The sequence below is a fragment of the Zea mays genome, chromosome 2, assembly GCF_902167145.1.
Source record: "Zea mays cultivar B73 chromosome 2, Zm-B73-REFERENCE-NAM-5.0, whole genome shotgun sequence".
Classification (NCBI taxonomy): Eukaryota; Viridiplantae; Streptophyta; class Magnoliopsida; order Poales; family Poaceae; genus Zea; species Zea mays.
This window is the reverse complement of record NC_050097.1, coordinates 184,459,179-184,531,267: the sequence shown is the minus strand read 5'-3', so window position 1 is coordinate 184,531,267 and position 72,089 is coordinate 184,459,179. Positions and strand designations below refer to the sequence as shown.

General features: G+C 46.6%; 1 protein-coding gene, 1 long non-coding RNA gene and 1 pseudogene across 2 annotated transcripts; 2 read left to right on the top strand and 1 right to left on the bottom strand.

Moving 5' to 3' along the window:
- The first annotated feature begins 19,210 nt into the window (after positions 1-19,210).
- On the top strand, positions 19,211-19,859 carry LOC109944585 (uncharacterized; annotated as a pseudogene).
- Positions 19,860-44,901: 25,042 nt separating this feature from the next.
- Positions 44,902-53,143, top strand: LOC103647412 (plant UBX domain-containing protein 2). The gene is made up of 3 exons (XM_008671951.4): positions 44,902-45,873; positions 46,468-46,746; positions 52,595-53,143. Exons 1-3 carry the CDS (start codon positions 45,091-45,093, stop codon positions 52,838-52,840), a joined length of 1,308 nt encoding a protein of 435 aa, XP_008670173.1. The 5' UTR covers positions 44,902-45,090; the 3' UTR covers positions 52,841-53,143.
- Positions 53,144-56,368: 3,225 nt separating this feature from the next.
- On the bottom strand, positions 56,369-57,257 carry LOC103647413 (uncharacterized). The gene is made up of 2 exons (XR_562829.4): positions 56,840-57,257; positions 56,369-56,700 (listed from the first exon to the last, which is right to left on the bottom strand). It is a non-coding gene; the product is annotated as an uncharacterized lncRNA (long non-coding RNA).
- Positions 57,258-72,089: the final 14,832 nt, after the last annotated feature.

Below are 72,089 nucleotides of genomic sequence, written 5' to 3'. Positions count from 1 at the left end.
ATCTAATTTAAGCAAGATCTATATATATATATATATATATATATATTACGAGCCCTGGGTTTCTAATAACTAGAGGAAGCTCAGGTTGGACGGTGCAATCCGGTCGAGCCGGATCAGGTCTGAACGTCTATAAGACAAGACCCAGAGTGCTAGGGTTCAGTTTTTCACGCCCCATCCCGATTCATTAGCGACAGCGCGGGCGACGATGGCGGTTGCCTGAGAGCACGCGCGGCGGTGGATCCCCGGCTAGTGGCTGCGGTGGCCGCGACTCCCTGGCTTCGACACGCAGTGGCGGTGGTTCCTCGATCTGGAATAGTGGCGGCGGTTCCCAGGTCGGGGCCCTTGTGCGGGCAAGCGGCGGCGTCCCCGGTGCCCCAAGGCGGCGGTACTTCAAAGGTCGGTGAGCAAGTGTCGTTCCTTGGCGTGCGAGTTGCGACGGTGACACACGAGGCACGAGATTTGAGCGGCATCACATAAGGTGCGAGGTGCGCACAGCGACGATCACGCGTGACATCCTCTGATCCGGCGCAGTTCGGGCGGGCTGAGTGACGACCTACATTTGTGCTTGTGTCGTCGACGACGTCCTCCGTTGACTACCTCCTCCGATTCGTGTTTTCTTTTCGATTATTGTGTTTTATGCCTACCACATGTATTATTTACGCTAAAAATTGTACGATTTTATGCTTGAACACGGAGTTCATATATCGGTTTACTGCATGCATATTTTTTGCCTACACATTGGAAAGGCAATTTCTTGCTTTATATTGTTCGTAATTACCATAAAAATCAAATCAAATCATTTATGTTCGTAAATGCCAGATTTGTACGCCTGCCATAAAACTGTCCCTAATTCCCGCATGTTCGTAATTATCATAAAAATTAAATCAAATCACTTATGTTCGTAAATGCTAGATTTTTACATTTGCCATAGAATTGTCCCTAATTTCCACTGGCGTTCTTAGTTGGACCAATATTGGGTTTTTTTATCAATTATGCTACACAGTGTAAGTATGTATGCGACGTTGTATAAGAATTTGTGCTCTGTGTGACTCATGTCATTTAATTTTCTGCGCTAATTTTTGGATCTGCATAAAAATAGAAACTGCATGCATGCGACTCTCATGTTTTTCGGATCTGCCATAAAAATAGGATCGTAATTACAACCCACTAGAGCTATCAAGCTCTCACATTGGCTCGGTATTTATGCTTATAACTTAGGGGTTTTATGCTCAAAACTTAAGATTTTTACGCTCGAACCTGTAGATGCATCCACCAGGGAACAACATGCCAGATTTTTTACGCAGTGTACCACATTGTATAAATACTTACATCGTGTAGCATAATTTGTATAAGTATATATCATAAACTGGTCTAACAAGTCTAGTTGCATGGCTGTTGGAGCGATCTTATATTTATAGAGGAAATAAAGCATTTAAATAAGTTTTTTTTTGTTTTCATGCATGCCAATTGATTTCCTTTCATCGCAAATCTTGTCATCCTAAATTTGTGCGCATACAGCAAGAAACAGATTTTTACGCAGTATATCAAATTGCATAAATACCTACACCGTGTAGCATAATTAGTATCAGCATATATATTATAAACTAGTTCTAACGAGTTTAGCTGCATGGCTATTGTAGGGATCCTATATTTATGGAGGAAATAAAGCATTGAATACAATTTTTTATTTCTATGCATGTCAATTCATTTCCTTTGATTGCACATTCTTTCCATCATAAATTTGTGTGCATGAAGCAGGTAACAGGTTTTTATGAAGTATACCGAATTGCATAATTATCTACACCTTGTGTCCTTGTAGCATATTTAGTATCCGTATATATCATAAACTGATCCCGACGAGTATAGCTACATGGCTGTTGCAGCGATCCTATATTTATGGAGAAAATAAAGCATTTAAAATAGAAATCGTCACACATCTCTTTTCTAAATTTACGCGCATGCAGGGGTGTGGGTGGCGCACCCGACAACCTGCTTGAGTCGGCGCACCGGGTTGAACTAGGTTGCAGAGGTGGTCGGCCTGGGCTTTTTCTAACTATCGGACTGGACTTCTAATATACCTACCCTATATATATAAACTACAACAATGTACAGACAACTATAAAAAAAGTGCAGCTGCTAGGATTCAAATCGTAGTCTCTAGAAAGAAAGCGCTTGCTTCTAACCATTGTAGCTCATATTGATTTATGTTGTAAAATCTATATATTATATATAGAAACTGTAGTGATGCAGAGCAAAATTATGTTTAAAAGCATCGTTAATATACTACTTGTACTGTCATTTGTTGTTAGTAATCGGTTAGCAAACCGGTAGCTTTAGGTGATGCGACAGGCGGCCATGCGTGCGTCGTGCCACACGCACTACAGGAATCCGAAGCATTCCCGTCGGCTAGGCATGTGTCTGTTATGTGTGTAAACTCAATGCATGTGTTTGTTCTGTGTGATGATATATATGTTATGTGTGCAATTGTGGAGAAATAATGACCTAATTTGGTGCTGGTTTTGCAATAGCATAGATTAATTTCCGTCGGCCCAGTAACTCTCGTTGGCTATGGTCGAACCGACGGGAATTAACAATTAATTCCCGTCGGCTAGGCTGACCGACGAGCATTAATTGGTAATCCCCGTCGCCCAGTGCAGCCGACGGGCAATAATTGGTAATCCCCGTCGGCCAGTGCAGCCGACGGGCATTAACTGGTAATCCCCGTCAGCCAGTTTGGCCAACGGGAATTAGTGCTTATTCACATCGACTCGTACGTGGCCGACGGGAATTACTTATTCCCGTCAGCAGCCGACGGGAATAACCTTATCCCCGACATCTGACGCCTGTCGGCTTGCCGCCAACGGGAATTAGCCATAAACCGACGGGAATTAGTTATTCCCGTCGGTTTGGTGCTTATTCCCGTCGGTTCTTAGCCGACGTGAATGAGGTGGATTCATGTAGTGATGCTTGACACACGATGGGCAAGTGCGATGGCAAGCATATATGTGGTGGCAAGCATATATGTCGTGCCACATTTGCTGTCATTTGTTGTTAGTAATTGTAGTCTCGCTTCATTTAGCCGTGAAATGAGCATGTAGGAACAAAACATATATGTGGTGTGATGGCTTTATGTTAACTTTGTGGGTAATGCATGCAGAATCAGTACAACTTTTGCAAGTAGGCAAGCATCGAGACCGACTTTAGATATACCTTAAAATGGTTATGGACCTTTTCTGGAAAATGAGAACATATCGGGTGTAAACTAATTATCTACTTCCTTAAAACCTGAAGTGTTTTGGAGCCACCTCCGCGCTTCCGGGCTACGGGCGTACACCATCGGTCTCACCTGCCGACGCATAGCGGGATCGGATCTAAAATTTCATCCACTAGAGTTGTGGGAGATGTCGTGTCTAGTACCCTCTCCCTCCGTCCCGTGCTACACTACTGCTCCATACGACGCTGCCTCCTGCCCGTCGCGCCCATGGCCCCTGCTTGGCAAGTCACCGACCTCCACACGTCCATGTCGCCACACTCTCTTCTTTGTGATTGCTTCGATCGTCTCCTCCACCACTAGCCCAAACTACCTCGCCACCTCCCTCTGCCTCCCCCTTCCTCCTCTCGCCGCTGCAGCACCCAGCTCCGCCAGTTTTCATGGCTTGGAGCAGATCTGCCACGCCACAGCCGCGTAGAACAACTTGGAGGAGGGATCCCGTCTGAATCCGATTCCCATTCTCTAGCTCGACCGCTGTAGCGAGAGGAGAGAGATAGAGAAAGGAGCAGTGGCGGCGAGGTCTATGGCATCGATGGCAGCGTACCTGGCTCGACGGGCGGCACAGAAGAAGTGGGTGCACCTGCTTTACCACACAACACTCAACTTCCACCGCCACCTCTTCTACGAGGAAATTAGTTCCCCCAATCCTCCCCTCTCCGCCTCCCTTTTGATCTCGATCTCCCTTCCCGCTAGTGGACGGGACTGGCCTTGTGTTGTCTCTCCCGCGCAGGTGTCAGATCTCCTGGACAAGTTTGAGGCCAACCGCCACGTGGTAAGGCATCCTCCTGCTGATCCCTTTTCGCACACCTCTTCCCATTCGGCTGCAGTGGGGAGTGAATCTGTGAGTTACATTTGGTGATGATGGTCTCTATGTGGTGTCGCGATTGTGAGCTATAACAAGTTTTTTCTATCATGTTTAATTGTTGTTATCTATGTTTGGAGTGGACATATGGCCCTTTATGCTTAGAACGAGTTTTTCTATTATGTATATTGGTATGGCATAGTCTATTCTTCATAATAACACTATTGTATAAATGCATTAAATTTTTTACATACACTCTTGCTTTTTATATTGGTTATATTTTCATTGTTGTTGAACTGGCAATGTAGGATGTTGACCTTGAGGAGAAGGTTGATGTGATAATATCAGAATGGATGGGCTATATGCTTCTCTGTGAGGTTTATATTCCAATGCTATCTCTTTTTCATTGCATTTCAACATGCTCTTACTTCTATCAGTTCTAAATTCTTCTGCTTTTCTGTAGAGTATGATGTCGTCTTCGGTTTAGATTGTTAGGTTTTTTTCTAATGTGATTTACTTTCCTAGAGCTGATGGGTTTTGTTTTTCTATTATTTGTAATGCAGGTTGTTGCACCTATCAAGATGACTTTCCATATGTAAAACAATCACTTTTTCCCTTCTACATGTACAAGTCTGACTCTTAGTCAGTTGCCTCCCCTTAATGCAGATATGGCACATGTGTAATTCCAGTTAGTGCCTTCTTCGCTTTAAGTCTATGGTTTTTGCTTCTCTAGAGAGTATATCTAATTTTAGTTTCTACAAGTATTTGTCTTTTTGAAAGGGAAATGTGCCCTTGGGCCATTTCTATTATATTTTGGTGATTAAGTGACCAACACATAGTGAGTGAGTTAATATGTGCTAAATGAAGAGAGAAGTGCAAATCATGTAACAAGGTACGTTTCTAGACTTAGTACATTGTTTTGAGTACTAATATATGTTATCTAAGTGCTAGAAACAGAGAAAAGAAAAGAACCAAAAGATTTGGCTTGGTGCAGCCAAATCTCTGCTCAGTCTGGCACACCGGACTGTCCGGTGGTGCACCGGACAGTGTCCAGTGCGTCAGGCTAGACTCCGGTGAACATGCCGCTCTCGATAGAATTTGGCGGCTTACGGCTATAATTCACTGGACTGTCCGGTGGTGCACCGGACTGTCCGGTGAGCCAACGGCCGCCAGCGCAACGGTCGGTCGCGCAATCCGCGGGCGACGCGTGGCCAGAGCCAACGGTCGGCAGGGGCACCGGACTGTCCGGTGTGCACCGGACAGTGTCTGGTGCGCCAACTGCCATGGCGCTGCAACGGTCATCTGCGCAAAATTAGGAAGGAGATCCGGGCCGGACATGCTACAGTGGTTGTCCGGTGGTGCACCGGACTGTCTGGTGCACCACCCGACAGAAGGAAACTTTGGCCTTCCTTGTTGGCCTCCAACGGCTCCTAGCTGCCTTAGGGCTATAAAAGGGACCCCTAGGCGCATGGAGTCACCCAAGCACACTCTAAGCATTCCAAGACTTCTAGTCCTCACTTTCACGCAATCGTCCATCGTTCTTGAGATTGGAGCACTTTTCGAGTTGTAAACTCCCCGCGCGTATTTTGTGTGCTCATCTTCTCACTTGTGTGTGTGTTTGCGGTGTGGATTTAATTCTAGTGTGCGTTGCTCTTCCCAACCTTACTCCATGCTTTCATTGTGATCTTTGTTGTAAGGGCGAGAGACTCCAACTTGTGGAGATTCCTCGCAAACGGGAAAAAGAGATAAGCAAAGAAAAGTTGTGGTATTCAAGTTGATCATTGGATCACTTGAAAGGGGTTGAGTGCAACCCTCGTCCATTGGGACGCCACAACGTGGAAATAGGCAAGTATTACTTGGCCGAACCACGGGATAAAATCGCATGTCTCTTGTGTTGATCTCTTTGTGACTGTCTTGTCCGCAAGAACTTGCTTCACAACTATTTAGTAGCACTAACATTTCTATAACCAAGTTTTGTGGCTATTAGTTGTTGATTTTTTATAGGATCACCTATTCACCCCCCCCCCTCTAGGTGCTCTCAATTGGTATCGGAGTCGTTCTCTTCACGTAAGGGACTAATCGCCCAAAGAGATGGATCCTAAGGGAAAGGGGATGGTGGTCAACGATAAGGAGAAGGAGTCCATCTTCAACGAGCCAAGAGATGACAAGCCCACTGACTCTGGCTCGAGTCACAAGAAGAAGGACGGGAAGAAGAAGAAGAGGCGCATCAAGAAGATCGTCTACTACGACAGCGATGAATCTTCCTCTTCACCAAGAGACGACGACGACGAGAAAAAGAAACCGGTTAATTCAAATTTTTCATTTGATTATTCTCGTATTCCTTTCAATTCCAATGCTCATTTGCTTTCAATTCCTCTTGGTAAACCTCCACACTTTGATGGAGAGGACTACTCTTTTTGTAGTCACAATATGTGTAGTCATCTATTCTCTCTCCATCCTAGTATTTGGGAGATAGTTGAAAATGGAATGCAATTTGATAGTACGGATAACCCTGTGTTTATTAACGAGCAAATCCATAAAAATGCACAAGCTACCACTGTTTTGCTAGCATCTTTGTGCAGGGATGAGTATAATAAAGTGAGCGGCTTGGACAACGCTAAGCAAATTTGGGACACCATCAAAATATCACATGAGGGAAACGACGCCACCATGATCACCAAAATGGAGTTGGTGGAAGGCGAGCTGGGAAGGTTTGCTATGATCAGCGGAGAGGAGCTAACACAGACGTACAATAGGCTCAAGACCCTGGTCAACAAGATTAGGAGCTATGGGAGCACGAGATGGACGGACCACGACATCGCCCGACTTATGCTCAGGTCTTTTACTGTTATTGATCCTCATCTTGTGAACCTCATTCGTGAAAATCCCAGGTACACAAAGATGACGCCCGAGGAGATACTCGGAAAGTTTGTGAGCGGGCGCATGATGGTCAAGGAGGCAAGGTATGTTGATGATGCATTAAACGACCCCATGCCCATCTACGAGCCGCAGCCTGTTGCGCTCAAGGCAACAAGCAGCAGGGAGGCGCTACCAAGCAAGGTGGCACATGTTGAGGCTGTCGGGCTAAACGAAGATGAGATGGCTCTAATCATCAAGCGTTTCAAGACCGCGCTAAAAGGACGCAAGGAGTATCCCAACAAGAGCAAAGCAAAGGGAAAGCGCTCCTATTTTAAATGCGGTAAGACTAGTCATTTTATAGCGTAATGCCCTGATAATAACAATAACCAGGAACAAGAAAAGCATGGGAAGAGGGAAAAGAAGAAGGCCTACAAGAAGGCGAAGGGCGAGGCGCACCTTGGCAAAGAATGGGATTCAGACTGCTCTTCTTCCGACTCCGACGACTAAGGATCTGCTGCCTCAGCCTTCAACAAGTCCTCTCTCTTCCCCAACGAATGCCATACTTGCCTCATGGCAAAGGAGAAAAAGGTAAGCATTCGAGAAACCCCTAAGTATACTACTTCAAGCGATGATGATTCTAGTGATGATGAAGTAGATTATACCGATTTATTTAAAGGTTTAGATAGAGCAAAAGTAGATAAAATTAATGAGTTAATCGATGCTTTAAATGAAAAGGATAGACTTTTAGAAAAGCAAGAGGATATTTTGTATGAAGAGCATGATAAGTTTGTTAGTGTGCAAAAATCTCTTGCTTTAGAGGTTAAAAGGAATGAAATACTATCTTCTGAATTATCTGCTTGTCATGAAACTGTGTCTAGCTTAAAGAGTGTTAACGATGATTTAAATGCTAAGCTAGAAGTAGCTAATAAATCTAGTTCATGTGTGGAACATGTTGTAATTTGCAATAGATGCAAGGATTTTGATATTAATGCTTGTAATGAACATCTTGCATCCATTACTAAATTAAATGATGAAGTGGCAAGTCTTAATGCTCAACTTAAGACTTGCAAGATAGATTTTGATGAATTAAAGTTTGCTAGGGATGCCTATACAATTGGTAGACATCCCTCAATTAAGGATGGACTTGGCTTTCGAAAGGAAGCCAAGAACTTAACAAGCCAAAGGGCTCCCATTCCCAACAAGGAGAAAGGGAAGGCCCCTATGGCTAGTAGTAATCAAAAGAATCATGCTTTCATGTATAATAGGAAAATTGCTAGTCATAATAGGAGATATGATCATGATGCCTGTGATTCACATGCTATGTTTGCTTCAAGTTCTAATTTTAATGGTAGGCCTAGGAGAAATTTTGTGTCTCATGCTCCTAAGAAAATGTGTAATAAACCTACCACTATCTTTCATGCTTGGAACACTACGTTTGTACTTTCATGTAAAAATGAAAAAGTGGTTGCTAGAAAATTGGGATCCAAATGCAAAGGAGACAAGGCTTGCATTTGGGTACCAAAAGCTATTGTGACTAACCTTGTAGGACCCAAGAAGAGTTGGGTACCTAAAACCCAAGCCTAATTTGCCTTGCAGGTTTATGCATCCGGGGGCTCAAGCTGGATTATCGACAGCGGATGCACAAACCACATGACGGGGGAGAAGAAGATGTTCACCTCCTACGTCAAGAACAAAGATTTCCAGGATACGATCATTTTTGGAGATGGGAATCAAGGCAAGGTTAAAGGTTTGGGAAAGATAGCCATCACAAGCGAGCACTCTATTTCTAATGTATTCCTAGTAGAGTCATTAGGATATAATCTCCTATCTGTAAGTCAATTGTGCCACATGGGCTACAATTGTTTGTTTACAAATGTTGATGTATCTGTCTTTAGAAGGAGTGATGGTTCATTAGCATTTAAGGGTGTACTAGATGGCAAACTCTACTTAGTTGATTTTTCGAAAGAGGAGGCCGATCTAGATGCATGCTTAATCGCTAAGACTAGTATGGGCTGGATGTGGCATCACCGTCTAGCACGTGTTGGAATGAAGAACCTTCACAAACTTCTAAAGGGAGAGCTTGTGTTAGGACTAACCAATGTGTGTTTCAAAAAAGATAGACCTTGTGCAGCTTGTCAGGCAGGCAAACAGGTGGGAAGCACTCATCACAGCAAGAATGTGATGACAACATCAAGACCGCTGGAGCTTCTTCACATGGACCTCTTCGGACCCGTCGCCTACCTTAGCATCGGAGGAAGTAAGTATGGTCTAGTAATTGTTGATGATTTTTCCTGTTTCACTTGGGTATTCTTTTTGTAGGATAAATCAGAAACCCAAGGGACCCTAAAGTGCTTTCTAAGGAGGGCTCAAAACGAGTTTGAGCTCAAGGTGAAAAAGATAAGAAGCGACAACGAGTCCGAGTTCAAGAATCTGCAAGTGGAGGAGTACCTTGAGGAGGAAGGCATCAAGCACGAGTTCTCCGCTCCCTACACACCACAGCAAAATGGTGTGGTGGAGAGGAAGAACAGGACGCTTATCGACATGGCGAGGACAATGCTTGGAGAGTTCAAGACACCTGAGCGGTTTTGGTCGGAAGCTGTGAACACAGCTTGTCACGCCATAAACCGGCTCTATCTTCATCGCCTCCTCAAGAAGACCTCGTATGAACTTCTTACCGGTAACAAGCCCAACGTCTCATACTTTCGTGTATTTGGGAGCAAAGGTTACATTCTAGTGAAGAAAGGTAGAAATTCTAAATTTGCTCCCAAAGCTGTAGAAGGGTTTTTACTAGGGTATGACTCAAATACAAGGGCGTATAGAGTCTTCAACAAATCATCAGGTTTGGTTGAAGTCTCTAGCAACGTTGTATTTTATGAGACTAATGGCTCTCCAAGAGAGCAAGTTGATCTTGATGATATAGATGAAGATGATGTTCCAACGGCCGCAATACGCACCATAGCGATCGGAGATGTGCGACCACAGGAACAACAAGAGCAAGATCAACCTTCTTCCTCAACAATGGTGAATCCCCCAACTCAAGATGATGAACAGGTTCCTCAAGAAGAGGCGTGTGATCAAGGGGGAGCACAAGAAGAACAAGTTTTGGAGGAAGAAGCACCACTGGCCCCTCCAACTCAAGTCCGAGCGATGATTCAAAGGAATCACCCCGTTGACCAGATTCTGGGTGACATGAGCAAGGGAGTAACTACTCGCTCAAGATTAGCTAACTTTTGTGAGCATTACTCGTTTGTCTCTTCTATTGAGCCTTTCACGGTACAAGAGGCCTTGCAGGATCCGGACTGGGTGTTGTCCATGCAGGAAGAGCTCAATAACTTCAAATGAAATGAAGTTTGGAGCCTGGTGCCACGTCCAAAGCAAAACGTTGTGGGAACCAAGTGGGTGTTCCGCAACAAGCAAGACGAGCACGGGGTGGTGACAAGAAACAAGGCTCGACTTGTGGCAAAAGGTTATGCCCAAGTCACAGGTTTGGATTTTGAGGAGATTTTTGCTCCTGTGGCTAGGCTAGAGTCTATTCGCATTCTGTTAGCCTATGTCGCTCATCATTCTTTCAGGTTGTTTCAAATGGACGTGAAGAGCGCTTTCCTCAATGGGCCAATCAAGGAGGAGGTGTATGTGGAACAACCCCCTGGCTTTGAGGATGACAGGTATCCCGACCACGTTTTTAAGCTTTCTATGGCGCTCTATGGACTTAAGCAAGCCCCAAGAGCATGGTATGAATGCCTTAGAGATTTCTTAATTGCTAATGCTTTCAAGGTTGGGAAAGCCGATCCCACTCTTTTCACTAAGACTTGTGACGGGGACCTTTTTGTGTGCCAAATTTATGTCGATGACATAATATTTGGTTCTACTAATCAAAAGTCTTGTGAGGAGTTTAGCAGGGTGATGACACAGAAGTTTGAGATGTCGATGATGGGCGAGTTGACATACTTTCTTGGGTTCCAAGTGAGACAACTCAAGGACTGCACCTTCCTCTCCCAAACAAAGTACACTCAAGATCTTCTCAAGAGGTTTGGGATGAAAGACGCCAAGCCCGCGAAGACGCCGATGGGAACCGACGGGCATGTCGACCTCAACAAAGGAGGTAAGTCCGTTGATCAAAAGGCATACCGGTCTATGATAGGTTCCTTGCTTTATTTATGTGCTAGTAGACCGAATATTATGCTTAGTGTATGCATGTGTTCTAGATTTCAATCCGACCCAAGGGAATGTCACCTTGTGGCCGTTAAGCGAATTCTTAGGTATCTACTTGCTACGCCTTGCTTCGGGATCTGGTATCCAAAGAGGTCTACCTTTGACTTGATTGGATATTCAGACTCCGATTATGCTGGATGCAAGGTTGATAGGAAGAGTACATCAGGGATGTGCCAATTCCTAGGAAGGTCCCTGGTGTCTTGGAGTTCTAAGAAACAAACCTCCGTTGCCCTATCCACCACTGAGGTCGAGTATGTTGCCGCAGGACAGTGTTGCGTACAACTACTTTGGATGGCAAACCCTCCAGGACTTTGGCTACAATCTGAGCAAAGTCCCACTCCTATGTGACAATGAGAGTGCAATCCGCATGGCGGATAATCCTGTTGAACACAGCCTCACTAAGCACATAGACATTCAGCATCACTTTTTGAGAGACCGCCAGCAAAAGGGGGATATCAAAGTGTTCTATATTAGCATCGAGAACCAGCTAGCCGATATCTTTACCAAGCCTTTAGATGAGAAAACCTTTTGCAGGCTGCGTAGTGAGCTAAATGTCCTAGATTCGCGTAACTTGGATTGATCTATAGCATACATGTGTTTTATGCCTTTGACCATGTTACTTTATAACTCCGCCTATGTTGATTGGAAGACTTCCTTAAGTCGTTTCAACATAGCCGGTCCCAAGCCCGGTAAAGGAGGAGGGTTGTGTTAGGTCCGGCAAACCAACGTAAAAACCAGCCAAATCTTATGGAGATGAAACCACAAAGAAAATCGTTGGGGCGTAACCCTCTTAGCAACGCGCCATATCGGAACCCGGGTATGGTGTTAAATGAGCAAGGGTCGGGCCGTCACCCCTTAAGTGACGCGCCGTCTCTTGATCTGGAGCCGGTGATAAATGAGCAAGGATCGGGTCGTCGCATCCTTAGTGGCGCGCTACATCGACGCCCGGGTGTAGTGGAAAATGAGCAAGGGTCTTTGCATCTTCCTCGGCGGGTGTGAAGGGTAAGGAAGTTAGTCGAGCCAACTAGGGTCCGTGTAGGTAGTTGGAACGTAGGTTCCTTAACAGGTAAGTTACGAGAAATAGTTGACGTTGCGGTGAGGAGACGAGTAAATATTTTATGCGTTCAAGAGACCAAGTGGAAAGGACAGAAGGCGAAGGAAGTGGAAGGTACAGGCTTCAAGTTGTGGTACACGGGGACTGCAACAAACAAGAATGGAGTAGGCGTCTTGATCGATAAGAGCCTTAAAGATGGAGTAGTAGATGTTAAGAGGGTAGGAGATAGAATCATCCTAGTCAAGCTGGTCATTGGGGACTTGGTTCTCAATGTTATCAGCGCGTATGCTCCTCAAGTAGGCCTTAATGAGAACTCAAAGAGGGAGTTCTGGGAAGGCCTGGAGGACATGGTTAGTAGTGTGCCAGTTGGCGAGAAGCTCTTCATAGGAGGAGATCTCAATGGCCATGTGGGTACATCTAGCACCAGTTTCGAGGGTGTGCATGGAGGCTTCGGCTTTGGGACTAGGAATCAAGAAGGAGAGGAAATCCTGAACTTTGCCCTAGCCTATGACATGTTTATAGCAAACACTTTCTTTAGGAAGAGGACATCCCACCTGGTGACCTTCAGTAGTGGCCAACACACTAGCCAGATTGATTTCGTCCTCTTGAGAAAAGAGGACAGGCATGCCTGCTTAGATTGCAAGGTTATACCTGGAGAGTGTGTGGTAACCCAACATAAGCTTGTCGTAGCTGACTTCCGTTTTAAGATTCGTTTACAACGGAATAAGCATAACAAGGTCACTAGAACAAAGTGGTGGAAGCTTAAAGGGGATGTGGCCCAAACTTTCAAGGAGAGAGTTATCGAGGAGGGCCCTTGGGCAGAAGAGGGAGACTCAAATATCATGTGGAGGAAGATGGCGATGTGCATCCGAAAGATAGCTTCAGAAGAGTTTGGGCTGAGTCAAGGAAACAGAAGGGAAGTTAAAGACACTTGGTGGTAGAACGAAGATGTCCAAAAGGCTATCAAAGAGAAGAAAGATTGCTACAAACGCTTACATCATGACAAGTGTGCAGAAAACATAGAGAAGTATAGGATAGCGAAGAAGTCTGCAAAGCGAGCGGTTAGTAGAGCCCGGGGTCAAGCCTTTGACAACCTTTATCAACGGTTGGACACAAAGCAGGGAGAAAAGGATATCTATAGGATGGCCAAGATTCGTGAAAGGAAGACAAGGGATGTCAACCAAGTCAAATGCATCAAGGATGAAGCAAACCAACTATTAGTGAAGAATGAAGAGATCAAGAATAGATGGAAGGAGTACTTCAACAAATTGTTCAATGGAGGGAATGAGAGTTCTACAATAGAATTGGACGAACCATTCGATGACAACAACAGGGGTTTTGTGCGAAGGATACAAGAATATGAAGTTAAGGAGGCGCTAAAAAGTATGAAGGTAGGAAAGGCGATGGGCCCTGATGGTATCCCTATCGAGGTATGGAGATGCCTTGGAGACATAGCGATAGTATGGCTGACTAAGCTTTTCAACACCATCTTTCGGACAAACAGAATGCCCGACGAGTGGCGGCGGAGTACATTAGTACCAATCTTCAAGAACAAAGGAGATGTTCAAAGTTGTACTAATTACCGTGGAATTAAACTCATGAGCCATACAATGAAGCTATGGGAGAGAGTCATTGAACACCGCCTGCGAAAGCTGACGAGCGTGACCCAAAATCAGTTTGGTTTCATGCCCGGGAGATCAACTATGGAGGCCATTTTCTTACTAAGACAACTTATGGAGAGATTCAGAGAACAAAAGAAAGACCTGCATATGGTCTTCATAGACTTGGAGAAGGCTTATGACAAAGTACCCAGGAGTGTAATGTGGTGGGCCTTGGAAAAACACAAAGTAGCAACAAAGTACATTAATCTTATTAAAGATATGTACACTAATGTTGTGACAAGTGTCCGAACAAGTGATGGGGACACCGATGACTTTCCAATTAACATAGGACTACATCAAGGGTCGGCTTTGAGCCCTTATCTTTTCGCTTTGGTGATAGATGAGGTCACAAGGGACATACAAGGAGATATACCGTGGTGTATGCTTTTTGCCGATGATGTGGTACTTATTGAGGAGAGTAGGAGTGGTGTTTCGCAAAAGTTGGAATTGTGGAGGCAGACGCTGGAAGCAAAAGGTTTTAGGCTTAGTAGGTCTAAAACAGAGTATATGAAGTGTGATTCAGTGCCATGGGGTATGAAGATGGCGATGTTAGTCTTGATGGGCAAGTGGTACCCAAGAAAGACATTTTTCGTTACTTAGGATCAATGCTTCAGAAGGATGGAGACATCGATGAGGATGTCAGTCATAGAATTAAAGCTGGATGGTTGAAGTGGCGGCAAGCGGCGGGTGTCTTATGCGACCCCCGGGTGCCACACAAACTAAAAGGCAAATTCTACAGGACAGCAATCCGGCCGGCTATGTTGTATGGAGCAGAATGTTGGCCCACTAAAAGACGACATGTCCAACAACTGTGTGTGGCAGAGATGCGTATGTTGCGCTGGATATGTGGCCACACAAGGAGAGACCGAGTCCGGAATGATGACATACGAGAGAGAGTAGGAGTGGCGCCAATTGAGGAGAAGCTTATGCAACATCGTTTGAGATGGTTTGGACATATCCAACGAAGACCTGAAGAGGCACTAGTGCATATCGGAATAATTAGGCGTCCCGAGAATGTGAAGAGAGGTAGAGGTCGACCAACCTTGACGTGGACAGAGGCAGTGAAGAGGGACCTGAAGGAGTGGAATATTGATAAAGAGCTCGCCGTGGATAGGAAGGGGTGGAAGTGTGCAATTCACGTGCCAGAACCTTGATTTATAGTTCCGCTTTTCCTCCTTAATCGTTTGACCTTTTCTTGTGCCCATTTAGACCTTGCTGGTTCTTGTGGGTTTTATCTCTTTTATGTGTTCCCCCGTTTCGTCGTTTTCGGTTCTCCTTTGCCTTTGTTTCCCCTGTTTTCTTTGGGGGTTGAGCTCTGAGGTTTTCATACGGGGTTTCATCTCTAGCCTACCCCAACGTGCTTGGGACAAAAGGCTTTGTTGTTGTTGTTGTTGTTGTTGTTGATCATGTTATTTTATGCATTTATGAGATTTGTTGTTTATTTATGGTGCTCAAGTTGTGCAAGGGATCCCCGGACCTCACAAGTCCATGTGTGAGTCATGCACATATTTAGGGGGAGAAGTGCTACAACTTGACCCTGTGAGACTAACATTTGTGTTTGAGTTTACTTAATGTAGTCTCAAAGGTGAATTGAAAGGGAAAGGTGAACTTGGACCATGCAAAGACTTCCACTGCACTCCGGTATTAGTGTACTCACCTCCAAGTTCATTCTTATACTCTTATTGCCTTTTTGCTCTTAATTGACATTTTTTGTGAGGCAATGGGGTTAAAGGGCCAATAATAATCCCGTTTTGGTGCTTAATGCCAAAGGGGGAGAAATTACGGCCAAAGCAAATGGATCAGCTACCACTTGAGAATTTTGAAAATAGTAGAGTTAGAACTTTTGATTTGTCAAAATCCTCTTATTGTCAAAATTTGGTCTCTTGTGGGGAGAATTTATGGTTATGGGAAAAAGGGGGAGTTTTTGGATCTTGATCATTTTCACTCTTGGATTATCTCTCTTTATGCCCAAACAAGTGAGTTTGACTTAGAGATAGGAAAATGAATTTGATTTGCAAAAACAAACCAAGTGGGGGCAAAGAATGATCCAAATATGCCAAATTAGAGTAAAAAACAATTTGGTCTTCAATTTGAATCGATGTTATATGCTTTGCATTGCTTTTTGATGTGTTGGCATAAATCACCAAAAAGGGGGAGATTGAAAGGGAAATGTGCCATTGGGCCATTTCTATTATATTTTGGTGATTAAGTGACCAACACATAGTGAGTGAGTTAATATGTGCCAAATGAAGAGAGAAGTGCAAATCATGTAACAAGGTACGTTTCTAGACTTAGTACATTGTTTTGAGTACTAATATATGTTGTCTAAGTGCTAGAAATAGATAAAAGAAAAGAACCAAAAGATTTGGCTCAGTGCAGCCAAATCTCTGCTCAGTCTGGCACACCGGACTGTCCGGTGCGCTAGGCTGGACTCCGGTGAACAGGCCGCTCTCGGGAGAATTTGGCGGCGTACGGCTATAATTCACCGGACTGTCCGGTGGTGCACCGGACTGTCTGGTGAGCCAACGGCCGCCAGCGCAACGGTCGGTCGCGCAATCTGCGGGCGACACGTGGCCCACGCCAACGGTCGGCAGGGGCACCGGACTGTCCGGTGTGCACCGGACAGTGTCCGATGCGCCAACTACCATGGCGCTGCAACGGTCATCTGCGCCAAATTAGGAAGGAGGTCTGCACCGGACATGCTACAGTGGTTGTCCGATGGTGCACCGGACTGTCCGGTGCACCACCCGACAGAAGAAAACTTTGGCCTTCCTTGTTGGCCTCCAACGGCTCCTAGCTGCCTTAGGGCTATAAAAGGGACCCCTAGGCGCATGGAGGAGTCACCCAAGCACACTCTAAGCATTCCAAGACTTCTAGTCCTCACTTTCATGCAATCGTTCATCGTTCTTGAGATTGGAGCACTTTTCGAGTTGTAAACTCCCCGCGCGTGTTTTGTGTGCTCATCTTCTCACTTGTGTGCGTGTTTGTGGTGTGGATTTAATTCTAGTGTGCGTTGCTCTTCCCAACCTTACTTCGTGCTTTCATTGTGATCTTTGTTGTAAGTGCGAGAGACTCCAACTTGTGGAGATTCCTCGCAAACGAGAAAAAGAGATAAGCAAAGAAAAGTCATGGTATTCAAGTTGATCATTGTATCACTTGAAAGGGGTTGAGTGCAACCCTCGTCCATTGGGACACCACAACGTGGAAGTAGGCAAGTATTACTTGGCCAAACCACGGGATAAAATCGCGTGTCTCTTGTGTTGATCTCTTTGTGATTGTCTTGTCCACAAGAACTTGCTTCGCAACTACTTAGTAGCACTAACATTTCTATAACCAAGTTTTGTGGCTATTAGTTGTTGATTTTTTACAGCATCACCTATTCACCCCCCCCCCTCTAGGTGCTCTCACTTTTTTCATAGACACATGTACATTGATGTGGCCGGTTGGGAGGTTGTATCTTGCGGTCCTGCTAACCCTAATCATGCCAAACACTTAAGAAAGAGGTATTAGTATAGAGAATTGAGTACCCCTCCAATTTCCTAGCAGATTTGTGCAAGATTTTTCTCCCTCCTGTAATATCTGTCTTTTCTTTTAATGTGATTTATGACCTATTGGGTGGATTTTTATTCTTCTTTTTTGGCTGTGACTTGGGCAAATTTATTGAGGGGTTTTGGTTATGGAACATGTAAGAAGACTTCATAACTATCAATTGAATTAATCCCCTCAAGCGCCTCTGGTTTTGGTTTCCCCAAAACTTCCCCATATGGTTCTCGAATTTCTTTAAATTTGTGTTATTAAGTTGATACTTTGAGATATTTTGTAAAATGGTCTGTCAATGGGATTGTGAGTGACTCAAATCTTGTACATGTTAGATTTGTTTTGTTTTGATTTGACATCTTCAGGGAAATATGAACAACAATATGCTCTATATCATTCCTGAAACTATAACTTAGTTCTCTAAAGGTATGTATTTGTGTTGCTGATCTGTGTACTTGTGTTTTTCTAGGGAATCAATTGATAGCTATAATTTTTCTTTAGTGACAACAACAAGTAATTGATAGACAAGAAGCTAATTGTCTATGGGTCCTGCTCACTTCCAAGTTTTATAGTTGCCTTTTTTATTTCATCAACAAGTAATTGATAGACAAGAAGCTAATTGTCTATTGCAACTTGCGTGCTTGTCTATGGATGGAAGTAATAATTCAGTAGTAGCTTGTGTAATCTCTGTTTCCACATAGTTCAGACACATTTGTGCTTTGGCAACTCGCAAGTGTAGCACTAAGCGTTGACTCTGAGTTATGTGATTTTTCTTGCAATAGTATTAATTCACTCATAGTATAACATGCCAAGATTCCATCCTCATTAGAACATTTTGTTAATATTTCTTTTTGTAGTAATATATAAGGGTCTTTAAAAGAAAAGAAAAAAGTTTTTGTTAACACCTATGTTTCAAGAGAGAGAGAGAGAAGAAAGAACAAGTACTTGTCTTTGCTGAAAAACAGTACAAGTTTTGATGCAAATTGGGAATTAGCCCCATTTGTTACTTGTGATGTAATAATCTGCTGCAGCTATAAGTTGGATCATGTTTTATTGAAAGATGAAGCATGCTTATTCATTGTCCGAGTATGTGAAGTACTTACCAAATTTCTAACTATGTACTACGACATCAAGGTAGGAAGTGGAGTTTTTGCATGTCTGTATTTTTTGTTCTTGCTATAGCATACAGTCATGTTGTTTCAGTGCTTTAGTTGCACTTTTATTTGTGAAACATGTAAAACAGGCTGACAATCTAAATAATAAGTTCATAATCAGTGTAATCTTCATTACAGAGAGGAATGAAAGAGTTTGCCTTCCCCTCCACTTCCAAAAATCTAAAATAAAATAAAATAGAATAGTTCTCCTTCCCTTCTTTTGTATCGAACAATACATAATCATGATAAGCTATCATATGGTCTACGACTTGTGCAACTGTAACATTTTGCTTTTTAGACTCATGCAATTCCTGGCCCAAGTAAATAAAATATCACGAATTCAACATTCTAGGTGGACTGTATACAAGTAGATTGTGGTATTTGTTTTAGGGGAGAATGTGTAACTAATTAACCGATGGTTGTTGATGCTATAGCACCTAGATGAGAGTACATTAGATTAGGAATAGATTAATAAGTGAGTTTCAGCTAGGGTTGACTTTCTCGAGCCAGGATCACGAGTTTCGGTAATTTTTTTGGTTTTCGCTACTAACCAAAAAATGAATTTCGGTTCGGTTTTAAATAGATTTTGTTTCAAAATACAAAAAAATTCCTAGATTCGTTTCATTTTCCTACGGATATTAACAAAAATCAGTGACTCTGATGTCATTGTTCAGGGGTGCACCTCCAGCAGCAGCATGAATTTCGTAAGTAATGCTTTTATTGGTATGGACAAAAAAGTTAATGTCTGCTCCCCAAATTCCTGAACTTCTTTTCTTACTATATATATTATAGGTTTTTGTGGACTCCAAAGCACATGACTGGGCTGTTATTACCAAGTATAGGAACAATAGATACATGCACACTTGTGATTGGGTATGTTTGAATTATCTGTTTCTTTTGTTAGCTAATCAGTTCAGACTTCAGCTTATCAGAAGCTAAGTCGTCGTAGGTATTTTGTCCATATTTCTTCTGAATGGTTGCTTTTGCTAGATTGGATGATACCCTAGGTATCGAAAGAGGACTTGAATCTCCATGAACATGGAAGTCTCCTTGGTATATCGATATGCGCAAGCACTTTCAGGTAAACTCGTTCCTTCTACTTTGCATCCCATCCTTGGCCAATGACTACCACAAATTTGGTATTCTCTACATGAGTTTGGAATGATATCATGCACTGCAAGAAATTCTGATTCATGTCATGGCAGGTAAGGTCCTTCCCAAAAAAACCTTATCAATTGAGCCAGTCCATATGATAGGTTTGAGATTGAACTTTTCAAGGTATCTAAATCTATACTTGCTACCTTCTTGACATTTCCAAGCATTACTTAACTCTGAAACAAATTATGTTCCCATTTCTGTACCTTCCCTTTCTATTCCACTGAGCTTATCTGAAGCCTTTGGTCCTTGTGATCGCTCCATCTCTTGGACAACAAAGTGCACGAGGGTTGTCTTCCTGTCAGCTCCACGCATATCTAACAATTTCAGTAGTGCGTCAAGTCTGAAAACATTTGTCCCTCCTCTTATAGTTCCAGCATTCATTCTAGCTTACAGGGCTGCAAACTGTGTTATCTAAGTATCTGTGTACATAATATCTTTTGATGACCCAGAAGTGTATTCTATTCCATGACTAACATTGGGCTACCACTTTCTTCATTTAGCTAAGTCTGGTACCACATCGACGAAATTCGTTTATTCGCTGGTAGCCTTTACTATATGACTCTACAGTTTACTTTTATCTGGAGTTATTTATGTACCTTTAAGTCTACTTGAGGTGATGTTTCTATATACTTGTGCTAGCTGAAGGTTAACATATGAGCGCTATAGCGCCCGATAGGGCGCTCTTTATTCTAGTTTAGTATAAACCATGCAGGCAATCATAATAATTTTTAAAAACAACTCTCCCATCATATATCAGCGTTCAAAGCAGTGGCGGACGTAGGACGAGAATTTATGGGGACCAGGAAAAATACATGACAAACAAATCAAGCACGACCGAAAAACTAGTATTGTGTAGAATCCAAATTTTGTATCAATACACGATATAAGTTAAAAGAAGAAAACTACACAAATAAAAGAAGCAAACATGCCGCTAAGTTCTTGTTGACTGAATCGATGTTGTACATACCTGTTGAATGTCTATCTTTGAACGACGGGGGTACTAGGAAGAGGGCAGTGTCAGACGGCCTCTCTGACATGGAGCCAGGGCTCGCTGGTTCACCAAGCTCACCGATCACCGAGGATGGGTCGCATCGTCGCGATGAGCGAGATCGGGTCGGCCTACCAGACGTGTCAGCGTCGTGACGATGACAAGTGGGGTGAGGGTGTGGCGAGGGTTTGGGGTCAGACGGCATCACGTGTAGGGAAGGAGGCAGTGGCGGGCAGCATCATGGGCAGACTGGCTCGGACGTCGTCAAATAGAATGGGGCCAAACAAATATATGTGGAGACTGGACCAAGGTGGAGGACGGGCGAGAGGACTAGGCCGATATGACAAGAAGATTAGAACAAGGCTGATTTAGTTCACCTCATTTTCTCTATATTTAACATTAAATGAGTATTAGGTATAGGAGGTTTTACAAAGCTGATTAAAACATTACATAAGATTAGAACAAACTTGATTTAGTTCCACCTTTGCCCCCTATGGATCTGCGCATGTTTCAAAGCGATTCTTTCATATCTCTTGGCATATTTTTAGATACACCTTCATACCTCCATCAATATATTGATTTGCATAGTTTACGCTGGTTTGTTTGGTTTCCTACCTAATGTGCCATAGTCTGCCTAAACTTACTCACTCAAATTAAAGTATTAAGTTTAGATAGAAAATTTAGGTACGTTGTGGCGTCTTAGACACCAAACCAAACAGCCTAAGTGATTGGTTTGATATGTTCTAAAAAAAATGGTGCGCTCTCATGCTAGCCGGATCGGTTTGGCCACTGTAATTGCACGGTAGCATAAATTATTCCCTCCCTTCCAAACTACTGAGTCAATTTAATTCTATACCTGAAGTCGATCTTCTTTTACCTTACCATATTTAAAAATGTTTATATTTTATCTTTCCCTTTTCATATATAACAGACAATAATTCTTTAGCCGGTCATGTTTAAAAAATATATGTTCACATAAAAATATGCATCAAACTAGTTTCATTAAAAAGTTATCATAAAAAAACATGTCCTGTCAGCACATTTGTATGGCCTTGTAGAATTGACACTCTTTCTTAAAATGTTGGTCAAACCTAGAGAAGTCTCATTTAGAATAAAACTGGAAGTGACATATAATCTGTAACGTGGTGAGTACTACTAAGCTACCTAGGTAGATTGAAACAGCTACAAAACACCATGACATCTTGTGACAATATCATGCTAATACAAAATAAGGTGAGGTTGGCGAGAAGTTGAGCCACCGAGCATGACTGAAGCTTCAATTCACTACTGGACACAGCTTCTTTGCCGAGTTACACAGACACTCGACAAAGGCTCAAAAGCACTCGGCAAAGCCTTTGCAAAGAGCCACACTCGGCAAAGGCTCAAAAGCACTCGACAAAGCCTTTGCGAAGAGCCACACTACGCAAAAAGGGCTCCGTGAACCGATCATCGACAACGGCCTCTTTGGTTATTACTTTCCATCGGGCGCTCGGCAAAGTAAAGTCACCATGACGACAACGGGTGATGGAGCCTTTGTCGAGTGCCTAGGTCTGAGGCACTCGTCGAAGAAAGCTCTGGTGCCCCCTGCGTAGTTTTTATACCAAGTGCGTAGTATGGCACTCGGTAAAGGTGGAGCATTTGCCGAGTGTCGGTTGCTGAAGCACTCGTCAAAGGTAGAGCCTTTTCCTAGTGCCTTGTTCATAGCACTCGACAAAAGTGGAGCATTTGACAAGTGCCTTGGCCAAGGCACTCGACAAAGGCGATTTTTCGGTTATCGGGTGTTCTGTCTTCACGAGTGCTATGACCATTGCACTCGGCAAAGGCACCCTTTACCGAGTGCAACACTCGGCAAAGTGAACTGATAACCCCTTTTAAATTTGTTTTTTATTTTCCATCCAAACAAACAAAAAATATATATCATCAACACCATATATACTTCATAGATATCACATACATCATAGATCCTGAAAGTCGCCTAGAGGGGGGTGAATAGGCGATACCTGAAAATTATAAACTTTGAACACGCACTTCACCCGGGGTTAGTGTTAGAAATAATTCGGAGTGCAGAAGATAGTTCTCCTTGCTATGAGTTGCTCAATCAACGCGAATAACTTTAGGAGCAAACTCAAAACAATATGAGCAAGGGAACTTTAGAGAGAGAGAGAGAGAGGGGATAAACAAATCGAGTGGAGATCAACACAAATGAACACGACGATTTGTTTATCGAGGTTCGGTTCCAAAGAACCTAGTCCCCGTTGAGGAGGCCAAAAAGGTCGGGTCTATTCCAACCCTTTCTCTCTCTTAATCGGTCACTTAGACCGGTTGTGTGCTTCTCCTTAATCACTTGGGTCACTAAGACCCCGCAAGAATCACCACACACTTAGGTGTCTCTTGCTAGCTTTACAAAGCACTTAGAAGAATTAGAATGAGAAGAAAGAAGCAATCCAAGAAACAAGAGCAACAAAAGAAACACAAATGGTCCTCTCTCAAGTCACTAAGCACTTGAGTTGAATTTTTGGATCTTGGAAAGGATTTGATCCTTTGATTGTGTCTTGGAGTGTATGTCTTTGCTCTAGTATTGAATGTGAAGTTCCGAAAACTTGGATGACTTGAATGGTGGTGGTTGGGGGTATTTATAGCCCCAACCACTATTCCAGTTGTTACTGGCGATGGGCACATCGGAAAGTCCGGTGGTGCACCAGACATGGCACTGTTCACTGTCCGGTGCGTGCCATGTTAGCTGACTGTTGGGGTTTGGAGTGGTTGACCGTTGAAGTCCTTTGTCCTCTTGCGGCACCGGACAGTCCGGTGCGTTCTGACTTGGCAGTTCTGACTTCTGACTTTTGCACTGTTCACTGTTCACTCGTCAGCGCAGTCGACCGTTGGGTGCATTTGACTGTTGCTCCGTTGGCTCACCGGATAGTCTGGTGAATTATAGTGGAGTGACTCTCAGAAAACCCGAGAGCGACCAGTTCGCGAGGTGCCTCGGCCTGGGCACCGGACAATGTCCGGTGCGCCACTGCTGCACCAATACTTGTTTTTGCTCCAAACTTTGTAGAGTTCCCCAACTCATTTTCTTTGTTGGTTTATTGTTGAACTTTATGCACCTGAGACAAATGACAACTAGACAAACTAGTTAGTCTACATGGTTTGTGATGGACGTCAAACACCAAAATCAATTATAGGAAATGTTTACGCCCATTTCCTTTCAGATCCCACATATCTCACAAACATCACAAGTTTCTTCACAAACATCTCAAAAGTCACATGCTTGCCAAAATAGTTCACAAAAACACAAAAGTAGTCACACATATAAGTTTAGAAACATCAATTGTATGCCACAAACAAGTCTTTAAAGAGCACCGGCGAGGTGGAAAGTTACTTTGGTGAGGCGAAGGGTTGGGCGAAGCTTGAGGGTCATTTGATGCTGCTGAATAAATTTGCACAAAGAATAGATTATCTGTGTGAGACAAGATAAATATATATCATAAATGACTATAAAATTTTATATTCACATGAGTAGAAAACTGATGAGGTCGAGGTGGAGTGAATGGAGCTAGACCCGCTGCGAAGCGGTGCAGGCAGACCCACAGCGGCTAGAAGACAAGTATCTTCTCTGCAAAAAAAGGAACACAAGTCTATCAAGACATATCCAAAACCTGCAAATAAAACTAACAACATGATGACTGACATGCATATATATATTAACGACACGATGACCGTCAATCACATATATATATTTTCAATCCATTTCGTAGAATATATCAAACCACATCTAATCGACATCCCTATCCATACAAGATTAAGGTTCAAATCCACCACAGAGATACACAAAGTGTCCATCTTACTGCTATTGCAATATTTAACATATATGATACTAGTTTTTTTACCATGTATCCTTGTCATAAGTTAATAATAACATTTTACACAATATTAAGGTTCAAAATCACCACATAGATATAGACAAGTAAAACAAACCATAGTAAAACGAAACTCACTGATCGAGGCGGGGAGATGGTTGTGGGTGTTGTAACACCTCAAATCTAATTTTGAAGAATGTAGGAAAATTTCTTCCAAGGTCTAAAATTCATGTGTTTTGTAATAAAAATATTAGATAGAGGTATTTATATGATAATTTATTCCATGTTAACGTTTCTCATTTAGGAATATCCTATGAGTATTTAAGTTAAAGTATACCTTAATAAACACTACACATTAGAATTTACTTTAAAATAATTATGTGTGTGCACTACATATTTGAGGCATTTGTCAAAATAAACAAAATAATTAATATATATATACACAAATATATTTGACAAACAACTCATGCTGGATATTTGGTTGTTGCATTGAGGTGCAAATTTGAAATCTGAATTTCATTTGAATTTTAAGATTAGAAATGGAAACACAAAGAAAATAGAAAAGAAAGGATTAAATGGAATAGGAAAAGATAATCTCAAACCGGCCCACACTTCTTTTTCTCCACACCTTCTCATCTATTCTTTTTTTTATTTTCATTTCCAATTGGGCTGAAGTTTGTGGTCGACCGTTTCAACCTCTCGCATGTGCGTCCAAGACGGGAGGTTGTACATCTCTAATCCAGGGGCCCACACTCCAGATATTTTCTTCCACATCGAGACATCTCGTAGACCCGTAACAAACCGGCGCTATAGCAGATCGTAACAGAACCACCGCGTAACCGTCGGACGTCCTGCCCGCAGAGCGCCCGGAATCGGTCCCGTCCACAAGTATATATATGAGCAGCCGAACCATCACCTGCGCTATTGAAGTCATTGAGACAGTAGCCAGCGTCGTACGAGAAAATTTAGAGCTAGGGTCACCAGATCAGAGCAACTCCTTCGTTCGTCGTCAACAGCATGCCGGCCATGGGGGAAAGCTCTGGCATGGCCGCCGTCTGGGAATATGCGGGGCGGATGGCGCTCTAGGATCCGGCGCTGGCTGTTGACGCTGGGGCTCACCGCTCGTCCCACCGTGCCGTGTTCGCGCAGGGAGAAGAAGCAAGTCGCTGGGGCGGCTGACGGTGTTTTGGCGGGGTGCAGTCGTCGTCGTTCGATGCAACGTCGTCGCGGGCCACCGCCCCTGAGACTCGCCCATGATTGTTCCTCTATCCGGCGGGGCGGCTGAAATTAGAACCAACTTACCCCTTCGTCTTATCAAATCTGAACCATCAACGTTTCATCCAACGGCTATGAACGGCCGATACCCCCCTTCAGCATGTGTGTTTTACAAAAGAAACCCCTGACTTTAACCAAATCAACCTGCCGTCCTCCAGCAAGGCAATCTTAGTCTAGAGAGGTTTTGTAGATCAGACCCTACACTTTTCTGTATTTGGCGCGCAGACCAGAAACTTGGGAAATAGGGAATTAATATTAGAAATGAATTTTTAATACAAAAATAAATCCATAAACTTATATAATTCATATTAAATTCATTTTAGCTCCAAATTGAGTCATTTTAGTTGCAATAATTTTGTTTTATTATTATCTATCACCTAGTATCTCTGTTTAGCAATAAAACATGAATTAAAATTATTCATCGGAATTAATCTATACCATGTGCTCAATAACTCCAGAAATTCATAACTCAATAACAATAAATCCGTTTTGATTCATTCTAGTTGCATTAGTCTCACAATAATATTTATTATCCTCTGGTAACATTGTTTTGTCATGAAATATAGGTTAAAATGTTGCACTTAGTCTATTCTATATTTAACCACGTGGATCTTTAGAAAATCATAACTCGGTAAACGTAGCTCCGAATTTAGTAATTCTTGTTCCCACGATCTTGTAGCGACGCGTAGGCTATTATTATGCAGTTTGTACTTATGTTTGGTGTAATGTTAATTGTGTCTATACATGTTTGTTTGTATTACTACGACTATAAGTGAGGACACGTGTCATCTGAAGAGCAAGTTGGTACCTGGAATCTCAAGTCCCAGGCAAGTTGTGCCCTTGATCACTTCTTTTTACCCAGTCATGTTCTGATTAATCATAATGATCTGCATAGGTTAATTTTGATGGGACCCAATAGGTTACCCTAGTTTGTCTATCTTTATACCTTGTTTACCACTAAACTTTTTGGGTAGTACTTGCTAGTGCTTTATGTGGTTTTGGGTATGAAGATACAATATTCATGATCACACTTTTATTATTTGTTTATCATTACTGTTCATGATAAGATCATTATATTAATTGGAACATGGAGCGACCACCCGGGAAAACATTGCTACCACAAGGGTTTAATGGGACGCCCTTGGCTGATTAATTAGGAAAGCTAGTGGAAGACTACCTTACCCGAAAGGGGCAAGGGCAGTAGGGGAGTGGTCAGTGTAGGGAGGCCCTTGAGATGATTTTGCTGCGATGGCGGTCATGCGAGGGGTCCCTGCATTGGAGCTTCCTATAAACTGTAGCGGGTTTTCTAAAGCTAGTGGAACTTTGTAAAGGCCTCGTAGTGTTACCCTGCCTCGCCTCCTCGGTAGAGGTGTATGGGAAGTCGCAATCCCTTGGCAGATGGGTAACATGACTTGTGGGTAAAGATGCGCAACCTCTGCAGAGTGTAAAACTGGTATACTAGCCGTGCTCACGGTCATGAGCAGCTCGGACCCTCACATGATTAATTTATGGAACTAAATTCAATTTGTCATATGCATTGCATCGCAGGTGATGTTGTTACTTTTGTTCTACTACTTAATTGGGTTTGGTATTTACTTATACTTAGTAATTGCTAATAAAATTTTGACCAACTTTAAAAGCAATGCTCAGCTCTAACCATCCTCTTTGGTAAGCCTTACACTTCACATGAGCTCCCACCTTTGGCGAGTTCATACACATTATTCCCCACAACTTGTTGAGCTATGAACGTATGTGAGCTCACTCTTGCTGTCTCACACCCCCCCACAGGTCAAGAACAGGTACCGCAGGATGAGGCACATGGAGGATGCTGTGATGTGATCGTGAGAGGTCTAGGCCGTCGTCTCCCAGTCAACTTTGGGTTGCTGGACCGTTGTCTCCTTATAATGTAATTATTTATTTTTTTATAGAACTCTTGTTATATAGTAAAGTTGTGACATTCGATCCTATGCCATGATTCATCATATGTGTGAGACTTGGTCCCAGCACACCTGGTGATTATGTTCGCGCCCGGGTCTTGGTGCCTCGAAATCCGGGTGTGACAGGCGTGAAGCTCGCCTGCGACGAGCCGGGTTGTGGGGAGGCGCAGGCATCACGAAGGCAAGCAGCAGCATGGAGGCGAGCGGCGTGTGTGGTGTGTGAGTTTGTGTGAGGCCAAGCCACACACAGTTAGGGTAAATCAATGTTCTTTGTCGAGTGTCCTAGATCTGGCACTCGACAATTATTTTTTCGATTTTTTTAAAATTACTTTGCCTAGTGTCACCTGAGAGGTGCTCAGTAAATAAGGCTCCATGCACTTGATTAGAGTAAGTTGAGGTTCTGTGCCGAGTGTCTTTTCTTGACACTCGACAAAGAATGTTTTTGCCGAGTGTCTTTTCTGGACACTCGGCAAGTGTTTTTCTTTTTTCTTTTTTTCCCTTTAACTTTTTTGTACTATGTTACTACAATCTCTGGACCTACATGTTCAATTTTGGCATATTTCTCATAGTGTTTACTATATCTATTAAATTTAGTACATTTAATTCAATTTCTTCGGATAATTCAAATTTGAACTGCAAGTCACTCGGGTAATTGAAAACAATGAATGCAAAATTGATATTAATGTTATTGAGTACATGTTGCGGCCTTATTCAGGAACAAACTAGAAACTTCGAATATCATATTCACGAAACATGACCGCGAATTTGCGATTCAGCTGTTTTAAAATTATATAAAACGCAAGCGAAGTAAGAAAATCTTAAAACTTTTTAAGATATCATAATATCATATGTAGAGGCTGCGACAAAAAATTGATATTGTTTCGTAAAAGTTGTCACGCACTATATGGCTGCACTAGCTTATCTTTGATCCGAGGAACACAGTCTATAGGTACACTGCTAGTTATGCGCTGCATCAGCATCAAATCTATCAGCCGGGATTGTCTTGTACGAGTCCAGGAGCATCACCCGGTCGTGCATGCCAATTGCAGAATCAATCACAGAGAATATAACTACCTGATCGACGACTTGCATTGCCTGATCATGCCCCCTGACTAGATGGGCAAAGAAACTAGCTTTGTATTTTGCGGCTTGTGTTTGTCTAGGCATACACGGAAGAAAAAGATAGAGGCTGTCACTGCTCAGTTCTAGAATTTGCATTTGATCTTTTGTCGTCCACAGCATATAGCACTACCGGAATCCGGCTCTTTGCCGAGTGCTCGGTGCTTTGCCGAGTGCTTTCTATCGGGCACTCGGCAAAGTCCTGTTCTTGGTCTCGGCACAGAAATACACTCAGCAAAAAAATCTTTGTCGAACACTCGGCGAATGGCGACGCTCAGCAAAAGGCCGTCAGCAGCCGTCCATAGCTGACGGCCGTTACCTTTGCCGAGCGCCAAGCTTTGGCACTCGACAAAGAAGCTTCTTTGCCGAGTGTTTTTCGTCTGACACTCGGCACAGTAGCTTTGCCGATTGTCATTCCTAGACACTCGGCAAATTACATTTTTTATTTTTTTAATTCACTAGTAGAAAAGAGCTCAAAGCCTGCGGCACCCATAAATTATCACTGGCGGTTTCAGTTACCGCGCGCCAGTAAAAAAACCAGGTGGGCCTGGCTTGGGAACCGCCAGTGGAAACATATTTCCACTGGCGGTTGGTGTAACAGAACCGCCAGTGAAAATATAATTTCCACTGGCGGTTCTGTTACACCAACCGCTAGTGGAAATATCCTATTTCCACTGGCGGTTGTGTTAAGATAACCGCCAGTGGAAATATGTTTCCACTGGCGGTTTTTCAAGCCAACCGCCAGTGAACTATGTGTTATAAATACTACTCTTCCTCCCCCCGATGGGAGCTGTACGCTCGTAGCCAACTTCCATTGGAGGCGATTTTGGAGGTCCAGATTTCACAAAATACAAGGGGGAGGTTTTGGTCTTCATTTTTTGGAAGAAGGTGGATAAGAAAGGTTGGTTTATGTTTCTTTGTCAATTTTTGTTCATTCTTGCTCAATTTTAGCCACATTTTGGATCTAGGGTTTTACATGTGAGAGAGAAGAGTATAACTAGGTTATTTTCTCTATTTCCTCAAATGAGGTTGCTTAAGATGGTTAGATTTTGTCTATTCCCTCTCCTTTTTCATGTTTAGTTCTCAAATCAGTTTATCCATGACACATATTTAGTTGCTTGATGAATGGTGAATGTGTTGTATGGAGAGGGAGGATGATAGGTTTGGTAATTAAGATTGTTTTTATTAATTGTTATGAAAGGTTGGTTTAATTATGTTTCAATTGCCAATTATTGTTCATTTTTGCTCAATTTTAACTACATTTTGAAACTAGGCTTTCACCATGTGTTAGAGATATGTTTGGGTATTAAGATTTTTTGTTTATTAGTTGCTAGGAAAGTTTGGCTTATGTTTCTTTTGCCAAATTTTGTTCATTTTTCCTCCATTTTAGCCACATTTTGGATATAGGGTTTCACCATGTGCCGGGCAGACCACTACTCACTTTTGAGAAACTAATGAAGGTCCCGACTAATATTAAAAGGTTGCATGATTGGTACATGCGGGCATCTTCAGTTGGCATCGACACCATCAGTGTCAATATACCAGCCCATGCTTTTATTGGTTCAAATCAAAAATCCTTTGTTACGTTCGAGGACATGTGGTTAATGATGAACCTTCAGAGACTCGACGTGCAACTTGTAACCATATTTGCATTGTAAGTGTCACTCATACTCCACATATATGTGTTATTATTAGTGAGTTGTATAAATTTTCAATATCTGACATGCACATGTGCGTTGCAGAATGCAACATGATCAGCAGGAGATCCTTTATGGTACCAATCCCAATGCTAGTGCCAGTAAAAGGGTTGGGTATCTCAACCCAATAAAGATATGTGAGGATAACCACACTTTTAGAATCGGAAAAGACAACGAAGCATTACAGGGACTAACGGACGAAGAAATTGAGGTGCGTATCCAGGATCTGAAGAAGGATTTTGAAGCAAGATACGCCACCTACATAGGACACGCAATGCTTCAATTTCAAGACAGGGAATCCATAGTGGCCCCGTACAACTTTAAGTAAGTGTGATTTTGCATAAATAAAATTAATAATTTCAATACACATGTATCACAAGTTTGATTCGTACAGGGACAACTAGATATGCTTCTTCATTTGTCCTAAGATTGGAAAGGTGCTGGTGCTCGACTCCTTGCACACCGAGCCTTCGGCCTATTCAAAATTCCTCGGCATCTTAGAGATGTAAGCCTTTTCTATGCATGCATACTTATATCGATGAGAATTGTAGAATAACATGGTGATTCTATTTGAGATCACAGGGCATTTAGGTTTTATAAGCTACGAGGTGGAAAGTACGACACGTCCAAAAAAGGCGTGCCACTAGACATCCATTATAACTGGCCGGTAAGTATGTGAATTTATGAATACATATCATACATGTACGTACATAGGACAATGTTGCAACTAAATAACCAATCTCCCGTTGAGAGCACCTAGAGGGGGGGTGAATAGGTGATCCTGTGAAACTTAAACTTATAGCCACAAAAACTTGTTAAGTGTTAGCGCAATAATCGCCAAGTGGCTAGAGAGAAGGTCTTGCACAATACGATAATCACAAAGAATTCAACACAGAGAAGACACAGTGATTTATCCCGTGGTTCGGCCAAGTACAAAACTTGCCTACTCCACGTTGTGGCGTCCCAACGGACGAGAGTTGCACTCAACTCCTCTCAAGTGATCCAATGATCAACTTGAATACCACAGTGTTATGCTTTTCTTTTCTTATCCCGTTCGTGAGGAATCTCCACAACTTGGAGCCTCTCGCCCTTACACTTTTGATGTTCACAAAGAATCACGGAGTAAGGAAGGGAAGCAACACACACAAATCCACAGCAAAATGCGCACACACACGGCCAAGAATCGAGCTCAAAAGACTATCTCAAAGTTCTCACTAGAACGGAGCTCGAATCACTGAGAATGACAAACGAATGCGCAAAGACTGAGTGTGGATGATCAAGAATGCTCTAAGGTTGCTTGGTGTACTCCTCCATGCGCCTAGGGGTCCCTTTTATAGCCCCAAGGCAGCTAGGAGCCGTTGAGAGCAATTCTGGAAGGTTGATCTTGCCTTCTGTCATCGGGCGCATCGGACAGTCCGGTGCACACCGGACACTGTCCGGTGCCCGATCTCCTTCCTAAAATGGCGCAGCCGACCGTTGCAGATCTGGGAGCCGTTGGCGCACCGGACATGTCCGGTGCACACCGGACAGTCCGGTGCCCCCTTCCGACCGTTGGCCCGGCCACGTGTCGCGCACAGATTCCGCGGCCGACCGTTGGCCCGGCCGACCGTTGGCTCACCGGACATTCCGGTGCACACCGGACAGTCCGGTGAATTTTAGCCGTACGTCGTCGGCGAATTCCCGAGAGCGGCCAGTTCGCTCGAGCCAGCCTAGCGCACCGGACACTGTCCGGTGCACCATCGGACAGTCCGGTGCCCCAGACCGAAACAGCCTCTTGGCTGTACACAGCCAACTCTTCTCTTTTCTTCTTCTTTCTGTTTCTGATACTTAGACAAGTATATTAGTACACAAAACCAATGTACTAAGACTTAGAAACATACCTTTACTCTTGATTTGCACTTTGTTCATCCATGGGCATAGATTCACATTTAAGCACTTGTGTTGGCACTCAATCACCAAAATACTTAGAAATGGCCCAAGGGCACATTTCCCTTTCAATCTCCCCCTTTTTGGTGATTTATGCCAACACAACATAAAGCAACTAGAACAAGTGCAATATCACTTCAAATAAAAACTCAAATTTATTTTGATTCAATTTGGCATATATGGATCATCCTTTGCCACCACTTGGTTTGTTTTTGCAAATCAAACTCAAAATCCTATCTCTAAGTCAAATCCACTTGTAGAGACATAAAGAGAGGTTTTCCAAAGAAAATTGATTCAAGATTCCAAAAACTCCCCCTTTTTCCCATAATCAACACTTCTCCCCACAAGAGGCCAACTTTTGACAAAAGAGACAATGCAAGAGTTTTGACAAACCAAAAGCTCTATCCTACTGTTTTCAAAGTTTCTCAAGTGGTAGCTGATCCATTTATTGCTTTGGCCTTTATTTTCTCCCCCTTTGGCATCAAGCACCAAAACGGGATCAATCTTGGCCCTTTAACCCCATTGCCTCACCAAAATCTTCAATTAAGAGCAAATAGGCAATAAGAGTTTAAAGATGAACTTGGAATAAGTTACCCCCTCATCGGAGTGCAGTGGAAGTCTTTCACGGTCCAAGTCCACCTTTCCCTTTCAAACCTTCTTTGAGACTAAAACAATCAAACTCAAGCAAACGGTTAGTCTCAAAGGGTCAAGTTGTAACACATCTCCCCCTAAATATGTGCAGTACTGGCACAGGGACTTGTGAGGTCCGGGGAGTGCTTGTACAACTTGAGCACCATAATAAGCAACACAATGCAGAAGGAACATGATCAAAAGCATAAACACATGGATGCTACATTTCAATCCAAGTTCCGCGAATCTAAGATATTGAGCTCACTACGCAGCCTGCAAAAGGTCTTCTCATCTAGAGGCTTGGTAAAGATATCGGCTAGCTGGTTCTCGGTGCTAACATGAAACACTTCGATATCCCCCTTTTGCTGGTGGTCTCTCAAAAAGTGATGCCGGATGTCAATGTGCTTTGTGCGGCTGTGTTCAACAGGATTTTCCGCCAAGCGGATAGCACTCTCATTGTCACATAGGAGTGGGACTTTGCTCAGATTGTAGCCAAAGTCCCGAAGGGTTTGCCTCATCCAAAGTAGTTGCGCGCAACACTGTCCTGCGGCAACATACTCGGCCTCAGCGGTGGATAGGGCAACGGAGGTTTGTTTCTTAGAGTTCCACGACACCAGGGACCTTCCTAAGAATTGGCACGTCCCTGATGTACTCTTCCTATCGACCTTACATCCAGCATAGTCGGAATATGAGTATCCAACCAAGTCAAAGGTAGACCCATTTGGATACCAGAGCCCGAAGCAAGGCGTAGCAACCAAATATCTAAGAATTCGCTTCACCGCCACTAAGTGACACTCCTTAGGATCGGATTGAAATCTAGCACACATGCATACGCTAAGCATAATATCCGGTCTACTAGCACATAAATAAAGTAAAGACCCTATCATTGACCGGTATGCTTTTTGATCAACGGACTTACCTCCTTTGTTGAGGTCAGTGTGTCCGTCGGTCCCCATCGGAGTCTTTGCGGGCTTGGCGTCCTTCATCCCAAACCGCTTTAGCAGATCTTGCGTGTACTTCGTTTGGGAGATGAAGGTGCCATCTTTGAGTTGCTTCACTTGGAACCCAAGGAAGTAGTTCAACTCGCCCATCATCGGCATCTCGAATTTCTGCGTCATCACCCTGCTAAACTCTTCACAAGACTTTTGGTTAGTAGAACCAAATATTATGTCATCGACATAAATTTGGCACACAAACAAATCACCATCACATGTCTTAGTAAAAAGAGTTGGATCGGCTTTCCCAACCTTGAAAGCATTAACAATTAGAAAGTCTCTAAGGCATTCATACCATGCTCTTGGGGCTTGCTTAAGTCCATAGAGCGCCTTAGAGAGCTTACACACGTGGTCGGGGTACCGTTCATCCTCGAAGCCAGGGGGTTGCTCCACGTACACCTCCTCCTTGATTGGCCCGTTGAGGAAAGCGCTCTTCACATCCATTTGGAACAACCTGAAAGAATGGTGAGCGGCATATGCTAGCAAGATACGAATTGATTCTAGCCTAGCCACAGGAGCAAACGTCTCCTCAAAGTCCAAACCTGCGACTTGGGCATAACCTTTTGCCACAAGTCGAGCCTTGTTCCTCGTCACCACCCCGTGCTCGTCCTGTTTGTTGCGGAATACCCACTTGGTTCCCACAACGTTTTGCTTGGGACGAGGCACCAGTGTCCAAACTTCATTGCGCTTGAAGTTGTTGAGTTCCTCCTGCATGGCTAATACCCAGTCCGGATCTAGCAAGGCCTCTTCTACCCTGAAAGGCTCAATAGAGGAGACAAAAGAGTAATGCTCACAAAAATTAACTAATCGAGATCGAGTAGTTACTCCCTTGCTAATATCACCCATAATTTGGTCGACGGGATGATCCCTTTGAATCATCGCTCGAACTTGGGTTGGAGGTGCCGGTTGTGCTTCTTCCTCCATCACATGATCATCTTGTGCTCCCCCTTGATCACACTCCTCTTGATGAACCTGTTCATCGTTTTGAGTTGGGGAATGCACCATTGTTGAGGAAGAAGGTTGTTCTTGCTCCAATTGTTCCTGTGGTCGCACATCACCAATCGCCATGGTGCGCATAGCGGCCGTTGGAACGTCTTCTTCATCTACATCATCACAATCAACAACTTGCTCTCTTGGAGAGCCATTAGTCTCATCAAATACAACGTCGCTAGAGACTTCAACCAAACCCGATGATTTGTTGAAGACTCTATACGCCTTTGTATTTGAGTCATAACCTAACAAAAACCCTTCTACAGCTTTGGGAGCAAACTTAGAATTTCTACCCTTCTTTACTAGAATGTAGCACTTGCTCCCAAATACACGAAAGTAAGATACATTGGGTTTGTTACCGGTTAGTAGCTCATACGAAGTCTTCTTGAGGAGGCGATGAAGGTAGACCCTGTTGATGGCGTGGCAAGCCGTGTTCACGGCTTCCGACCAGAAACACTCGGGGGTCTTGAATTCTCCAAGCATCGTCCTCGCCATATCGATTAGCGTCCTGTTCTTCCTCTCTACCACACCATTTTGCTGTGGTGTGTAGGGAGCGGAGAACTCGTGCTTGATCCCTTCCTCCTCAAGGAACTCCTCCACTTGAAGGTTCTTGAACTCGGACCCGTTGTCGCTCCTAATCTTCTTCACCTTGAGCTCAAACTCATTTTGAGCTCTCCTGAGGAAGCGCTTGAGGGTCCCTTGGGTTTCAGACTTATCCTGCAAAAAGAACACCCAAGTGAAGCGGGAAAAGTCATCAACGATAACTACACCATACTTACTTCCTCCTATGCTCAGATAGGCGACGGGTCCGAAGAGGTCCATATGTAGCAGCTCCAGGGGTCTTAATGTTGTCATCACATTTTTGGTGTGATGAGAGCTTCCCACCTGTTTCCCTGCTTGACAAGCTGCACAAGGTCTATCTTTTTCGAAATGAACATTGGTTAGACCTATCACGTGTTCTCCCTTTAGAAGCTTGTGGAGGTTCTTCATCCCCACATGTGCTAAGCGGCGATGCCACAGCCAGCCCATGCAAGTCTTAGCCATTAAGCATGCATCTAGACCGGCCTCTTCTTTTGCAAAATCAACTAAGTAAAGCTTGCTGTCTAGAATACCCTTAAAAGCTAGTGAACCATCACATCTTCTAAAGACAGACACATCTATATTTGTAAACAAACAGTTATATCCCATATTGCATAATTGACTAACAGATAGCAAATTATATCCAAGAGACTCTACTAAAAACGCATTAGAGATAGAGTGCTCATTTGAGATTGCAATTTTACCTAACCCTTTTACTTTTCCTTGATTCCCATCACCGAATATTATTGAATCTTGGGAATCCTTATTCTTGACGTAGGAGGTGAACATCTTCTTCTCCCCCGTCATATGGTTTGTGCATCCGATGTCGATAATCCAGCTTGAACCCCCGGATGCATAAACCTGCAAGGCAAATTTAGGCTTGGGACTTAGGTACCCAACTCTTGTTGGGTCCTACAAGGTTAGTCACAATTTCCTTAGGGATCCAAATGCAAGTTTTATCACCCTTGCATTTTGCCCCTAACTTCCTAGCAATCACCTTTCTATCCTTTCTACAAATTGCAAAGGAAGTATTCAAAGCATGATATATTGTAGAAGGTTCATTAACTTTCCTAGGAACATTAACAACATTTCTCCTAGGCATATTATGAACAACATTTCTCCTACCAACATTTCTATCATGCACATAGAAAGAACTAGAAGCAAACATGTCATGAGAATCATAAACATATGAATCAAAAACATTATAACTTCTATTTGCATTTCTAGTATGTCTCTTATCATGATACATAAAAGCATGGTTCTTTTTAGCACTACCAGCCATAGGGGCCTTCCCTTTCTCCTTGGCGGGAATGGGAGCCTTATGGCTTGTTAAGTTCTTGGCTTCCCTCTTGAAGCCAAGTCCATCCTTAATTGAGGGATGTCTACCAATCGTATAGGCATCCCTTGCAAATTTTAATTTATCAAATTCGCTTTTGCTAGTCTTAAGTTGGGCATTAAGACTAGCCACTTCATCATTCAATTTAGAAATTGAAACTAGGTGTTCACTACAAGTATCAAAATTAAAATCTTTACACCTAGTGCAAACATGTTCTACACAAGAGTTAGATTTACTAGCCATTTCTAGTTTAGCATTTAAATCATTATTAACACCTTTTAAAGTAGCAATGGTTTCATGACAAGAAGATAATTCACTAGAAAGCACTTCATTTCTTTTAACTTCTAAAGCATAAGATTTTTGTGCCTCTACAAATTTGTCATGTTCTTCATATAAAAGATCCTCTTGTTTTTCTAAGAGTCTATCCTTTTCATTCAAGGCATCAATCAATTCATTAATCTTATCTACTTTAGTTCTATCCAATCCCTTGAACAAACTAGAGTAATCTATTTCTTCATCACTAGACTCATCATCACTAGAAGAATCATAAGTGACATTGTTTTGATTACTTACCTTCTTCTCCCTTGCCATAAGGCATGTGTGACGCTCGTTGGGGAAGAGGGATGACTTGTTGAAGGCAGTGGCGGCGAGTCCTTCATTGTCGGAGTCGGAGGAGGAGCAATCCAAATCCCACTCCTTTCCGATATGTGCCTCTCCCTTGGCCTTCTTGTAATGCTTCTTCCTTTCCCTCTTGCTCCCGTGTTCCTGGTCACTATCATTGTCGGGACAGTTAGCAATAAAATGACCAATCTTACCGCATTTGAAGCACGAGCGCTTCCCCTTGGCTTTGGTCTAGCTTGGCTGTCCCTTGCGACCTTTAAGCGCCGTCTTGAAGCGCTTAATGATGAGGGCCATCTCCTCATTATTTAGCCCGACCGCCTCAACTTGCGCCACCTTGCTCGGTAGCGCCTCCTTGCTCCTCGTTGCCTTGAGAGCAAGGGGTTGCGGCTCGTTGATCGGACCATTCAAGGCGTCGTCCACGTATCTTGCCTCCTTGATCATCATTCGCCCGCTAACGAATTTCCCAAGTACTTCTTCGGGCGACATCTTGGTGTACCTAGGATTTTCACGAATATTGTTCACCAAATGAGGATCAAGAACGGTAAAGGACCTTAGCATTAGGCGGACGACGTCGTGATCCGTCCATCGCGTGCTTCCGTAGCTCCTTATTTTGTTGATAAGGGTCTTGAGCCGGTTGTATGTTTGAGTTGGCTCCTCACCCCTTATCATTGCGAACCGTCCAAGCTCGCCCTCCACCAACTCCATCTTGGTGAGTAAGGTGACATCATTCCCCTCATGAGAGATCTTGAGGGTGTCCCAGATCTGCTTGGCATTGTCCAAGCCGCTCACCTTATGGTACTCGTCCCTGCACAAAGAGGCTAGCAACACAGTAGTAGCTTGTGCATTTTTATGAATCTGTTCATTAATAAACATGGGACTATCCGTACTATCAAAGTGCATTCCACTTTCTACAATCTCCCATATGCTAGGATGGAGAGAGAACAAGTGACTACGCATTTTGTGACTCCAAAATCCGTAGTCCTCTCCATCAAAATGAGGAGGTTTACCAAGTGGAATAGATAATAAATGAGCATTAGTACTTTGAGGAATACGAGAGTAATCAAAAGAAAAGTTCGAATTGACCGGTTTCTTTCTCTCGTATTCGTTGTGGTCGTCGTCCTTTTGGGAGGAAGTAGACTCATCGCTGTCGTAGTAGACGATCTCCTTGATGCGTCTTGTCTTCTTCTTCTTCCCATCTTTGCGTCTGTGGCCCGAGCCCGAGTCGTTGGACTTGTCATCCCTTGGCTCGTTGACGAAGGACTCCTTCTCCTTGTCGTTGATCACGATTCCCTTCCCTTTAGGATCCATCTCTTCGGGCGGTTAGTCCCTTTGTGAAGAGAACGGCTCTGATACCAATTGAGAGCACCTAGAGGGGGGGTGAATAGGTGATCCTGTGAAACTTAAACTTATAGCCACAAAAACTTGTTAAGTGTTAGCGCAATAATCGCCAAGTGGCTAGAGAGAAGGTCTTGCACAATACGATAATCACAAAGAATTCAACACAGAGAAGACACAGTGATTTATCCCGTGGTTCGGCCAAGTACAAAACTTGCCTACTCCACGTTGTGGCGTCCCAACGGACGAGAGTTGCACTCAACTCCTCTCAAGTGATCCAATGATCAACTTGAATACCACAGTGTTATGCTTTTCTTTTCTTATCCCGTTCGTGAGGAATCTCCACAACTTGGAGCCTCTCGCCCTTACACTTTTGATGTTCACAAAGAATCACGGAGTAAGGAAGGGAAGCAACACACACAAATCCACAGCAAAATGCGCACACACACGGCCAAGAATCGAGCTCAAAAGACTATCTCAAAGTTCTCACTAGAACGGAGCTCGAATCACTGAGAATGACAAACGAATGCGCAAAGACTGAGTGTGGATGATCAAGAATGCTCTAAGGTTGCTTGGTGTACTCCTCCATGCGCCTAGGGGTCCCTTTTATAGCCCCAAGGCAGCTAGGAGCCGTTGAGAGCAATTCTAGAAGGCTGATCTTGCCTTCTGTCATCGGGCGCACCGGACAGTCCGGTGCACACCGGACACTGTCCGGTGCCCGATCTCCTTCCTAAAATGGCGCAGCCGACCGTTGCAGATCTGGGAGCCGTTGGCGCACCGGACATGTCCGGTGCACACCGGACAGTCCGGTGCCCCCTTCCGACCGTTGGCCCGGCCACGTGTCGCGCACAGATTCCGCGGCCGACCGTTGGCCCGGCCGACCGTTGGCTCACCGGACATTCCGGTGCACACCGGACAGTCCGGTGAATTTTAGCCGTACGTCGTCGGCGAATTCCCGAGAGCGGCCAGTTCGCTCGAGCCAGCCTGGCGCACCGGACACTGTCCGGTGCACCACCGGACAGTCCGGTGCCCCAGACCGAAACAGCCTCTTGGCTGTACACAGCCAACTCTTCTCTTTTCTTCTTCTTTCTGTTTCTGATACTTAGACAAGTATATTAGTACACAAAACCAATGTACTAAGACTTAGAAACATACCTTTACTCTTGATTTGCACTTTGTTCATCCATGGGCATAGATTCACATTTAAGCACTTGTGTTGGCACTCAATCACCAAAATACTTAGAAATGGCCCAAGGGCACATTTCCCTTTCACCCGTTATGTAGTGCCACAAGCAACCACCCGGATCGGTCCTATGTGGGTTCTACGTGTGCGAGTTCATGAGAATGAACGGACGATACATCACGAACCCTGACAAGGTATTATTAGTAATAGTCACGTATGTATTTATGTCATTAAAGATGCAAATGTGTTATTATTGAGTATAAATAGATGATGTTTATAAACTTCCTTTACAGCAATTTCAACAAGGAAGCCCGGAGAACTTGACTGAAGGTGCATTGTATGGCATAGTTGAGGACATGTGCACATTCATATTGAAAGAGGTCATTCCCGCAGAAGGGAAATATCACGATGCTTCCGGAACATTAGCTTTGACAGAGTTTAGAATACTAACAGAAATTAGTAGACTATCTCTTAGCCGAGATAGTTATTAGAGCTTAAGTGAAAACTTTAATGTATATAATGTGTGATGCATACATGGTTGTAAACAAGACTTTGATGTATATAAATGTATGATAGAATTTAATTCCATGTTGTTTTTAATATCAATACTACATGTTTATCAATATATATGTTTGTGTGTGTAAATATATATAAATTTCAGTACTGATTGAAAATTTAAAAAAAGACAGGAAAACTTCCACTAGCGGCTAAATAAAAAAACCGCCAGTGAAAATACAATTTCCACTGGCGGTTTTCTTAATAAAACCACCAGTGGAAATGCTATTTTCACTGGCGGTTCTAGAATAACCGCCAGTGGAAATGGCGATTTCCACTTGCCCCTAGCACTGGCGGCACTGAAAAACGCCAGTGCAAACAGCTCTAGAACCGCCACTATAGAGCCTCTGTGTACTAGTGATTTTCTCAAACCAAACTTTTTGTGGTATGTTTATACACTATGTAGATCTACATGTGCTATTTTGGCACAATTGTAAAAGTGTTTTCTATAACTATTAGATTTAGTTCGTTTAATCGAATTTCTTTGGAAAATTTAAATTTAAACTGCAAGTCACTCGAAACATAGAAAATCGTGCATGCAAAAATGATATGCATGTTATTTAGCACAGGTTACGACCGATTTCAGGAACAGACCGGAATCTTCGAACACCATGCTCACTAAACATGACCGTAAACTTGTCATCCAGTAGTTTAAAATTTGTATAAAACACAAATAAAGTTAGAAAATCATGAAACTTGTCCACATGTCTTGATATCATATGTAGAAGTTGTGATAAAAATTTAAGAATGTTTCGAGAAAGTTGTGATTTACTATGTGTAGAAACCTAAGTGGATACATGAAACCGCTCGATTCCGGTAGTGTAGGCACACAGAGAGGGATAACGTTCATGGATATATTTACACATATTGTTCAGTGACCTCTTTGGAAAAAATCAAATAAATAAATTTATGCTCCAAGCTTATTAGAAAGTTTCATTCCTAGTGAGCTTCACCCAAGAAGAAGACGTACGCTAGATTTGATTTGTAAAGATTCTCCGAAATGTAACATTAGAAGATGGTTCAAAAGAAAAGAAAAACGAACTTGCCTTTTGACAAGTAAATAAATCTGTGTGCTAGTTCTACGTACGATGTACTCCTATATGATATGTGTAGGTTTTAAGCTTCACTACCCTATTAGATAGATGCCACGTAGAGAGGGGTACATGTATTAGATCAATAGAGAGTTAGGCAAAAGCGCTCGACAAGAGTTCGGGTTTAGCGACCCAGGTCACATCAGTACATGCGTATTTTAGGCGTAACTTGGTAGGCAAAAGCGTGCCACCACCGCAGCTCATTGCATTAAAACAGAACGAATATATATTTATGAATTTTAGTCCGGTTTTGTGTAAGATTAACATTAGCATTAGTCTTGGGTCCTATGAAAACTGCCACAGAAAAGTGCGTGGATATAGAGGAACTTTTCTCCATTAGTGGCTCGGTCCGTGACTAAAACAAACCTTTAGTCCCTGACCGAACCAGCAACCGAGACTGAGTGTCTTTGGTTCTTTTAGCCACCGGACTAGACTTTAGTATCTAGAAATTCTATTTGGAATACCTATCATAGTCACACCGTTTTGTATTTTAGGAATTAAAAGTAACTAAAATTTAGAAGGTGACAACCAAACACCCTCTAAATATATATGTTATATATCACCTTTCTTTCCCTAGCAGCCCTAGCCATCCAGTCATTTGAAGCCATATCCACTCTTGATCTACTCTTGCTCTCTCGTGCAAGATTTAATGCCCATTTTTTGCTAGGACAAATTGTGGAGAGTTTATTTATCTATCTATTCTAAAATTCTAAAGGTTTGCAACTTCATCCCCTTATTTTTTATTGCGAGTATAGCTCATTTTAGAAATTTGTGTTTTTTAGATTGAGAACAATAGTAGAGTTTTGTTTGATTTATACACCATCTGAGCTCAAACTTACTTGATAATTTGCATATGTTGATGTGTTTTATTAATAGTAGTTCATAAAAATGAGTATCCACCTTTTATTGCTAATATATATAGCTCATTTCATGGTTTAGATATAGAAAAAACATGGTTTTTATTGGGAATAATGTTGAAGTTTTTCACTTATATGCCATTTGAACTTAAATTTTACTTGATAGTTTATTTATATATGTAGATGCATTTTAATTATACGATTTTATCAAAAATGGGCATAAAGTAAATGATGTGTACGTTCGGGTCCTCGATCTCACATGGGATTTTGAGAAACTAAGGTTGTACCTCTCTCTCTTATTGCATGCGGTGAGTGTATGCATGTATGCAGGACACAATGTTGGAGTACATAGTGAAGGAGGTGTTCCCAACTATGGCTACATCTTCTACAATTATTTGGATTGCAATGTGAGGTATTTTCACTACATCATGGTTCAGTTTTAACTACCCTTATTAGGCACCAACTATTGATTGCTAAATGTTGGAGACTAATGGTTGGTCGCTAAATACGTTTGTTGGTATGTTGGTCGTTAAAAGTCTATAAATTCAACAACTTATGATGAATTGCTATAGAGGCCCGTTGAGGATTGATGGTGCGTCACTATAGAGACAGGTTCAATGGCACATTGACTTAAACGTTGCAATAAATTAGGTGGCAACAAATTGTAATTAAAAATTTAGAGAATTTAAAAATAATTAAAACAAATAAAATATTGATAGGGTTCAACTTAACAATGGGAAAAATAATTAAAATGTAACTAAAATATAGAGAAGTAGAAAATGATTAAAATAAATAAATAAAATTGATAGGATTAAACTAACAACAGTAGAAAAAAATAATCACAGATATAGAAAATAAAAAATATTTAAAATATTGGCAAGAATGTAGATTCAAAACTTAGAGTAAGTACATTGATAGGCTTAAGTATGCTTACATGACATTTTTTCCTATGTGGATGAGAAAGACATAAAAAAGTAGAGGAGGTGAGCTCTCATGCAAGAGCCAACTGCTCCAAGACAAAAGTATGAAATACAAAGAGAAAAGATGACATGTCAAGGATTTAGAGCCCACCGTGGACTCTATTATTAAACTTACTCTTAATGAGGTTATGTAACATCCCGGTTTTTACTCCAAAGGTTAGTATATAAACTCTAGTTGCCTAACCCACGCGGCACATGTTGCAAAAACGAGGAGCAAAAAAACAGAGAGATACACGAAGAGCTCCCTCACCGAATCAACCGTGTCAACACACACCAGAGCCCCATCGCCGCGGGCTGGAGCTGTAGAGCCACCCAATTCACCACAAATTCTCCGCTGACAGCAACCATGGATCCTGTAAGAGCCACCTCCCCCTCCACAACAACTCATCATGGACCAGCGCGAGAGCAGGAAATCGCCACCGGGGAGCCCGCCCCACCACTAAGCGTCAAAGAAGCAGCAACAAAAACACAGTCGGAGAGCCCACCGACAACTAGCAAGACGAGTAGCACGAGCAGCAGGGAAAAATCGCCGCCCCCGGAGAGCCCGACGGCTGCCAGCAACAAAAGGAGCACAAGAAATGGGGGGGGGGGGGGGAGAGCTCGTCGGCAAATAGCAGCATCGCCGTGGGAAGCTCCGCTCGACCATCTATCTCACGCCTTCGAGAAGGGGATGGGGAAAGTGAAGAGGCGCGATACCCAAAAACTCAAAACAGTGAACTCCTACTATGCCAATATGGCCCACTGGTCAGCGGCAAAAACAAACAACACATATCAGACAACTAAAAAATGACCACCGGCAAAATCCAACGGCGCACACACCGCGCACAAGAAACAAAAGAAACACGCGCGTGACTGATAGCTTTGACGTATTAAAACACTATTTTATAATGTATACTGTACTGTATGAAAAATGGAGTTTGAATGGATATAAAATGAATAAGCTATTATATAATGTATACTATACTGTCTGAAAATGGAGTTTGAATGGATATAAAATGAATAAGCTATTAGAGATAGCTTTATAGAGTGTTTTGTCCACTGACTATATAGCTTTATAGAGTGTTTTGGTCCACTGACTAAAGTTTTTAAATATTTGAATATCAATTATAAATATTAAATATAGATTTAATAAATTCATTTCATTTTTTTAGATTTTGTCTGTGTAATTAATTTTTAATAAAGACCAATTCAAACATTCGTTGGCACAACCGAAGAAACAAACGATTCCGTTGCAAGCAAGCAAGCTGGCCTGGAGCGCCTCTATTCCGCTTTTCTGCCACTTCATTCTTTCCTCGGTAGCTTCGTCCCTGGCTCCCCGCGGCGACAGCCTCCAGCTCTCCACCAGCGCCGCTCCGCGTGAGCGTCCACGCTCCAATCGACCAATCCCATCTGTTCGCGGCCGCCCACGCTTCCGCCGCCAGCGCCTTGATGAAGGACAAGATGAAGGATTTCGTGAAGAAGATCACCTCCTCCGGGTCCGGGACCCCCTCCTCCTTCAAGGGAACCTCCCACGTCCTTGGCTCCGGCCCCTCCCCCTCCTCCTCCTCCTCCCACCCCGCTTCCCGTCCTTCAAACCCTAGCGCAAACCCCAGGCCCGCCCCTATGCGGCCCTCCCCACCTCCCCCGCCCACTTCAACCACCGATTTCGCCCCCCTCACGCCCCTCGTCTCCTCCTCCTCCTGCCGTCCAGATGCGAACGGCACCGCGGCCGCCGCCGTCGCTTGCCCCAGCTGCGGAGACGCGTTCCCGTCCGAGGTCGCCGTCTCCGAGCACCTCGACGGCTGCCTCGCGTCGGCAGGGGGCGCCCGCGCGTGTGCCTCCGCGTACCTCGCCGCCGACCCGCCCCCGCCCGCGGCCTCCGTGGAGGTGGTCAAACGCCTGCTGGGCAACCTGCTGCGGGAGCCCGAGAACGACAAGTTCAGGCGGGTGAGGCTGAGCAACCCGCGGATCAAAGAGGCGGTGGCGGACAGGGAAGGCGGGATGGAGCTCTTGGAGGCCGTCGGGTTCAGGGTCAGAGATGAGGGCGGAGAACCCTTCGCCGTGATGAACGAAGTGCCCAGGGACGCGAGGCTCAATGGGATCAGGAGGGCCGTCCTCCTGCTCGAGGGGGCACACCCCTCTGCGCCTCCAGTGAAGGCAGAGGTTGAGGCCAAGGAGAGCTGCAGTAATGTGGCTGATCTGCAGGACGGTGCTAAGAATATTGATCGGCAGGTAACAAGAGGGTTCAGTTGATAATAAGGCCTTTAATGTGCTTGTTTCAGCGTTAATTGGCTGGCTAACACAAAGCTTTCACTCCCATCAATCAGCACAGTTTGGTTGTTTGGTTTACTTATTATGTCATGACATTTTTACATGAACTGTCAATTTTATGCTTGTTTCGTTGCGCTTTTACCTTCATTAGGACTTAAGAGATAATATGTAGTTATGACTTATTTCCCCTTTTCAACTATTATCTCAAAAAAATGATGTCACCATAAACATAGAACATTGCAAGATTGTAAAGGCATGTAACCGGAAGATTGTATGTATTACCAAATGTGTAACCATTTCTTGAGGTATTAGTGGGACACTAGCTATAAATTAAGGGATATCAGAAATGCACATATAGGACTGACTAATGCACATGGAGGTCCTTTTAGTTCTCTGATATTTATGTGTCGTTGATCTTTTCTGATGTTTATTTTGGTACATTGTATGATTTTTGTATGTTGTTGCTTGCTGTCCTGCCATGAACTATCTTCAAAATGTATAAATAATATATTGAACTGAACTCCAAAAGGTTACAGTGTGTTGTCAACTTTACAGGTTCGGGTATTTTTCTCTGTTCCTGAGAGTTCTGTGGCACAAAATGATGTACCAGATTCTTTTTACAATCTTACTGGTAATGAGATACGGAATGAAGCAAAGATGAGGAGGGAAAGGTTAGAACAATCACGATTGTTGATACCAAAGTCTTACAAGGAGAAGCAGGCATTGGCTGCTCGACAGAAGTATAAACAAGCTGTCATTCGAGTCGAGTTTCCAGATAGAATGATTCTTCAGGGCGTATTCCTACCAGGCGAGGCCACTGGTTCGCTGTATGAGGTACCATGTTTGTTTCTTCCAATAGTTTGTCATGTTTTCCAATATATTGAACATATGTACTATACTATTTGAATTGTTCATCATTTGGCAATTGGTGTGTAATTCACTGGTTCTAACTTGTTCATTCTTGTTAGCCCTATGATAAATTGGTAGCATTTGTGATACTAGTTCACCGTGAATTGACTTGAAATTGGTAACATTATTGTTCAAAGTTGTGAAGGGCAGGGCTGGTGCAGTGGCGAGAACTGTCTCAATAAGTCATTAGGTCATGGGTTTGAAGCAGCTGTTGGCGCTGATCCGGGCGCCAATCACTGCGTTGAGAACCTGCGGCGGTGCTCTCTGCACAGGCGCGGACGGTCCGTGGCTAGGAGACGAACGGTCCGCGACCTGGCGCAGGGCTCGGGTTCCCTGCCTGACGGGCCGGACGGTCCGCGCGTGTGCAGGGGCGGCAGAGTTTGCCGGCGGCGCCTGAATCTCGGTCCCGGGAGGGACCCCGTCGGGGAGGAGAGATCCTAGGCTTCGTCTAGGGTCGGCAGGCCACCCTAGACACCTCTAATCGACGTAGAGCCGAAGAGAAGCGAAGAATTTGGGGCAGAGAAGGCTAACCTAGAGCTAAACTAGAACTACTCCTAATGCATAAGTAAAACAAGAAATAGACTTGATTTGATCGATTGTGGGGGTTCAATCGGTCGTAGCCCTTCATCTATATAAATGGGGTGATCTGGATCCGCTACAAGTCGTTTCCCGAGCTAATCTCGTGGTTTTAGATAACAAATCATGCGAAAAAACTCGGAACCCTAACTGATTCTGCGCAAGCACGGACCGTCTGCGCCACCATCGCGGACCGTCCGGACCGCGGACCGTCCGGCCTCAGAGCTGGAACGTCTGCGCGGTCATTTCCTGCACTCAACATATGCCCCCTGTCTTTTGGTGGAGGTTGACGAACCAAAAGCATATGAACTAAGCCTGATGCAAGTCACCGACTTTTCAATCCAATATGGTGATCATTCAATCGAGCCTCGATGCATAAAGACCGTTTCAGATTGCATCTTTCTCGGCCATGACCATTTGATCAATGGATTAAAATGAATAGAATGGAGGTGCCCCCAGCCTGAATAGACAAAGGGACTATGCATATACCATGGGTTCATCATCGTACCATCCCATATTTGAACAGGACAATATATCAACGATGAGTAGGCGGGTAGAAAGCATCCTGGCATCACAGGATGAATAGGCGATGCTTGTTGCGTCGCCTTTTGGGTCGTTTTGTTCGACCGTTTTGTTTTATCGGGCGGCCGAGGTTTCTTTGTTGGTCGATCACATAGAATGGCCTTCTTGCTAGCATATTTGGAGAGCAACTGATCAAAAGTAGGGCCGGCTTTGACCAGTCGACCATGTGTGCTTTGCCCTTGCGTTTCTTTCCTTGCTTTATGTGGAGGCTGACGCCTCTGGCCATGGGCGGACTGTCCGGCTGAGTTAGCCAGACCGTCCGCATGAGCACCGGACCGTCCGCACCCAGGTGCCGGACAGTCTGCGATGCTTGAGTCAAGGAGTTTTGCTCGGCTGCTTGGTTGAGGATGTTCCTTTGTGCCTCCGAACTGTTAGTCTTTCTGTCCGGAGCTTTCCGGGCAATCCCTTCTTGTGATACATTTGACGTGCAAGGATCGTCAATGATGGTGTTTTTGTCTTTGCCTTTATCGGCCAGTTCGGGCCGAACCAAGACCTCTTTGCATGTGGGTTCTATGGTATTGACAGGAAATGGCTGCGTGTCCACTCGCATCTCCTGAAAAGTCAACCGACCCTCATTTATGGCCGATTGTATCTGTCTGGCATGGGAAAAAGAATTATGCCACTTACAATAAGCACGTCTCTTTAATTCATCCATAGGAGGAATAGTATGAGTTAATTTAATGTTTCCATTTTTTAGTAGTTCGTCAAATATCCTATCGCATTTGGCAACATTTAATGTAAATTTAATCTCTTCTTGCCGATTCTTTTGAACCGGCTGTAAGGAAGAACATGCAGAAGATTTGGCCTTTGTTGGCCAAATAAACTCAGCGGCATATACATCTGCGGATTCATCATCTGAATTATCACGCTCTACTAGATGTATAGTACGGGCGATCGATTTTGATGTCCCTTTAAATCGGCTTTCACAGTCTAAAGCCCGCTGATGTAGCTGAGCTATTGAAAAGAACTGGGTCCCATCTAATTTGTCTCTTAAGTAGGATAGCAACCCAAAAGTCAGCCCTGCTAGCTTTTTGTCTGCGACATGGATCCGAAAGCATCGGTTTCTAGTGTCCCAGAACCTCCGGATATAATCGCTAACCGATTCTTCGCGTCCCTGTTGGACTGAAGCTAAATCAGCTAGCCCTAATTTATATTCCCCGGAAAAGAAATGTTCATGAAATTTACTCTCTAAATCATTCCAGGAATTAATGGAATTAGGAGGTAGAGCGACGTACCATGCAAAAGCGGTACCAGTAATGGATAAAGAAAATAAACGAACACGAAATGCTTCCCCATCGGCCAATTCGCCTAGGTGTGCTAGGAACTGGCCTATATGTTCGTGTGTGCTTCTCCCATTTTCATCAGAAAACTTAGAAAACTCTTGTATCCTTGCCCCTTGTGGATATGGGACAGTGTCAAACCGGTGATCATATGGCTTCTGATATGATTGCCCCACTCTAGCTACACTAACTCCGAGCCTATCTCGAAATAGTTCAGCCATCTCTTCCCTAATTTTCTCCATTGCGCCCGGTGGCAGACCACCGGACCCTAGGCTGTGGGGCTCATTTGGTCGGGCATTGTTATGCCGACCTTCTTGCCGTGACCGGCCTATGATCGTATGACGTGTTGTGGTTTAAATATGTAGGGGGCGGAACGTACTGTTGTTGTGGTGTGTTATAATTTGGTGCATAGTGTGCGACAGTAGGTTCCGCGTATGCGTATCCGGTCTGTCCGGTGGTACATCCGAACTGGCCAGTCGTGTTCGCTATTATTGGGGCGCCATGCGGTAGCCCTGGTGCAGTATCAGACGGTCTGCGTAAGGGCTGGACTGTCCGGGCAAAAGCTCGGACGGTCCGACCGTGTTCAGGGGCGTCGATCTGCCAAGCAGGGACGACGGTGGTGGTATTTGCCCTGGATATGAGTTCATCGGCATTACCATATAATGGTTGGGGCTGCAAATCCCCATTTGTCGCCGATGTATTAGACATAGACATCCTGTTACTAGTTTCATATGATGGAAAACTAGGAGCAACAGATTTCTCCAACGTACGCGTTAATTTTCTAATTGATTCTTCTAACCCTCCAATCTGTTGTTTCATTTGATTCTGCTGATGATCTACATACGGTTTAATAATTTGGATGTCGTCGGGTTTACTTACGTTGGGGACTTGAAGCGAAGATAGAAGAGACGCGACGTCAGTCTCTCCATGTTTGAAAACTTTCTGGTGGCGATCCACCGTGTATTATGACAAGAATTTCTCTTTCGCTTGACGCATGTAGTCCTCTTATTGCTGTTGCTCATCGACCGTCAGACTTTCAACATCCGGCTTCAGGATATTGTCTGGGGAGATATCAGTATGATCTTTAGAACCGGCCATTTGAAGGCCTGATTTTTTGTAGATCTAGACACCTGTCCCCAGCGGAGTCGCCAAAAAGTGTGTTGGCGCCGATCCGCGCGCCGATCACTGCGTTGAGAACCTGCGGTGGTGCTCTCTGCACAGGCGCGGACGATCCCCGGCCAGGGGCCGGGCGGTGCACGACTTGGCATAGGGCTCAGGTTCCCTGCCGGACGGTTCGCGGCTAGAGGCCGGACGGTCCGCAGGGGCGGCAGAGTTCGTCGGCGGCGCCTGAATCTCGCTCCCGGGAGGGACCCCGTCGAGGAGGAGAGATCCTAGGCTTCGTCTAGGGTCGGTAGGCCACCCTAGACACTTCTAATCGACGTAGTGCCGAAGAGAAGCGAAGAATTTGGGGTAGGGAAAGGCTAACCTAGAGCTAAACTAGAACTACTCCTAATGCATAAGTAAGACGAGAAATATACTTGATTTGATCGATTGTGGGGGGTTCAATCGGTCGTAGCCCTTCATCTATATAAAGGGGGAGATCTGGATCCGCTACAAGTCGTTTTCCGAGCTAATCCCGCGGTTTTAGATAACAAATCCCGCGAGAAACTCGGAACCATAACTGATTCTCCGCACGCGCGGACCGTCCGGCCTCAGAGCTGGACCGTCCGCGCGGTCATTTCCTGCACTCAACATCAGCCTCCGTATTTGCGGGGGAAATACTTGCCTCAGTTTATTCCTTCCCCAGACCCCACTCATGTTCCTTCGACACAGGATCTGTCCTTTATTGTTTAAAGTTGTATCTTGGAAACTGTGAACTCTAAAGTGACTTATTTGCGGAAGGATGATCCAGATAATAACACAAGGTCTGTCCTTTATTGTTCAAAGTTGTATGTTGGAAACTGTGAACTCTGAAGTGACACTTTTTTGTGGAAGGATGGTCGAGATAATAACTGTGGTGTTTGTATGAGGGATTGCTTCATACTAGGCTAGATTTGTCCAACATGGCATCAACCTATAACATTGGTGGATGATCACAGCCACATCCATTGTTTTTCTACTAATATGGTTATGGGAGATGAAAAAATATTAGTGGGACAACTTATCAAATTCATCCAATTAAATATTGCCTCTGTTTCAAATGGTAGTTCATTTGCGGTTTGTCCTGAGTCAAACTACTTTAGCTTCGACCAAGATTTTGGAAAATACATTAGCACCTACATGTCCAAATAAATGCATTATCAAAACTTATTCATGGCTCTCCTGCGTATTTGAGAGAGAACATATGTCATGGATAATTTAATAGAAACAATTTGATGTTTTAGATGTTAGTGCATATTTTGTGCTAGGAAACAATACGGCACAAACTCAACAATGGTCCTCCTTAGAATTTGGATCACAAACTCAATATTTTGAAGTTGGATAAGTTTGACTTAGGACAAAAACCAAAGTGGACTATAATTTGGTACGGAGTAAGCATGATTGGTTCACAATTGGATTGGTTAACCATTTGCAGTCAGAAAATTAACAGCCTTGGTTGCTGACCCGGGGATCCATCTGCAGAACCTGTTTGTCTGGCCTTTGTAACCTGTACACAGTGGTCTCCATGGGAGTGTATATTGTGTATTGTTTGGTCTTTGTGGGTACAACGGTTGACTGTATCAGGTGGCCTGGTGTTTCAGTGACTGAATAATCATCTATCACCCCTAATAGATGTTATAGAGTGTTCAGTGTTTCAGGGGGGGGATCGAGTTACAATACCCTTGCTATATCAACATGACCTATTTGTATGTAGCTAATGTTATTTGCGAATCTGATATGTTCTCATCTATGCTAGCTTATTTTTGTAAACAAGTACTGTAGCTGTTTTCTGTGCATCATTTTATGCTGGCTGGCTCCTTTTTTTTCCTACTTGAAATTGTCCTCTAAAACTTGGGTGCTGTGTGGTTTATATGTTTGTAATGTAATAGGTAACAAATAACGTTAAATCATGTTTGTTTAAGTCTAACCGTAATCGGATACTACATTAGAAATTGATATCGGCCTATTCAAACTTGTTACCACTGGTAATCGAATGCAAACCATTACCGTTACCATTTACGTTACATTTTAGGAACCAAACGGCACCTTGGATCTTGTTCATTCATTATTTCTTGCAGTCATTACAGTTAGCAATCTGTACTTCAGCTGTCCATTATTTTGAGTATAATCTATCTATGACAGTTTCTGGTTTGTAGCTGCCGGCCAAGTAACGTGCTGTCTTTCCCTATTTGCAGTTCGTCACATCTGCTCTGAAGCAGCCAGGCTTGGAGTTCGAACTTATCTCTCCCGCCATTCCTAAGCCGCGTGTGGTGCCTCATTTTCCAAACCCGGGAGAGCGGGCACGCACCTTGCAAGAGGAGGAGCTGGTCCCTTCCGCGCTCCTCAAGTTCATTCCCAGGGAGACTGATTCCGTGGTCTTCACCGGTTTGCTTGATGAGCTTCTGAAGGCCAGTGAGCCGCTTCCTGCTGCATCACAATGAAGTGTGTGTGTATGTGTGTGTATAGCAGTTCGTTCTGTTGCTGTTTCTGCTTGCTGCATCACAGGATTACTTGGATAATAACGGTACATATTTGTATTGGCTGACATATCTTGTGGAAAGGTTGACATACTCGAGAATTCGTTAGGCCCATGCTGAACTGGATATGGGCTGGACTGGACTGGACTGTAAAACTCAATACATGGCAAGATTGCTTGATTTGGCTGTCGCGGATTCTTACCGATTTTTTTTTCAAAGGCCCAGTTTGTGTACTATTATTATTATTATTATTATTATTTCTTTTCACATGTATGTTGTATACATTTAAGTCCGATGGATGCAATGTTGTTACTTGAAGACTGATGTGCTGTTTATGTACGTAGCATCGTAGGTTGTGACGCCTCCGTTGTTTTTTTGTCCGATAGATGGATGCAAAACCCGTACGGTGGTGCTAGCTCTTCGTGAATCGTGACATACCCTGTTCTGTCGTTTTGATTGATGTTGCACACGGAATTTGGAGTAGGCGTGAGGGTTACTGCGGCACGTGTCCGTTCCTTGGCACTACGTGAAACCTACTAGGCAACTCTAGCTTCGCTTCATGGCTTCGCCTGCCAATGATAAAATATAGGTAGCTACGTACAAAATGAACATGGCATGCAAAAGCGTGCGTGTCTGTGTCTCGATGCTGCATCTGCATGGACGCATATGCGTGTGTGTATGTACCTTTTGAAAGCCTAGAGCCCTAGACCAAAGCTCACGCACGGTATTGGTTTTGGGTGGTATAAAAAAAATAACCTAGCAAGCAAGCAGAGCAAGTTGCCGTATCTGTATGATTTGTAGCAACAACCCTTGCATGCATGCATTGCGCACTGACCACAAATATTCCCCAGCTGCCGCAATAGTTTATGCGTCCTAGCTAGTATATATATATAGCTGCTTTCGCTTTAATTACAGATTGACCGTAACGCCATGCAGTAGATCTATGTGGATGCTCCTCCTTAATTAAAGAACGCCTTCACAATCTTTGACTGAATCATGCGTGCTCCCACTTAGATCAAGAAAAACTTTATTATCTATATACTATATAGTTAACTGAACCTCTTCGTCATCACGCTAGCCTGCAGCTAGCTCAGTCGTCGTCCCAGCTTTATTGAACGTACGTAATGTGTGTGCATGATCCTCGGCTCTCTGCACATGCATGCATGCATGCCAACTTTTAGGAAAGTGCACGAACGCACAGGCATCGTCGGGCCTTCTTGTTTACGCAGACTCTTCAGACTTTGTCCGGTAAAATTAAGTGAGTGTTGCTACCACACGCTCTACATATATGGTATATCGTGTGGGTGTGGGGGTAGCGGACCCAACTGCTACACTTATAGTGTGCCAGGAAAAATATAAAAAAAGAAACAAAAAACAGAGATCAACAAGACTCGAACCTTGACTGCTAAATTTAAAAGATAGTATTTACACCATTATGCTAACTAACCTTATATGATATTAGGGTGTGCCGTGGTACTGTGGGTAGCTCTGATCCGGAATATATAAGACATGCATATTTTAACTAGAAGAATATTTACTATGTTGCTATGGGACTTTCCTTAGAAGTAAAATCATTATTATATCACACAAGCAAGATTGGTTATGCTAATTTTGACCCCGGCCTTATGATCTTTCTTACCGTTTTGCAATGTGTTGCTTCTGTTGTTGAAAAAAATTTAGCAAAGCAATCAAGACCTAATTCATGGAGCGTGCCGCAAGGGCTTGTCTATGTCTATATTGTGAGGAAGCCATACCATATCATATTCTCAAGTACAACATCAAGATTGGACTTGAAAGGTTCCACTAAGATCTTTTGGGCAACATAAACTTTTTCACGGCTCACCACAACAGGAACAAGAGACGAAATTCCGACGACCAATCTTATGTTTGGTAGCTGCATTTGAACCTGTCGGACATAAGACAATATCCATGGGTTTTTAAGTGCCGTCAGACATAAGGCTACGTCTGACAGTTGGTCCACTGGCCATCGGACATAAGCCTTATATCCAACACCTATCTACTTAAACCGTTGGACGTTGTCCCTCTCTTTCTATCTATCTATTGCTCTCTCTCTCCCGCATGTACCACTTTGGCCGTCCTCTTTACAATTTGGATCACAAAACTTAACAGGTCCTCTAGTTTAGCTGGGGTGTGCGTGGAGATCTTGCCCACCACAAATACAAGTAGTGTGATCCAAACCCAGGTCCGCATCACCATGAATCAAACCTGGCTATCTTGGAATAATGTGGGTTGTATTTGTATCGTACCGCCAATGTTTTGGCTGCTAACCGATGAGGTCGCGCTCTGCAAGTTGCTAGTGTGGAGCCCATGCACTGGACCTGGACCCCCCACACAGGCAAACGTACGATCGCAGGTGGACGCTACTGTGTCCCACGCGGTTTTGGGCTGTGGACACTGGACTGCTGGACCGCATGCATGGGTGGGTGGAAAGGAATAGGAACGGAGTCGTCGCCGTTGCTGCCAGCTCATGTGATCGCGATCCCCTGGCGCGCGTGAGTGAGGCGAATAGTCGTCGACGGCGACGTCTCGACGTGCGGACCGATTCGTGTGTCGCACGAGCACACCGTGCACCGCCACGCACCGATCATGCCATCCGTCACGTGGCGTAGAGTCCATATCCCGAAACGAGCGGTCCATGCGGCGGGACCACACTCTCCCTAGTCCGTACTACACATCTCGTTTATCAAAACAAAACAAAACAAAAAGTTCAAAATTATAAAACCAAAAGTCAAACGCGTGCTTTGAAACAGAAGAAAACGACGCCAAAAAAAAATACCGTGAACATGCATGTATGTCTTCAAAGTTGAAACTAGTCGGTTGGTTCAAGTCTGGATGGAGGACTCGACCAGAGTGTTCGAGACCGAAATTGCTCGGTCTCTGATATTGTTGCAACGTCGTCGTAAGTCGCGGTCTTTTATTTCTGATGATGATGGCCAGAAATCTTGGGAAATCCAGAAGCCCAAATCTAGACCTTCGTTGGGACTTATTAGACGTCCACCACTCTCATTATTGTATACGAGTGAGGTGTTTGGTGATATGATGCATCATAAATCCATTATATAATAGGATGTTTGGTTTTAAAAAATAAGCTAGTTCACTATCTTTTCACTTCTCACTTTTTATTTAATTTATGGAATGGAATGAGTTAAAGCATCACCACCTCATTTCTCATAGTTACTAGTTAGTAATAATACGAGGAATGTGGTTATCTCACCAAATTTGAGGAATGAACTCATGATGTACCACATTAACTTTGTTAGAGTGATTTATTAAACCAAATATCATACCCCCTAAGTTTGGTAGAATGAACTCATTCTTCATATTATTTTTAATTATTAGCATGTGATGAATGAAATAGTGATGAATCAATTTATTTCATTCTACAAATAATTTTTTTTAGGAATGAGAAGATAGGCCTCATCCTCGAACCATACACGGTCAGTGGCGGACGCAGGACAAAAATTCAGGGTGGGCCAAAAAATCACATGATAAAATCAAGCCATACCGTAAACAACTATTGTCGCATAAAATTCAAGTTTTATATCAATACATGATACAAAATTTAAAGAAAAAACCATATAAAAAAAGCAAACATGCCGTTAAGTTCTTGTTGACCGAGGCAATTGCATCCTTCTAGTTTTGAGACGTTGAAATCGTCGAATAATAACCTCATCATCAACGGATTTGAAGATCTCTTTCTCAGTGTAGCAAACCATTAATTATTGACATTATTGGCATTATTATTATCCTGACCACCAATTGCGGACCCCCTTGAAAGTGGTTGAAAAAATCTCCTCATTTATCTAAACAAAGAGGAGTAATAATCATCAACATATCAGCTACTTATAAATTTATCTAATCTATTTATTAGTCATACAAGATTGCAAATCTACTTATACGCTTGTCTGTTTAGTGCTAACTGCTAAGTGCCTAAGTGCTTACCTTCGTCTTCGTGGCTGCTTGCCTGCTCGCTTCTTGGGTCTTGGCTAATTAGCTTCTCAGCCAGCGGCTAGGAACAGCCGAACAGGAGGTGCCGAGGTGGACGCTGGACGGTGCTTGCTTGTCGACAGCCGTGGACAGCAGCCGACGGCCCGACGCCCGCCAGCCGGAGTGCCGCCTCGAGCCAGCGATTCGCTCGCTAGCGGAGGGCGAAAGGAGCAGCGCCTGCAGCCTGCAGTTGGGGGCGGCGGCGGCTTCTCCTAGAGGCTAGAAAACCACGGCAAACTGAGCGGCGGCTTCTAGAAAACCACGGCAAAGCTAACAGGCCTCGATCCCTCAAATGCTCAAACTCAGGTCTCAAATGCAGTTAGCTAACGGGCCTAAAGACTCAGTTTATTTTGGCCCATCATACATTTTATTATTTATACACTTTTACAGTAAACTATATTATATATATAAGTAGTTTCAAAATTTCAGGGGGGGCCATGGCCTACTTTGCTCCCCCTGTACGTCCGCCTCTGTACACGGTGTATATCTACTGTGGAACATCTATATATTTGTAAAGTCTCTTCTTATACTGAAATACGAACACGCATCATGCACTAGTAGAAAAGAGCTCAAAGCCTGCGGCACGTTCAACTTTTCACTGGCGGTTTCCGTTATCAAACGTCAGTGAAAGAAACAGGTGGGCCCGGCTTTAAAAACCGCCAGTGGAAACCTATTTCCACTGGCGGTTATCTTAACACAACCGCCAGTGGAAATAGGATGTTTCCACTGGCGGTTGTGTAACACCAACCGCCAGTGAAAATTGATTTCCACTGGCGGTTATCTTAACTTAACCGCCAGTGGAAACATCCTATTTCCACTGGCGGTTGTGTTAAGATAACCGCCAGTGGAAATAGGTTTCCACTGGCGGTTTTTAAAGCCAACCGCCAGTGAACTGTCTGTTATAAATACCCCTCTTCTTCCCCCGACAGTGAACTGTATGCTCGCAGCCAACTTCCATTGGAGGCGATTTTGGAGGCCCAGAATTCACAAAATACATGGAGAGAGGTTTTGATCTTCATTTTTTGGAAGAATATTGCTAAGAAAGGTTGGTTTATGTTGCTAATGTCAATTTTTATTCATTTTTGCTCAAGTTTAGCCACATTTTGGATCTAGGGTTTCACCATTTGAGAGAGAGTGTATCCTCTCTCAATTTTAGCCACATTTTAGCCACATTTTTGCTCTATTCCCTCAAACAAAGTTGTTTAATATGGTTAGATTTTGTCTATCCTCTCTCCTTTTTCATGTTTAGTTCTCAAATTAGTTTATCCATGACATATTAAGTTGTTTAATGAATGGTTCATGTGTTGTGTGGAGAGAGAAGAAGATAGATTTGATAATTAAGATTGTTTTTATTAGTTGCTATGAAAGGTTGGTTTAATTATGTTTTAATTGCCAATTATTGTTCATCTTTGCTTAATTTTGGAACTAGGCCTTCACCATGTGTTAGAGAGAAGAGTATGGCTAGGAAAGTTTGGTTTTATGTTCCTCTTGCCAATTTTTGTTCATTTTCCTTAAATTTAGCCACATTTTGGATATAGGGTTTCACCCCTTCATCCTTCCCGACAAGAACTATAGCTCGCAGCCCAACTTCCATTAGAGGGCCAGATTTCACAAAATACAAGGGGGGGTTTATCTTTATTTTTTGGAAGAAGGTTGCTAAGAAAGGTTGGTTCTTGTGTGTTTATGTTACTTTTTTACAGGTGGTGATGGAGAGGACATCCTGGATGTATAACTTATCAAGGCTAGATCCATCATACATATCCGAGGTCCATAGGTTTATTGATGTCGCTACGAACCATGCTTGGAGAACAAAGACAAAACACATATATTGTCCATGCATGGACTGCAAAAATGCTGCTGTATTTAATGACACAGAACAAATCATATCTCATCTGGTATGCCGAGGATTTATGAAGGATTACACAATTTGGACAAAGCATGGAGAGGGTAGCTCTTCGCCTTATACGACTGGAAACCCTGAGAACATCGACGACAGATTTCAGTTCGTTCACGAGACACACCAACCTCTTCCACAGAGCGAACATATAGTGCAAAATGTTACTGATCATGGTTACGCTGGAGGAAATGAACATGATAGACCTCATGTTCTGCCAAGTGTTATGGATGAGGAAGATGCAGTGGAAATGCACTTTTCACTGGCGGTTTTCTTTATTCAGCCGCCAGTGAAAATGCACTTTTCACTGGCGGTTTCCTTAAGAAAACCGCCAGTGAAAATGCACTTTTCACTGGCGGTTCCTTAAGAAAACCGCCAGTGAAAATGCACTTTTCACTGGCGGTTCCAAAATAACCGCCAGTGGAAATGCTGATTTCCACTGGCCCCTAGTACTGGCGGTACTGAAAAACGCCCGTGTAAATAGGTTTAGAACCGCCACTATAGAGCTTCTGTGTACTAGACTACGAGTGATGATTGCCGTACGTGGAAACTAGAAGCAACAAGGTGACGTATACGCGACCACGTATATATATATCGTTGTTTGATTTGACCGCAGGAAAAGAAGATGCTGGATGGCTACAGGGATGTAGCAAAAGTTTTCCCGTGCATGCATGCATGGTTGTCGTGGACGGCGACTCGACACGCACGAGCGACAGTACTATGTTGATGCCGCGAAAAAGGGAAGCGTGGAGTCACGTCACCACCGCTCATCGAGACGGATTCGATTCGTTGCATGCGCCAGCCCGTGCCGTGCACGACGCCTCGGCTACGTCGCGGCCGGGCTCGCGGGTGTCCCCCGCCGCGATCCATGCGTCGCCCCATCCACTACCTATTAATTTGCTGCTGGTGCCTGGTGGTGGTGCGTACGCGCGCATCCACGCACTGCTCGCGCGCAGTGTGCTACTGTGCCACGTTACTCGTCGGTGCTTGTTGTTTTTTTTTTCTTTATTGTTGGTGCTGCATATATTATCATCAAAACGCGTGGATTAGTAGCCGGAATACGAGCCGGTCTTTTAGGTGTGTTTGGTTGGGACAACCACCATGTCCTCGGGCATCACCTCTCGTCCATCCAATTTTGACGAATGACTAGTTTTTCATCGAAAGATGATTCTATTCTAACTTCTGATACTAAAGCAAATAGACTTAACTAAGAGACCGTCCCATCTTATCCCCTCTCGATTGCTAGAGCACCCTGAGCGAAAAGCTTCTTCTTTTTACATGTATGTATGTAAGACAGATTTATCAACCTCATACAACTCCCTTGCAACTAGCCTTGTGTTTGTTCCTCGCACTAACACCTTGATAATCTCGGTCATTGCCAACACACACTTTGTTCCAAAGACTCTTGCATCTTGTGGTCGCTCTTCAAGTGTTCGTACTTTATTGCAGATGAAATTGTTCAATTCATCATACATGACATCCACATAATCCGAATCCTTGAGAGCTTCATATATGACAAGTAGACTCATTTAAGAAGTTAAAAAGTGATGTTTAACGAATAAAGCAATTTTTTCAGAGTTAAACATTACACCCCTTGATGGACTTTCTACGATGAGGTCTTGTGGGTAAGATTACTTCATCGGTCTTGAGAGACACATAAGTGTCTTCATTTGGTTGTCTTCCGTCTTTCTCATCGTATTGTGGCACAAATGATGAAGAGACATCAATTATTTTCATATAACCTCCATATTGTTTAGGCTTGATGGCTCCAACCAATATGTTTTCATACCCTACTTCAACGGTTCATCACCTACGTCATTAATATTCTCATGTGCTTCTTGGGAGCTGCTAGTTTCATTGAACTCCAAACCATATGTTTCTTCTACCAAGCCGGTGGCATGGTTAAATACTGTCGGCGTTTCGAGACCGGGGGGTCCCTGGGCTGACGAGTGAAATGTCGCTGCGTGCCCCAGCCCAGATGGGTCGGCGCGAGGCCGAGCGCGAAGGGGGGAGAAAGGTGGCCGGAGACGGGCGTGAGAGAGGTGGAAATCCCGCGGTCTTCGTGTTCGTCCCGCGCCCAGGTCGGGTGCGCTTGCAGTAGGGGATTACAAGCGTCCACGCGGGAGAGAGAGCGAGCGGCCTTACGCGAGCGCCTGTCTCGTCCTCGTCCCCGCGCGGCCAACCCTCTGTAAGAGGGTCCTGGTCCTTCCTTTTATAGACGTAAGGAGAGGATCCAGGTGTACAATGGGGGGTGTAGCAGAGTGCTACATGTCTAGCGGAGGGGAGCTAGTGCCCTAAGTACACGCCGTCGTGGCAGCCGGAGAGGTTTTGGCACCCAGTTGGTGTGATGTCGTGGCTGTCGGAGGAGCGCTGGAGCATGGCGGAAGGACAGCTATCGGGGCGGTTGACGTCCTCTTGCTTCCGTAAGGGGGCCGAGAGCCGCCGTCGTCAGGGAGTGTGCGGGGCGCCATCATTGTCTTTCTGGCGGAGCGAGCCAGATGGGACGCCGGTCTTGTTCCCCGTAGCCTGAGTCAGCTCGGGGTAGGGTAATGATGGCGCCTCCTGTTGACGTGGTTGGCCCGCGCCCTAGGTTGGGTGATGTGGAGGCTCCTCCGAGGTCGAGGTCGAGTCTGTCTTCAGTGGCCGTGGTCGAGTCCGGGCCCCTGGGTCGGGTGAGGCGGAGACCGTCGGCTGAAGCCAGGGCTGAGTCCGAGCCCTGGGGTCGGGCGAAGCGGAGTTCGTCGTCTTCTGGGCTGAACCCAAGTCCGAGCCCTGGGTCGGGCGGAGCGGAGTTCGCCGTCTTCCGGGGCTTAGCCCGAGTCCGAGCCCTGGGTCGGGCGGAGCGGAGTTCGCCGTCTTCCGGGGCTTAGCCCGAGTCCGAGCCCTGGGTCGGGCGGAGCGGAGTTCGCCGTCTTCCGGGGCTTAGCCCGAGTCCGAGCCCTGGGTCGGGCGGAGCGGAGTTCACCGTCTTCCGGGGCTTAGCCCGAGTCCGAGCCCTGGGTCGGGCGGAGCGGAGCTTCCTATGGCGCCTGCGGCCGGGCCTGACTGCCTGTCAGCCTCCCTCTGTCAAGTGGCACCACAGTCGGAGCGGCGCAGGCGGCACTGTCTTTCTGTCAGGCCGGTCAGTGGAGCGGCGAAGTGACGGCGATCACTTCGGCTCTGTCGACTGAAGGGCGCGCGTCAGGATAAAGGTGTCAGGCCACCTTTGCATTAAATGCTCCTGCGATTTGGTCGGTCGGCGTGGCGATTTGGTCAGGGTTGCTTCTTGGCGAAGACATGGCCTCGGGCGAGCCGGAGATATGTTCGCCGCTGGAGGGGGGCCTCGGGCGAGGTGGAGATCCTCCGGGTTCGGCTGCCCTTGTCCGAGGCTAGGCTCGGGCGAGGCGTGATCGAGTCCCTCGAATGGACCGATCCCTGACTTAATCGCACCCATCAGACCTTTGCAGCTTTATGCTGATGGGGGTTACCAGCTGAGAATTAGGAGCCTTGAGGGTACCCCTAATTATGGTCCCCGACAGTAGCCCCCGAGCCTCGAAGGGAGTGTTAGCACTCGCTTGGAGGCTTTTGTCGCACTTTTTGGCAAGGGGACCAGCCTTTCTCGGTTGCGTTTTGTTCCGGTGGGTGCGCGCGAGCGCACCCGCCGGGTGTAGCCCCCGAGGCCTCGGAGGAGTGGTTTGACTCCTCCGAGGTCTTAATGCCTCGCGTAATGCTTTGGCTGGTCTGGTCGTTCCCTCATGCGAGCTGGCCGTAGCCCGGGTGTACGGTCGGGTCCCAAGTTCTCGGGCTGGTATGTTGACGCTGTCAACGGTTTGGCCGGAGCCGGGTTTGCGAGAGCAGCCCCCGAGCCTCTGCACAGGGCGAGAGGGCGATCAGGGGCAGACTCGACTTTTTTACATACGCCCCTGCGTCGCCTTTCCGCAAGGAGGAGGGGGGGAAAGCGCCATGTTGCCCTCGGTGGGCGCCGAACATGGTGTCTCCGGTGAGCTGCAGGCGGGTAATCCGAGCGGACGTCCATGCCCATTCGCTAGGGGTCGGCTAGAGGCCCAGAGGCGCGCCCAAAAATACCTGCGGGTGATCTGCCGGACCCGGTCCCCTGTCGACGGGGTCCGAGGGCTCAATGCCTCCCTCTGATGGGATTCCGTTACAATATCGTTCCCGCTGGTCTCGGAAATGTCCTAGGGTACCTCGGGAGCGCAGCCCGAGCCTTGGTTATGTATCGAACGTACCCATGGTCATCCCTCGCTCTGTGTCTGAGGCGGCTGTGAACCCTTCGGGGGCCAGCCTTCGAACCCCTGATCAGTAGTGGGCGCGGAGCCCGAGTAGCCTAAGGCGGCCGTTGAACCCTTCCAAGGGGCCAGCCTTCGAACCTCTGACCAGTAGTGGGTGTGGAGCCCACGTGCTCTGAGGCGGCTGTTGAACCCTTCCGAGGGGCCAGCCTTCGAACCTCTGATCAGTAGGGAGGCTCGGAGCCTGGTTCCTTCACGGGGAAGGATCCTTTTCGGGGTATCCCCCTTTCCCGGTCCATGTTGTAAGAGAGAGAAAGAGAAAAAAAGGAAAAGGATACGAAATCGAACGACGCGGCGTACCTTTTTTTTGACGCGGTCATTATGGCGAAGGTGTAGCGTCGCTTGCTTCTCCTGCCAAAAGCGTCGCCTGTCCCGCCGTGGAGTTAATGCGACGGGGCGAGTGGTTCGTGGGGCGGCTGTTGCGCGTGCGCGGGCCGTTCGAGGAACGGAACACGGGCGCGTCGTCTTCACGCCGTGAGAGAGGGTTCTCTCGCTATCCCCGGATGGGACGTAAGCTTGGCTGACGACGTGACCGCTGCTCCTGCCCGCCTGCCACCGCCATTACTGCCGGTCCATTTTTGGCCGCATTGACCGTCGCACCAGGCTGGCGCTGCCGGGTCGTGCGCTAGGTCGCCTCGAGTCGCGGTATCGGTTCCGCAGCCGAGGAGGCGCGGTAGTGGCGCAAGTGGCGGTGCAGTTGCTTGCACGAAGCATCCGGCGCGCCGGTTGCATGACGCGTGGGCCCGGGCCTCCATGCTGGGCGTGCTGGAAGTCGGAGAAGTGCGCCCACTTGGCGCGGTTGCATGCCACCTACACGGCTGCCCGCCCTTTCGCCCGTTGGTCTGGGCAAAAGTGGAGAGCCGCTTGTAATCCGCTGGGCGATTGCACGCACCGCGCGCGGCGGTTTGGCTTCTTCTGCTCTGGGCCGGCTTGCATGACGTGTGGGACCCAGCCCCCGCGCCGTAGGGGGAGGACCTTGGAGCGTGTCGGAGAAGACTCAGCCCCCGACGGTTGAGGACACAAGTAGGGAGAGTCGCCTTTAAAAGGAGGGTGACCCCCTTGAAAGGCGACCATGTCTTCGCGCTCCCTTATGCATCGTGCCTTTCCGCCTTCCAAGCCCTCGGATGGGGGATACCCGCAATCTTTCCGCCTTGTCGTTGGGGGAACGCAACTCCGTGGGAGTTGGTACCTTTCAGCCATCGTTCGGCTTCAAGGATTTCCATCATGCAGCCCGGTTGCACCCCTCCGCCGGCGGTCACCCAAGATGGTGACCTCCAGTTCGATGGCGGGGGAAAGCAAACCGGGCCGCGGCCTCTGCCCCTCCCTCAGCCTCAAGGATTTTCATCACCAGGGCTGGGGAGGGGAGTGTGCCGAGTTGGGGTCGGCCCCTGCGTGGGCGGTGGCCCGCTCCTTCCCTCAGTGATCGGGGGGAAGGGCGATTGTCGTCCGTGGCGCTGGCAGCTGCCGCGTGCCTGGCTCTCGGACCCGAGTGGCTTCGGAGCCGCTCTCGGCGCCGGCTTCCGCCACGACAGCTGGAAGAGGTTCTTCCACCGACGAGATAGCCAGGGCCGCCCACGGACTGACCTCCAATTCTACGGCCTTCTGCCCGTCCTTGCCTCACCAGTTTGGGCATGGGCGGGGGCCTCCTAGCAGCAGCATCCGCCCTGAGGTCATCGCTGCTGCTGTTCGCCCCCGGAGCAGAAGTCGTCGTCGTCGCCGCTGCCGGAGCGGGCGACGGCGCGCCGTTCGTCGGTCTTCCGTTGCTCCGCAGGCCCCCCATCGAGTGGGGTTGTTCGTACCTGCGGAGGTGGAACCGGAGTTCCGTTTGTAATGGCACTTTGAATGCCAGTGTTTTTGTTCATTGTGGCTGTCGAGGCCTGAACATGTATGTAATTTCGGCACGGAGCCGTGTTTTTTCCTTATTTTCGAGCACTAAGACTCGCCTGTTGGTTGTCCGAACCGCTTCACCAAGCGTGAGTCGCCCCGTGTAAAGGTGACGAGTGAGGTATCTGTATCCTGGAGGCGTAGGAGTCCCTCAGCTCAGTCGACCTTGTTGTCTGAGGCTTCCCTTGCTTAGTTAAAGGAACCCCTCGGCCGCTCTTTGATGAACCGAGACCAGGGGTAGCGGTGTCAGCATGGACAGAGGCAGAGTTGGCTCGAAAGGAAGACTTGGTTGGCCGGAGCCTGGCCGGGTCGTCCGCTAGTGGGACCGACGCCGGAGTTGATCTTCCGAGGTCTCGGGCCGGGCTGATGTCTTCGGGGGACAGCTGGCCGAGGCCTCGGGGCGACCAGTCGAGGCGCCTGCCCGAGCCGGATTCTCGGAGAAGACCCTGGCGGCGATGGCCCGGGTGTGGTGATGATGCCGTCCTTCGGAGTGGAGATCCTCGGACCACGTCGCCGTCCGAGTCTAGGTCGGACCTCGCCGAAGGTGTTGTCGACGCCGAGGGTGCTGCGGCTCCCTCAACTGTTTGGATCCGAGCCTGCAGGATCGGATTATCTTGTAGCATGTGTTTTCTGCGGTCGCCGAGGCCAAAACACACCCTCGCCGTGTTGTAAAGCTGCGTCTCTTTTCCTCTTGTTTCGAGTATCTGGACTTTTTTGTCGGTAACAGAGTTGTTTGTGCGGGCGAGAGTTGCTTCTCACGGAAGGTGATGAGTGAGGTATCCGTATCCCGGAGGCGTAGGAGTCCCTCGGCTCGGTCGGCCTTGCCGCTTACGCGCACTCTTACCCGTCCATGGGGTTCTGTCACCGACACAGTCGAGAAGGCTCGAAGAATCGCTCCGGCAGAAGAGCTTCCAAACGTGAAGACTTGTTCGGTCCGCGGAATCACTTATCCGAACGTGAGTTACTTATCGCAGAAGGTGATGAGTGAGGTATCCGTATCCCAGAGGCGTAGGAGTCCCTCGGCTGCTTACGTGTACTCCGTCGTTTTCAAGATCCACTTTCGAAGTAGTCGAAAAGCACGAAAGACATTCTAGCAGAAAGGATCTTTTTTCGAGGTAAAAATTCGACGCAGAGGGGGTTCCCCCCTTTAGCCCCCGAGGGAGGGTCGGGCTTTGCCGAGGCGAGGCCGACCCTTCCTTGATGACTAAACTTTGCGTGGGAGCGAGGTATATGAACGATTTGAAAGCATCTTAAGGGTACAAACGACGTAGCTGTTGGATGTTCCAAGCGTTGCTGTAGACCTCGCCTTGACTGTTGGCCAGCTTGTACGTTCCGAGCTTCAGAACTTTAGCGATGACGAACGGCCCCTCCCAGGGGGGCGTGAGCTTGTGCCGCCCTCGGGCGTCTTGTCGCAGCCGAAGCACCAGGTCGCCCACCTGGAGGTCTCGGGACCGGACCCCTCGGGCGTGGTAGCGTCGCAGGGACTGCTGGTACCGCGCCGAGTGCAGCAAGGCCTTTTCCCGAGCCTCTTCCAGCTGGTCCAGCGAGTCTTCTCGACTAAGTTGGTTGCTTTGGTCAGCATAGGCCCTCGTCCTCGGGGAACCATATTCTAAGTCTGTGGGCAAGATGGCCTCGGCCCCATTGTCGGCGTTTCGAGACAGGGGGGTCCCAAAGCCGACGAGTGAGTGTGCTGCGTGCCCCAGCCCAGATGGGTCGAGCGCGTGGGCGAGCGCGAAGGGGGGAGAGGCGAGGTGGCCGGAGTCGAGCGTGAGAGAGGTGGAAGTCCCGCGGCCTTCGTGTTCGTCCCGCGCCCAGGTCGGGTGCGCTTGCAGTAGGGGGGTTACAAGCGTCCACGCGGGTGAGGGAAGCGAGCGGCCCCAAGAGAGCGCCTGTCCCATCCTCGGTCCCGCGCGGCCAACCTTCTCTAAGAAGGCCCTGGTCCTCCCTTTTATAGTCGTAAGGAGAGGATCCAGGTGTACAATGGGGGGTGTAGCAGAGTGCTACGTGTCTAGCGGAGAGAAAGCTAGCGCCCTAGGTACATGCCAATGTGGCAGCCGGAGAGGTCTTGGCACCTTGCTGGCGTGATGTCGTGGCTGTCGGAGGTGTGACGGAGCCTGGCGGAGGGACAGCTGTTGGAGCGGTCGAGTCCTTGCTGACGTCGCCCTGCTTCCGTAAGAGAGCTGGGGGCCGCCGTCGTCACAGAGCTTGTGGAGCGCCATCATTGCCCATCCGGCGGAGCTGGCCGGATGGGACGCCGGTCTTGTTCTTCGTGACCCGAGTCGATTCGGGGTAGGACGATGATGACGCTTCCTGTTGACGTGGCGGGTCTGTGCCCTAGGCGGGGTGACGTGGGGGCTCCTCCGAAGCCGAGGTTGAGTCCGTCTTCTGTTGCCGAGGCCGAGTCCGAGCCATGGGGTCGGGCGAGGCGGAGGTCGTTTGGCCGAGGCCAGGGCGGAGTCTGAGCCCTGGGGTCGGGCGAGGCGGAGTTTCGTCGTCTTCCGGGTCTTAGCCCGAGTCCGAGCCCTAGGGTCGGGCGGAGCGGAGTTCGCCGTCTTCCGGGTCTTAGCCCGAGTCCGAGCCCTGGGGTCGGGTGGAGCGGAGTTCGCCGTCTTCCGGGTCTTAGCCCGAGTCCGAGCCCTGGGGTCGGGCGGAGCGGAGTTCGCCGTCTTCCGGGTCTTAGCCCGAGTCCGAGCCCTGGGGTCGGGCGGAGCGGAGTTCGCCGTCTTCCGGGTCTTAGCCCGAGTCCGAGCCCTGGGGTCGGGCGGAGCAGAGTTCGCCGTCTTCCGGGTCTTAGCCCGAGTCCGAGCCCTGGGGTCGGGCGGAGCGGAGTTCGCCGTGGCGCCTTTGGCAAGGCCTGACTGTCTATCTAACTCACCCTTTGCGTTAAATGCTCCTGCAACTCGGTCAGTCGGTGTGGCGATTTAGTCAGGGTCGCTTCTGAGCGAAGCCAAGGCCTCGGGCGAGCCGGTGATGTGTCCGCCGTAAAAAGGGGGGCCTCGGGCGAGACGGAAGTCTCTCGAGGTCGGCTGCCCTCGGCCGAGGCTAGGCTCGGGTGAAGCGTGATCGAGTCACTCGTGTGGACTGATCCCTGACTTAATCGTACCCATCAGGCCTTTGCAGCTTTATGCTGATGGGGGTTACCAGCTGAGAATTAGGCGTCTTGAGGGTACCCCTAATTATGGTCCCCGACAGTAGCCCCCGAGCCTCGAAGGGAGTGTTAGCACTCGCTTGGAGGCTTTCGTCGCACTTTTTTGCAAGGGGACCAGCCTTTCTCGGTTGCATTTTGTTCCGGTGGGTGCGCGCGAGCGCACCCGCCGGGTGTAGCCCCCGAGGCCTCGGAGGAGTGGTTACACTCCTTCGAGGTCTTAATACCTTGCGTGATGCTTCGGCTGGTCTGGTCGTTCCCTCATGCGAACTGGCCGTAGCCCGGGTGCACGGTCGGGGCCCAAGCTCTCGGGCTGGTATGTTGACGCTGTCAACGGTTTGGCCGGAGCCGGTTTTTGCGAGAGCAGCCCCCGAGCCTCTGCACAGGGCGAGAGGACGATCAGGGACAGACTCGACTTTTTACATACGCCCCTACGTCGCCTTTCCGCAAGGAGGAGGGGGGGAGTGCGCCATGTTACCCTCGATGGGCACCGAACATGGTGTCTCCGGTGAGCTGCAAGCGGGTAATCCGAGTGGGCGTCCGTGCCCCGTTCGTTGGGGGTCGGCTAGGGGCCCAAAGGCACGCCCAAAAGTACCTGCGGGTGATTTGCCGGACCCGGTCCCCTGGCGACGGGGTCCGAGGGCTCGATGCCTCCCTCCGATGGGATTCCGTTACAAGATCGTTCCCGCTGGTCTCGGAAATGTCCTAGGGTACCTCGGGAGCGCAGCCCGAGCCTTGGTTATGTATCGAACGTACCCCTGGTCATCCCTCGCTCGGTGTCTGAGGCGACTGTGAACCCTTCGGGGGCCAGCCTTCGAACCCCTGATCAGTAATGGGCGCGGAGCCCGAGTAGCCTGAGGCAGCCATGGAGCCCTTCGGGGGGCTGGCCTTCGTACCCCTGACCAGTAGTGGGTGTCGGGCCCACGCGATCTGAGGCGACTGTTGAACCCTTCGGAGGGCCAGTCTTCGAACCCCTGATCAGTAGGGGGGGGGGCTCGGAGCCCGGTTCCTTCGCGGAAAAGGATCCTTTTCGGGGTATCCCCCTTTCCCGGTCCCTGTTGCAAGAGATAGAGAAAGAGGAAAAAGGAAAAGGAAACGAAATCGAACGACGTGGCGTACCTCTTTTTGACGCGGTTATTACGGCGAAGGTGAAGCGTCGCGCGCTTCTCCCGCCAGAGGCGCCGCGTGTCCCGCCGCGGAGTTAATGCGACGGGGCGAGTGGTTGGCGGGGTGGCTGTTACGCGTGCGCGAGCCGCTTGAGGAACGGGTCACGGGCGCACCGTCTTCACGCCGTGGGAGGAGGCCCTCTCGCTGCCCCAGGATGAGACGTGAGCCTGGCTGACGACGTGACTGCTGCGCCCGCCCGCCTGCCACCGCCATTACTGCTGGCCCACTTTCGGTCGCTTTGACCAACGCGCCAGGCTAGCGCTGCTGGGTCGCCTCGAGTCGCGGCATAGGCTCCGCAACCGAAGAGGCGCGACGGTGGTGCAAGTGGCGGTGCGGTTGCTTGCATGCAGCAACTGGCGCGCCGGTTGCTTGACGCGTGGGCCTGGGCTTCCAAGCTGGCGTGTCAGAAGTCGGAGAAGCGCGTCCACCTGGCACGGTTGCATGCCGTCTGCATGGCTGCCCGCCCCTTCCGCCCGTTGGTCTGGGCAAAAGTGGGGGGTCGTTGTCGTCGTGGTTAGAACGAGCGGCGGCGAGCCGCTCGTCAGTCTTCTGTTGCTCCGCAGGCCTTCCCCATGGAGTGGGGTCGTTCGTACCTGCGGAGGGGGAACCGGAGTTCCGTTCGTAATGGCACTTCGAATGCCAGTGTGTTCGTTCATTGTGGCTGTCGAGGCCTGAACATGTATGTAATATCGGCACGGAGCCGTGTTTTTTCCTCATTTTCGAACGCTAAGTCTCGCCTGTTGATTATCTGAACCGCTTTACCAAGCATGAGTCGCCCCGTGTCAAGGTGACGAGTGAGGTATCCGTATCCCGGAGGCGTAGGAATCCCTCGGCCCGATCGGCCTTGTTGTCTGGGGCTCCCCTAGCTTAGTTAAAGAGACCCCTCGGCCGCCCTTCGATGAGCCGAGGCCAGGGGTAGCGATATCAGTATGAACAGAGGCGGAGTTGGCTCGAGAGTGGGAACCTGGTTGGCCGAAGCCTAGTCGTGTTGTCCGTCAGCGGAGCCGACGCCAAAGTCGATCCGCCGAGGCCTCGGGTCGGGCTGGCGCCCTTGGAAGTCGGTTGGCCGAGGCCCCAGGGGTAACCGGCCGAGCCGCCTGCTCGGGCCGGATTCCCGGAGGGGTCCCTGGACCGCGCCGCCGTCCGAGGCTGGGTCGGACATAGCTGAAGACGCCGTCGATGCCGAGGGTGCTACGGCTCCCTTCAGCGTGAAGACCCGAGCCTGCAGGATCAGATCGTCTTGTGGCGTGTGCCTTCTGCGGCCGCCGAGGCCAGAAAACACACCCTCGCCGTGCTTGCGAAGCTGCGTCTTTTTTCCTCTTGTTTCGAGCATCTGGACTCCGTCGGTAACAGGGATGTTTGTGTGAGCGAGAGTTACTTCTCGCGGAAGGGACGATTGAGGTATCCGTATCCCGGAGGCGTGGGAATCCCTCGGCTCGGTCGGCCTTGCCGCTTACACGTACTTTCACCCGTCCATGAGGCCCTGTCCCCGACTTAGTCGAGAAAGCTTGAAGGACTGCTTCAGCAGGAGAGCTTCCGAGCGTGAAGACTTGTTCGGTCCACGGAGTCGCTTTATCCGAGCGTGAGTTACTTATCGCAGAAGGTGATGAGTGAGGTATCCGTATCCCGGAGGCGTAGGAGTCCCTCGGCTCGGTCAGCCTTGGCTGCTTACGTGTACTCCGTCGTTTCCAGGATCCGCTTTCCGAAGTAGTCAAGAAGCACGAGAGTAATCCTGCTAGAAAGAGATCCTTTTTCGAGGAAAAATTCGACGCAGAGGGGGTCTCCCCCCTTTTAGCCCCCGAGGGAGGGTCGGGCTTTGCCGAGGCTAGGCCGACCCTTCCTTGATGACTAAACTTTGCGCAGGTGCGAGGTATATGAACAACTTGGAAACATCTTAAGGGTAGAAGCGACGTAGCTGTTTGATGTTCCAGGCGTTGCCGTAGATCTCGCCTTGATTGTTGGCCAGCTTGTATGTTCCGGGCTTCAGAACTTTGGCGATGACGAATGGCCCTTCCCAGGGGGGCGTGAGCTTGTGCCTCCCTCGGGCGTCTTGCCGCAGCCGAAGCACCAGATCGCCCACCTGGAGGTCTCGGGACCGGACCCCTCGGGCGTGGTAGCGTTGCAGGGACTGCTGGTACCGCGCCGAGCGTAGTAAGGCCCTGTCCCGAGCCTCCTCCAGCTGGTCCAGCGATTCTTCTCGGCTAGCTTGGTTGCTTTGATCGGTGTAGGCCCTCGTCCTCGGGGAGCCGTATTCCAGGTCAGTGGGCAAGATAGCTTCAGCCCCGTAGACCAGGAAAAACGGCGTGAAACCCGTGGCGCGACTCGGCGTCGTCCTTAGGCTCCAGACCACCGAGGGGAGTTCCTTCATCCACCGCTTGCCGAACTTGTTGAGGTCGTTGTAGATCCGAGGCTTGAGCCCTTGTAGAATCATGCCGTTGGCACGCTCTACTTGCCCATTCGACATGGGATGAGCCACGGCGGCCCAGTCCACCCGGATATGGTGATCCTCGCAAAAATCCAAGAATTTTTTGCCGGTGAACTGGGTGCCGTTGTCGGTGATGATGGAGTTCGGGACCCCGAAGCGATGGATGATGTTGGTGAAGAACGCCACCGCTTGCTCGGACCTGATGCTGTTCAGAGGTCGGACCTCGATCCACTTGGAGAATTTGTCGATGGCGACCAGCAGGTGCGTGTAGCCCCCGGGCGCCTTCTGCAAGGGACCGACGAGGTCCAGACCCCATACGGCGAAGGGCCAGGTGATGGGTATCGTCTGCAGAGCATGAGCGGGCAGGTGGGTCTGCTTCGCATAGAATTGGCACCCTTCGCAGG

Excerpts from the sequence above, each read along its gene's own strand:
- LOC103647412 (XM_008671951.4), top strand. The coding sequence starts at position 45,091 with ATGAAGGACAAGATGAAGGATTTCGTGAAGAAGATCACCTCCTCCGGG. Across the intron at positions 45,874-46,467 it reads CTAAGAATATTGATCGGCAG|GTTCGGGTATTTTTCTCTGT; the intron begins GTAACAAGAGGG and ends TCAACTTTACAG. Across the intron at positions 46,747-52,594 it reads CCACTGGTTCGCTGTATGAG|TTCGTCACATCTGCTCTGAA; the intron begins GTACCATGTTTG and ends CCCTATTTGCAG.